Source organism: Vipera ursinii (genome assembly GCF_947247035.1).
Source record: "Vipera ursinii genome assembly, chromosome: 2".
Classification (NCBI taxonomy): domain Eukaryota; kingdom Metazoa; phylum Chordata; class Lepidosauria; order Squamata; family Viperidae; genus Vipera; species Vipera ursinii.
The window spans coordinates 2,546,673-2,618,226 of NC_139513.1; the positions used below are offsets into that span (position 1 = coordinate 2,546,673).

At 42.7% G+C, this 71,554-nt stretch overlaps 3 protein-coding genes across 5 annotated transcripts in view; all 3 read left to right on the top strand.

The window, feature by feature from the left end:
* Positions 1-6,856, top strand: part of LOC310634122 (uncharacterized protein) — a 15,592-nt gene extending 8,736 nt beyond the window's left edge. Inside the window, exon 5 of one of the 2 annotated variants that reach the window (XM_083352192.1) lies at positions 3,808-6,856. In XM_083352192.1, coding sequence (XP_083208318.1) covers positions 3,808-5,594 — 1,787 coding nt within the window. In that variant the 3' untranslated portion in view covers positions 5,595-6,856. The remainder of the gene's footprint in view (positions 1-3,807) is intronic. The other variant, XM_083352193.1, reaches the window with a different exon arrangement.
* Positions 6,857-18,870: 12,014 nt separating this feature from the next.
* LOC310634119 (uncharacterized protein) lies at positions 18,871-34,389 on the top strand. The gene is made up of 5 exons (XM_083352188.1): positions 18,871-19,429; positions 20,346-20,460; positions 20,572-20,639; positions 23,819-23,948; positions 30,318-34,389. Exons 1-5 carry the CDS (start codon positions 18,983-18,985, stop codon positions 32,516-32,518), a joined length of 2,961 nt encoding a protein of 986 aa, XP_083208314.1. The 5' UTR covers positions 18,871-18,982; the 3' UTR covers positions 32,519-34,389.
* A 6,063-nt stretch (positions 34,390-40,452) lies between these two features.
* On the top strand, positions 40,453-56,440 carry LOC310634121 (uncharacterized protein). Of its 2 annotated transcripts, none has more exons than XM_083352190.1 (5): positions 40,453-41,064; positions 42,448-42,562; positions 42,670-42,737; positions 48,841-48,970; positions 54,123-56,440. In XM_083352190.1, exons 1-5 carry the CDS (start codon positions 40,657-40,659, stop codon positions 55,991-55,993), a joined length of 2,592 nt encoding a protein of 863 aa, XP_083208316.1. In that variant the 5' UTR covers positions 40,453-40,656; the 3' UTR covers positions 55,994-56,440. The 2 variants fall into 2 exon arrangements, with proteins under 2 accessions (XP_083208316.1, XP_083208317.1); XM_083352191.1 differs by having other exon boundaries at positions 40,454-41,064; positions 54,126-56,440.
* Positions 56,441-71,554: the final 15,114 nt, after the last annotated feature.

Genomic DNA, 71,554 nt, shown 5'->3' on the forward strand with positions numbered 1-71,554 from the left:
TCACCACCTCATCATCAATTTTATCCATTTTATTCTCAGCTTCACTGATTTTAGCTTCCAATATCAAATTATTTTGATTAACGTCTTCCACACGTTCATCCAGATTCTCAATACAAACTGTCAGTCCCTGAAATGCCAGCAAAATATCCTCTCGTATTTCCTTATTTTTCTCATTAATGAGCTCATATATTTGCTCAGATTGAAGTTTTAAACCATCTTGTAAGTCTTTTAATGTCAATGTGGGTATAGGTGTAGATGCTGCCGGGGGTGGCATCAATGTTTGAAGTCCAGATTGTTGAACTGGTGAAGCCCCCGCACTTTTAGAAGAAGGAAATCTAGGTGGTTTGGAAGCCATTTTAACACCCAATTAACTTTCGTTTCTCACTTTCACTTTTCTGCCCAAATTGCAACTTTGTTGCTTCACTGTTAAATATCCAAGTCTTTTAAATCACTTTTGAGCCAACTTCAAATGTTTTTAACAGTCTTTTACAACTTTAAAAATCCACTTTATATCTTCCTCCTTCTTTAATTATATTTTCCTTATTCTTTGTTCTTCCCACTTTCTCTAAAGATTTATTCCAGCGCCATCTTCCTCCCCTTCTTTTAAGTTAAACCGGAGTTAAAGATCATATACTTGCTGTTTCAATATTCTCCTGCTAAGCTCTGCCTGCATCCAAGTAATCCAAAGTACAATATTGGGAGCAGGGATGGTTGCAGCATCCTGTTCTGTTTCAAAGCCTTGAAACAGAGGAGTCCCCGAGTCCGGAGCTAATTCAGGCTCCGAGGGAGCTCTCACCCTTTGACCCCCAGAGTGATAATTCTGGGGGCCTAGGGGAGCTCTACCTGTACCTGAATGCTCACCCCCCCTTCTCCCGAGGGGGGGGGATTTCCAAACCGTGAAACAGCTGATTGTTGCTGCAACGGGGCTGACAGTCAGAAATGACTGCCTTCGAAGGAGCCTTGCCACCCGGAAGTCAGTGCATAAAAATACTGAATATCTATCAATGGCGCTCTGCTTAGATGGATCCTGTGCCAATTCACAACTTGTGATTTTTTTTTCTCATTTCTATTTAAACATTTTTTTATTTTATTTATCAAATTTGTATAGCCACTTATCTCAGCAAAAGCAACTCTAGATGATGCACAGCAAAAATCTCCAGGCTTAAAAACAACAGATACCAAAAAAAAAAAAGCCAGGAAAAAGAGTGCATAAAAATGGCCACCTCAACAGGGGGGCCTTCTAAGCATAATCATGGCTTTCCTGGGAGCCCCAGACATGATGACCTAACCTGGGCTTTTCTTGAGGGCTTTCTAGATTATCAAAAGGTGACTTATGATCCCAACATTTCTCTTACTAACCAAGAGGGTTGTTAAATGACCTTTGACTCATTTTATGATTTTTCTTCCCACAGTTGTTAAGGGAATCATTTATCAACATCCAGCTCAAAGATCCAAATAAAAATCCAGATTAATTCCGTTTCCAAAAATCTTACAGTTATATTGAATAAGTACGTATAGTCAAGGCTATGGTCTTCCCAGTAGCAATGTATGGCAGTGAAAGTTGGACCATAAGAAAGGCTGAGCGCCAAAGAATTGAGGCCTTTGAACTATGGTGCTGGAGAAGACTCCTGCGAGTCCCTTTGACTGCAAGGCGATCAAACCGGTCAGTTCTAGAGGAGATCAATCCTGACTGCTCTTTAGAAGGCCAGATCCTGAAGCTAAAACTCAAATACTTTGGCCACCTAATGAGAAGGAAGGACTCACTGGAGAAGAACCTAATGCTGGGAAAGATCGAGGGCAATAGAAGAAGGGGACGACAGAGAATGAGGTGGCTGGATGGAGTCACTGAAGCAGGAGGCGTGAGCTTAAATGGACTCCAGAAGATGGTAGAGGACAGGAAGGCCTGGAGGAATGTTGTCCATAGGGTCGCGATGGGTCGGACACGACTTCGCAGCTAACAACAACAACAATGTTGAAGCAAAAGTAACTCTGAGATTCCCAGACACCAGTTCATAGAATTAAACAATAATCTCTCCAGCCAAACCCTCTCCCTTTCTCTCCTTCTCCCTCCCTCTCTCTCCCTCTCTCTCTCTCTCTGCAACCATGTGATTTTGGGATGAGAAAACTGAAGAGTAAATGGGAAATATTTGGGACAGAAAGAAAATGGGCAAGTTTCAAATTGGATTTATTTCTTGTGGGTTTCTGCTGGTTATTGACCACTCTCCCCCCCCCACTTTCCAATAAATGTTAGGTTTTCTCCTAAAACCTCCCTGAATGGTTCCTCTGATGTTTCCTTAACTGCTCTTTATTTGAATGGTTTTTCTATCTGTAATGATGGCATTTGGAAGTCCTAATAGTGTTACAGGGATTTGGCTATTAGAGAATTGGGCCTTCTGATTGCACAGGTTCTCAAGTAATGGGACCTTCCACTCCAGGGGTTCTTCCCACCCGCCCACCCACCCCCAACTTTCTCCAAGGCTTCCCTTTGTAGGTTCTGCCCGGAAAATGCAGAGGCATCTAACGATGAATGAACATACCCCATCTGAGTACTATTTCTTTTAGTGCAGGGCTCCCTCCTTGAGATGAGTTCCCAGGTTCAAATCCACCAGAATGTTCAAATTGAAATTAAACCAATGCGCACATGCAAATGGGGCCACGTGGACAAAAACCACTCACAGCAATGTGATGCTCGCGATGATCTAACCACTCATGCTACACGGTGATGCTAAGGCCCACGTGACGCTCACCGTGATGCTAGCACCTGCATGATGCTCGTGCAACACTAGCGCCCCAGCAATGCTCATGGCAACACTAACATTAGTGGGAGGGAGGGTGCGCGTACACACACACATGCAGACTGGCAAGCCACTCAGGTGGCCCGATGGCCAACAGATATGGCCCGGTAGTGGTCTGTGGCCCAATGGTTGGGGACCCCTGGTCTACATGATTGTAATAACTGAGAATATTTGCACCTCATGGTTGAAATGAAGGATCCTTGGTGCTTTCTGAGCTTGGTTGTTTTCTTACAGATGTTTCATTACTAGCACTGATGATGTTATCTAGTTTGGGTAATGAAACATCTTCAAGAAAACATGGAGGACAAGAGAGACCCCAACATCAGGTCTTATATCAACCCAATTGTAAAGAGCTGCCTCAGATAAGCCACCCAATAAAGCAGAACTCTTGAAACAGGCATTCTCTCAAAAGGAACTTTTATTAGGGGCTAGTGATAGCAGGGAAAACAAGACGAGGTCTGAGGAAAAACCCGTGGAAGCGAAGTAATAAAAGCATTATTCAATACTCCTCCCCCCAGAGTCCAGTGTTCATTTGAATTCCAGCCAACCCACAGGTGGAATAGTGTTTTAACTAGCTTCTTTGACACATTCTTTCAAGGTCTCTTTCACTTTAATTTGCTTCTGGCTCCAAGCGCAACCATCTCTTAGATAAGGGTGATACATTCCATCCCCTGGGGGAAGGGCACCATACCAGGACAGTGCAAAGTATCCCCAAGTCATCCCCCCTCCCAACAGAATGGCAGGCCACAAAGAAAAGTTACAGATTCAAGAATAGGCATAAGGAAACAATAATATTATTTGTGGACCTGACACCGATACCAGGCATCACCCCATGTTTTGAACATATCCTGATAGACACAGGCAGAAGAATCACACAAAGAGCTAAAAGGAAGGAGATTTGAGAGGGTTGGGGCATAATTAATGTTCAAATAAGAGATGCAACAAGGAGGGGGCTTGATCCTGTTTGCATCTCACTTTATGTTAACTTTTCTTCTTTTTTTCCTGCTCCAAGCAGGTGATGAATGGGAGAAGATGGATTCTGGCCAAGAATCGGCAGCAGCATTTCAAAAAGGCAGAATGAAACACGCAGAGGCATTTTTTGGAAAGCAAAGTTCTGAGGAAAAACAATTAAAGGGGGAGCTAGAGAAATGCTCTACTTTACCACATGTAGCTGTCATTGACTTCTCCAGCAAAGATGATCAGCCAGAAAAAGAGGCTTGGCCGGAGTGTGTAAAAATACCTGCAGACGAATCAGGATTATGCGAGTGTTGCAGAAGCCACATGATAGAGAAACCAAATGAACACGAAAAACATTTCCGAAGGACCTTCTCGGTTACTTTGCCACAGAGAATACATGGAGAGAAAGCATTTAAATGCCTGGATTGTGGAAAAACCTTCAGAGACTCAAATTATTTTACTTCCCATAAAAGGATACACACAGGAGAAAACCCGTACAAATGCAGGGTATGCGGAAAGAGCTTCAGTTTTCCACAAAGCCTCACTTCCCATTTTAGGAGTCACACAGGCGAGAAACCATATGAATGTCCCAAGTGTGGAAAGACCTTCAGTCAAAAATATCAGTATACTGTACATAACCGAAACCACACTGGACAGAAACCATATAAATGTAGGGAGTGTGGAAAACACTTGACTAATTCAAGTTCCCTCACTTACCATAACAGAATCCACACCGGAGAAAAACCATATGAATGCAAGGAATGCGGAAAGAGCTTCCGTATTGCAAATAAGCTTACTTCTCATGCAAGGATTCATTTAGGGGAGAAACTATATAAATGCCAGGAGTGTGAAAAATGCTTCATTAGTTCAAGTACCCTTGCTAATCATAAAAGAATCCACACTGGAGAAAAACCATATAAATGCCAGGAGTGTGGAAAATGCTTCACTAGTTTAAGTTCCCTCAGTAATCATAAAAGAATCCACACTGGGGAAAAACCATATAAATGCCAGGAGTGTGGAAAATGCTTCACTCAGTTAAGTTCCCTCACTATCCATAAAAGAATCCACAGAGGGGAAAAACCATATGAATGCAAGGAATGCGGAAAGAGCTTCCATACTGCAAATAAACTTGCCTGTCATGCAAGGATTCATTTAGGGGAGAAAACATATAAATGCCAGGAGTGTGGAAAATGCTTCACTCGTTCAAGTTCCCTCACTATCCATAAAAGAATCCACACTGAGAGAAAACCATATGAATTCAAGGAATGCGGAAAGAGCTTCTTTATTGGAAATGAGCTTACCTCTCATGCAAGGATTCATGTAAAGGAAAAACCATATGAATGCCAGGAGTGTGGAAAATGCTTCACTAGTTCAAGTTCCCTTGTTGTCCATAAAAGAATCCACACTGGGGAAAAACCATATGAATGCCAGGAGTGTGGAAAATGCTTCAATAGTTCAAGTTCCCTTGCTTTCCATAAAAGAATCCACACTGGGGAAAAACCATATAAATGCCAGGAGTGTGGAAAATGCTTCACTCAGTCATGTTCCCTCACTATCCATAAAAGAATCCACACTGGGGAAAAACCATATGAATGCAAGGAATGCGGAAAGAGCTTCCATACTGCAAATAGCCTTACATGTCATGCAAGGATTCATTTAGGGGAGAAACCATATAAATGCCAGGAGTGTGGAAAATGCTTCACTCATTTAAGTTCCCTTGCTGTCCATAAAAGAATCCACACTGGGGAGAAACCATATAAATGCCAGGAGTGTGGAAAATGCTTCACTAATTCAAGTCCCCTCGCTATCCATAAAAAAATCCACACGAGAAAAACCATATAAATGTGTGGAGTGTGAAAAATGCTTCACTGAATCAGGTTCCCTGACTTACCACAAAAGGAACCATCCTGGGGAAAAAACATATAAATGCCCAGAGTGTGGAAACGGCTTCAGAATTTCAAGTTATCTTACTGCTCACAAAATGATCCATACCAGGGAGAAACCCTACAAATGCATGAATTGTGCAAAAATCTTCAGACTAAAACATGATTATATTGTACATAACAGAATCCACACTGGGAAGAAACCGTATAAATGCTCAGAGTGTGGAAAAGGCTTCACAGTTTCAAGTTCTCTTACTGCTCACAAAATGACCCATACCGGGAAGAAACCCTACAAATGCTAGAACTGGGCAAAAAGCTTCCGACAAAAATATCAATATATTGTACATAACAGAATCCACACTGGGGAGAAACCGTATAAATGCTCGGAATGTGGAAGATGTTTTACTACATCAAGTTCCCTCACTTCCCATAAATGGAACCACACTGGGGAAAAATTTATAGTCCCTTTATGAGCACAGAAAAGAACTGTATAAACAAATTGTCAATAATTTTGGATGCTTTTGCTATATATTACTGTGGATGAATGAAAAGTTAGGGAATGAAGGGAAGATAAGGAACGAATCTGAAGAGGGTGGAGAAAAATAACTACAATTGGTTTTGTTGAATAATGTTGAGCATTTGTTCATGTACAGCCCTGAATATAAACTTTTTTGGAAGACCCACTTTGCACCCTTCACTTTTTGTATCTCTAAATTTATTGGCCACTAGAAGCACCTAACATAGTTACATAACAATGACTCTGACCTTTGACTCTGCTCTTTTTGCTCCTTAATTTACATCTCCATCATTGAATATTTATTACAAGGACTGTCAACACTTTCATTTCTGCAATAGTGGCAAATATCTGTAGCTTGGGTGTAGGATCAGGGTGAAGGTTTGTTCTCCGAGTTTGTGGGTTGGTTTCTGAACATTTCGTTACCAGGCTAGGTAACATCTTCAGCAAAGTTTAGGGGATGTCAGGGTTAAGTGTTTATAAGGGCTTCAGGTGTGGGTGTCAAGAGAGGGTCAAAGGAGAGCAACTAAGATGATCAAAGGCCTGGAGACAAACAGGAAGAATGGCTGCAGGACTTGGCTTTGGTTAGTCTAAAAAGAAACAGGAGTGACATGATAGCAGTGTTCCAGTATTTCAGAAGCTGTCACAAAGAAGAAGGGATCAAATTATTCTGCAAAGCACCAGAGGGCAGGGCAAGAAACAACAGTTGGAAACTGGTCAAAGAGAGAAGCAATCTTGAATTAAGGAGAAAGATCCTAATAGTGAGGACAACCAGTGGAACAGTTTCCCTTCAGAAATTGTGGGTGCTCCATCACTGGAGGCTTTTAAGAAGAGACTGGATAGTCACTTGTATGAGATGGTATAGGTTCCCCGGCTTGAGTGGGGGGCCTGGACTAGAAGACCTCTAAGATCCCCTTCAGATTCTATTCTGTTACATTACAGTCTATTCTGTTCTATTCTTGTGATGGGTCAGGTGTAAGTCATCATTGAGAGGCTTCTGATGGGTCTTGTGATGGGGAGCAATTCCATTAACATGCACATTGACCTACAACTAGCCTATGAACTCCCTCAGAATCCAAATCAACCACAAAGCCGACCAGAGAGAGCACCAGCCCTCAATCAACCCATGTAAGCCCCCCGGAAGTTAACCACCCAATAACCCTGACCTGATGTAACCTCCCCATTTCAAAGCCCATTACAAGACCCTCTCTTGATACTCCCACACATGAAGCCCTTATAACAAGGACACTTAACACTGACATCCTCTAAACTCTGCTGAAGATGTTTCCTAGCCTGGTAATGAAATGTTTGGAAACCAACCCACAAGTTCAGAGAACGACCTACACCTTCACCCTCACTTAAGGTTCTCTTTTATTTAGTCTTCTGGCTTCCTCAACTCTTGGGATGATAAAAAAAAACACCATGCCAAGTTTATGCCAAGGATGGGCAATCTCAGCTTTGCTGTCATGGTGCAATTTCTTGAAAATAAAGGTCTCTTTTGGTTTTCATTCTTTTAAGGACTAATCTCCAGAATTGTTTTTATATAAAGTTTCAGTCTCGTAGCTTTGTTCTTCCTTTTTTAAATGCACTTTTTACTCATGCAGCACAGGAAAGGAATCCGGACAATATTCCAGAGTTACAGTGTCCAAGATCAAAGGTTTTCTTCTTTAGATCCCCAGTAATTTTCCCCATCTGATGACCAAACTATGGTAGAATTGGTGGCTTGGGTTGAAATCCAGCCCCATAGATCTTTAGGAATTCCATCCAAAGCAGAGATTCTCTGATTTAGAAGGGAGTTTGAACCCCTTCTGGCTTTTGGCTGATTACTTGACTCAGCTGGCCATGGGTGCCAAGGGAAACCCTATCTTTAAAAAGACATAAGAACTCGAGCTGAATACCCCCTCCTATTTTTCCTACAACAAACGGCCTGTGAGTGGTTTACCAAAAGAGAATGACAGGCGAAAAGTCACCCAGCTGGCTTCCATGCCTAAGGGCAGAGTTTCCCAACCTTTTGGTATTGGCCTGGAGTGGGTATGAGGGGAGAAAGAAGGGATGGTTTTGTGGGAGGCGTTAGCCCGTGTACTCGTGCATGAATACCTGCAATGTTTGCAGAGATGCTTGTGTGTGGAGCCATGTATGCTCACGACACTTGCACTATTGGGGCTGTGAATACTCACGTGAGTGGGGCCACAAATGCCTGTGGCACTCACACAAATGCAGCCACAAACGCCCAGGATGACACTCACATGAGTGGGGCTGCAAATGCCCATGGCAAGGCTCATACAAGTAGGGCCACGAATACCCATGACACAGCAATCGTCACGCAACCGGGGCTGTGCGAGAGCAGGAAGATGCACACACCAACTAGCCCACGGGTCGGCAACCCGCGGTTGCGGAGCCGCATGCAGCTCTTTCAGCTGTCTCCTGCAGCTCCCAGTCCTCCGCCATGTGCAGTCCAAAAAAAAAAGTGGGACTAAAAAAGTTCAACCAATCAATTCAAACTTCTCATGGAAAAGAAAAACTTGTGAAGTTTGAATTGATTGAAGTTCTTTGGCTTGTGGGACTGCCCACAAACCACTTCTTCGGACTGCACATGGCGGCAGCGAAGGAAGAGACGGAAGGAGTGCTGGAAAGGTGAGTTCTGCTGTCTGGAAAGGGCCGTTAACTGTGATAGAATTCGCTTAAACAGACTCGCGCAAGGGTCTTAACAAGGAATCAAATCACTAATATGACAGCTTGGTTCCAGAACAGTCAGAAGACAGTTATTAATTTTTACTGCCTGCAATCTATTGTGTATGCATGTTATCTGCAAGCAAGAATTTAAAAAGACATTTATTAATTCTTACTGGCTGCGTGTGTGTTTTCTGCAAGCAACCTTAAGTCAAATAACAGCAGTTCTTACTGGCTGCATTGTGTGTGTTGTCTGCAAGCAAGAAGTCAAAGACAGCAATTAATTCTTACTGGCTGTAATGTTATCTGTAGTGTTATCTGCAAGCAAGCCCAGTGATTTCAAATGCCTAAAATCTAAATATGTGTGTGTTAACTTCTACAAAGACAGAGTTGTGTTTCTAGGATTTCTGTTACTGTGAACTGTTGTCTTTCTGGCTTCCTGAGGAGACCAGCCAAAAGAATGTTCCTAATTGCAAAGAGAGACTGTCTGCTTTTCACCCAAATTGACTGGGAAGATCAGAGATTTACTCTGTTGCAAACCCAATTTGTGTTCAGAGCTGAATTTTGCTAAAAGGGAGAGAAAAGATTGTCAGTTTGCTAAACTCCCTTTGTTCAACAGACCGCTGAAAGAAGCAATAAAAGGCCATAAAACAATTAGTTGACTTGGTAACCAAGCTCTTGCTTACTGCTCAGTGAAAAAGGCCCCCACCCTTGGAATGCAAGCCAATACAGCAGCCTGCAAGCTTGGATTTATGTTAAAGCAGGCAGCGACCTCTGGTGGCCAAACTAAAATGCTTAAACTGTCTGCAAATTTGAAACACATGTGAAAGCTTGTATATAGAGAGAAAGACTTTGATTCACACTTATGACAAGCCATGCAAGCATTTTTATATGGAAAAGCAAGCGATTTAGTTAACAATCCTAAAATATGTGTTTGAATCTCCAGAGGGGAGATTATTCAGCAAGCCTACAGTTAAGTTACCTGTGATTGAAGGTCTAAAAGGCAAAGCAATCCTAACCAGTTCCGCTAGCTCTAAACAAAGGAACAAGGAGCAAATTAAGCTTCATTAACGGCACAGTTTACAGCCTACAGTTGACACTCTTAATACGGACAAGCAGTTCCTTAAGAGTTCCAGACTGGCTTACAAACATGTGGTCCTAAGAAGAAACAATTTGGCTGACCTTGTATCCAAGTGAAGGCTAGGGCAATAACAGGCTTGTATTTGTTCATGCAGCACAGCACACTCCTCAGTGACCAATCTGCATATAACAGGCTTGCTTCCAAACAGTGCCCTCTAGTGGTCAAGGGGTAAACTTAGTTGAAATACTCACCTACACAAGCAGCACCCCGGTGGCTGCTCAGCAAATAAAAGGCTTGCCCCCAGGCACGTGTAGAGTGCCCCTAGTGGTCAAAGGGTGAACTTCCCTGAAGTCTCTAACCACGCAGAAGACACCCCCTGGTGGTGAAAGAGCAAAGTTCACCGAATTTAGTTATAAATACCTAGGAAGTTTTCTGTATCTGTCCTAGCCATGGCGGAGTGTCTCATTGATTCAGAAGAGCTGGTTCGATCAGACAGGTGCATCAACTGTGCTTCCTACAAACAGCACACAGAACCCAAGCCTGCAAAAGCCTACACCTCTTCAACGCCATAACACAGGTGCACCAACACTTCAAACTGCATCATCTCTTGCCAATGACAACGTAACTTCCAGCAACGAACAACGGTTGAATCGACAACCAGCACAAGCTTTAGAGACTACACCACAACTGAATGCTCCTGGAACATCATTTTATCCTGCTACACCTCACCCTTATTCACCAGAGAACTTTCACACCCAAGGGGTCCCACGAGTTTCTTTGGCATCAAGGAGTGAGGGGTCAGACCGTTCTGACCATGCCAGGTACATGATTCAACAAGAGCTTCTCAACTCTAGCCTCTCAAAGTTTAATGACCGTCCAGAGACCTACAGATCCTGGAAAGCAACCTTCAAAGCTGCTATTGCTGATCTCAACTTCAACATCAGAGTGGAACTTGATCTACTCATAAAGTGACAAACACACTACAGCTATGCATCCTGCTCCACTTCTAGGCAATCCACAGCAACCACCTGTATCCAACCCTGCTTCAAATTATGGTGGGGAGCAACATGGCGGGGAGCAACAAAATCACGCTCCAGTCACAAAGGTCTCATCTTCACCCCTATCTTCAAGTTAGAGACCTTGTTCTGTTTAAGGACCATCAAGCTCAATAATCGAAAGGCATCAAAAACTTTCATCAGACCATTGCAGAACTTGTCTTGCCTTTGCCCTTGAAGATTGAACTCGTTGTCTTTCCTGGTTGAATCCTGACTCCAAGAAGTTATTTGAACTTTATTCTACACTATTTTAAGCCTGTAATGACAGTTTTTATTACTGCAATATGTATGCATGTTTATTTCTTATATATCTCAGGTTTATCTCTTATATTTCTCAGGTGTTTCATGACAACAAGCAAACCACAAACATGTACTTGCATTGTATAACTACTGTTATATGATTTTGTATGGTGGTATTATGAAATACCAGATGGGGAGTGTGCTGCCACCACGTGGCTGTTTTGGGAAATTATAATATGCTAATTGGGTCAGCCAGTACCTTCCCCTTTTGTGATGTATTTCCTGTCCTGCTCATGTTGCTGTACTAGGATCCGCCCCTTCTGGGTTGGACTTCCTCCTTCTCCTTGTTCCTTTGTGTTCCATCTTCCATTGTAACATCTGAACACAAGCCATGTGGACAGTAAATCCCGTTATTGACTTTTGACCTTAAAGTACAGTCCAGACATCACCTGATACACCTTGATACTATGCCTCTTTTTATACAACCCAGAATTTTATCAGCTTTTTTGGCTGCTGCTGCACACTGCTGGCTCATAGTCAAGTGATTGTCCGCTAGGACTCCAAGGTCCCTCTCACACTTTCTGTTTTTCAGCCAGGTCTCGCCTAATCTGTACTTATATCTTTGATATTGCCTGCTTAAATGAAAAAATTTGCTTTTCTCCACATTAAAACTTATTTTGTTCAGCAGGGCCCATTGTTCAAGTTTGTCAAGGTCTTTTTGGATCCTGAGCTGCGGTGTTGGCTATTTCTGCAAGTTTGATGAGTTCTCCTTCTATTCCTCATATAAGTCATTAATGAAGATATTGAAAAGTACTCAACCTAGGATGGAGCCTTCTGGTACCTCACTGCTTACTTCTCTCCGTATTCTCACTGAGTACGGTTTGTCAGCCAGCTACAGATCCATCTGATGGTGTTGTTGTCTATCCCATGTTTTTATAGCTTACTAAGCAGCAGCTTGTGGTATACTTTGTCAAATGCCGTACTGAAGTCTAAGTATACTATGTCCACAGCATTTTGCTGGTCTACTAATTTAGTCACTTTAACAAAGAATGAAATAAATTTGGTTTGGCATGATTTATTTTTGACAATCCCATGCTGGCTACTGTTTATAGTTTTGTTTCCTTTTACTTTTTCTCAGACCTGTTTTTGGATTTCTTTTCCAGGATCTTTCCAGGTGTTGATGTTAGACTGACTGGTCTGTAGTTTCCTGGGTCTGTTTCTTTCCCTTTCTTGAAGATGGGAACCTAATCATCCCTTTTCCAATCCTCAGGTTCTTTCCCGGTGCTCCAGGATTTCTGAAAGATATATTTCAATGGTTGTGAGATCACATCTGCCAGCTCCTTCAGAACTCTGGGATGTAATCTGTCAGGTCCCGGTGATTTATATTTGTCAAGATCAGATAGATGTTGTCTTACCATTTTTGTGCTTATTTTAATTTTTGTTTCTAGTTTGTCTTTTACAGTAGGTTTTGGGGTATGTTGCACTATAATTTATTTTTGTGTGAAGACTGATGCAAAGAATGTTAAGCAGCTCTGCTTTCTCCGTACTGTCTGTTTCTTCCTTGCCATCTTTCATTCTTTTTTCTGCAGTCTCGCCAGTTTGACAAAAGCTGGTGTCTCCTTTTTTGCAGAAAAAGCGAAACCCCATTCTACCATGCTGCACCCCCACTGGGCAATCTTCCTAGGCTTACCAAATCCCAGTTCTGAAAATGAAAGATGAACAGGTAAAAGAAACAATGATAGTATGAACAAAATTTTTTGGATATAATGTAGATTTAGAGAAGTGGCAAAGTTTGTGGGAAATAAACTAAAAATGGACAATGTCAGCTTCTTATAAAGAAAACCTATATAAAATTTTTTATAGATGCACTTGCCAGCAACAAGATTAGCAGAAATGTTTAAAAATATGTCAGAGAAAAGTTGGAAATGTAAGCATAAACCAGGTACTTATTATCATATGTGGTGGACATGTGATAAAGCAAAGAGATATTGGACAAAAATTCATACTTGGCTAGAAAAAATGTTAAAGAAACATATAGATTATAAACTTGATGTTTTAAATAAGGTATAATGCCAGAAAAGCTTGTTAAACAAAGTACTTACTTGATTTTACATGTGATAACAGTAGCGAGAATTATATTTGCACAATATTGGAAGAACGAAGAAATACCACCAGAAGAAGAAATAATTAAAAAGACTGTGCGGAAATGGACAGACTCAGTTTGAGGTTGAAAGAAAAAGAAGAAACAGAACATTTCCAAACTTGGGACCTATTTTATCAATGATTAAACAATTAGGGATTAGAAATTTAACTTGTATTAGTGACTAAGAAACTCAAATAACATGTTCTGTTGAATGATTACTATTAAATTGTATTTTAAAAATTAATTTATTTTATTTATTTTATTTTAATTCCATTTATATCCCGCCCTTCTCTGAAGACTCAGGGCGGCTTACAAACTTAGCAGTAGCCTTCATTCTATGTATATGCCTGCTTATTAGCGCTTTCACACACACACCCCCAAGCAGCATTATTACAAAGTCAGCTTAATTGCCCCCAACAATCTGGGTTCTCATTTTACCTACCTCGGAAGGATGGAAGGCTGAGTCAACCTTGAGCCTGGTGGGATGCGAACCTGCACTAATTGCAGGCAGCTGGTGTTACTTAAGGAGACATTAGCCCACTGCTCCACCAATAAAATAAATAATAAAATAAAATAAATAAAATAATAAAATAAAATAATAAAACTTTATTTAAAAAAAGTTCCCTGAAGATGGGCACAAGTCAGTGATGAGACTCAAATATGTGAACAACCGGTTCTCTGTGTGGATGCCGCTTCCAGATGTCCATTCTGGGCCTGGGGAACAAAAAATTAGCTACCAGGTCCGCCAAACTGGTGTGAACTGACTGAATCCCACCACTGGCAGAAGTCCTAAAGCTCAGAAGACAAAACCTCTGTTTCCGGTGACTAACTCAGTTTGGATCCTGCAACATCATCCTTGCTAATATTGATCTAGCACTGATGTTACCCAGTTTGGATAAAGAAACATCTGCAAGAAAACAATCCTGAGCTATAAATATTCTCCTTTATTGAACCTGATACTTTTCAATCACTTATTCTGTTTAGAAGATCTAAGTTTGATTTTCAAGCAATATGAAGAGCAACACGGTAAGAAGAAAATAGGGAAAAGCACTAGTCCACTCAGATATGAACTAAATCATATCCCTGATGAATACACAGTACAGGTGACAAATAGATTTAAGGAATTAGATCTGATAATTTTTTTTTCTGACAGACATCAATCTTTTTCAAGGATTGATTTTATATTGATTACTAATGATTTTTTTTCTAGGATTAAGAAGATCAAGATATGTCCAAGAACTTTATTGGATCATAGTCCAGTTTGGATGGAATTGGATAAGGGTAACGGTGATAGAAGATCATGGAGATTAAATGAAAATTTATTTAGATATGTAGAAAATGTGGAAGAATGTAAAAAGCAGATGAAAGAATTTTTTATTATGAATATGCACAAAGGCACCTCTATTGAAATGGTATGGGATGCAAGTAAAGCTTACATGAGAGGTGTCTTGATATATTTGAATAATAAATATAGACGAAGAATGGAACTTAAGCGTAAAGAAATAGAGGAGGAAATAAAGAGGAAAGAGAAAGCCTTTACTATGGATCCATCTGATAAGAGGCTAAAAGAATCAATTAATTTGTTAAGAAGTCACTTTGATATGTTAATGGAGGACCAGGTGGCAACTAATTTAAGATATGCTAAACATCATATTTTTAATAATGCAAATAAACCTGGCAGGTGGTTAGCTTATTTATTAAGGAAAAAACAAAGATCTTGTCATATAGATAAGATAGAATATAGGGGTAAAGAAGTATTTCAGCAAAATCTTATTAAAAAGGCCTTTGTTGAATTTTATTCGAAGTTGTATGCAAGGGATAGTCAAGGTGTAGATATAGATAGTTATCTGCAAGGAGTGAAGATCCCGGCGCTCACACAAGAGCAACGGGAAGAGATGAATCAATTGATAACCACTGAAGAAATTATTTTAGCAATTAAACAATTAAAAGTAGGAAAGGCACCTGGGACAGATGGATTGACTGCTACTTATTATAAAAATTTACAATTAGAGATGGTGGAACCTTTAAAAGAACTGTTTAGAATGATTCAATCTGGAGGGGAGGTACCCCCATCATGGAAAACATCATTTATAACATTGATTCCAAAGGAAGATCAAGACCCTAGAGTTGGAAACGACTAGCACACATGTGCGGGGGAACCTTTACCTTTACCTTTATCGTTGTTAAATACTGATTATAAGATATTTGCAAAAACTTTAGCAAATAGATTGATGAAGGTTATGCAACAAATGATTTATACTGATCAAACAGGATTTATAAGTGGTAGGCAAATGAAAAATAACGTGAGACACATTGTAAATGTATTAGAATATTTAGAAAGAAATAACCAAGTCCCTGCAGCGCTGATTTTTTTGGATGCTGAAAAAGCTTTTGATCAATTGAATTGGCAATTTTTATTTAAGGTGTTAGAGAAGATGCAGTTTGGGGATAAGTTTCTACAACCTATTAGGGCTATATATCACAAACAAACAGCTAAAATAATAATTAATGGTAGCTTATCAGAAGCTTGTAAAATTGAAAAGGGTACAAGACAGGGATGTCCATTATCACCATTGTTGTTTGTTTTAAAATTGGAAATATTATTGATTAAAATACGTGATTCAAAGAAAATACAGGGAATTAAAATTAGAGATCAAGATTATAGACTGAGGGCATTTGCAGATGACTTGGTTATTACGTTAAGTCAACCAATTCAATCAGTTTTGGATTTAATGGAAATAATTTTACAATATGGACAAGTTTCTGGATTTAAGGTAAATAGACAAAAAACTAAGATATTGTCTAAAAATATGACTATAGAACAAAAGGTTGCTTTAGAAAAATTAACAGGATTTGAAATAGTTAAAAAGGTTAAATATTTGGGGGGTATATCTTTCAGCTTCAAATACTAAATTATACAAGAATAATTATGAATTTTTATGGTCAAAAATACAAAAAGAGCTTGATAGTTGGAAAAATTACAACTGTCTTTATTGGGAAGAATTGCAGCTGTGAAAATGAATGTTTTACCAAAATTTTTATTTTTATAGTGGAATGGAAAAGATGGATTGATTTTATTCAGAACAAATATGGAACTACAAAGTATCATTTAGCATTTGAATAGTTATTAGTTATTGTAATTAGAGGCTATATTATTTTTCTTTTCTATGGTTAAGGAGAGTTAAATTGCGATAGGGTTCAAAGTGTAATTATAGTAATTAGATTATTTTAGAATAAGATTGTATGATGTTATACCCTGTATTCGGCTCTGGGATGTCGGGGGTGTGTGTGTTGGGATGGGAGGGATGGGGAGAGGGGTGGGGTGGATGGGGGTATGTGTTTTAAAAATGTATTTTAAAACTTTTCAAGGCATCCACCAGGGGGCTCCCTCTGCCCAACGATGGGAACACAGCTGGCTTTCCGGAGCAGGAGCAGAGAAGGAAATGACATCCCAGCTTCTCTAGGACGCTGCACTCTCTCTCCATCATTCTTTGCTGCAGGTAAAAAGAAAAAGAGGGCTGCGGGGATGTCTTGCAGGGGAGACAGCCAGATGTGGCCCTAAGGGAGGAGAAGGGGGGGTCTCTCTTCCCATGCAAAGGGAGGCGGAGGGTCCTCGCCCTGGAGGAGGGAGGGACACATGCCAAGTCCTCATCCAAGTTCAGTCTTCTGAGTCCCAAGAGTGGGAGAGCCCAAATCCCATGCTCCCCAGCAGCCCCTTTCCATGCACCCAACAGGCCATGGGGGGGGGAGGGGGAAGCAGAGGACCAGACCAGCCTTGTTGCCCCCTCCTGGACGAAACTCAGGATTCCCAGGAAAGAGATGGGGACTGGGGAAGTCCTTCCCGCCTGCTTTTTGGGGAACAGCTGGAGGTTGGGGGGGGTGAAGGGGAGGAGAAGAAGGAAGATTTGCCTTGCAAATCTCAAGCAAGAGATAAGAAAAGCTTTGCAAGACAGAAGATGCCCCATATCTGTGCGGATTCGCACCAGATGCTGGATGAGGCTGAAAACAGCCAAATCCTTCACAATGAAACTATGTCTTGGGAGGGGGAGTGAAGCCGGACAGTATCTCCAGACCCTGTTTGGGGGTGAAGTTGGCTCCTCCCTTTGGCTGACCCTTTGGGGCTTCAGGGCATGTTGTGTGAACCTGCCTGCATGTAAGAGTCTGGCTTGGCTCTCCAAAAGTCAGTCTTGAACAAGGGGAATGGAGCATCCTAAGCCAGAGTCATGTTCTTGCATTTCTTTTGAGGTGAACAGAGATGTTCTGGTTGACTAATTTGTTTGGAATTTTCACATGTTGTGTGAACCCACTTGGAGATGAATGTAGGTTTAAGTTTTTAAAAAGCAAGACCTTCCTTGTGAAAAAAAACCAGAAACATAAAATGCTCCAAATACATTAATTCAGCATTCATAGAATAGAATAGAATAGAATAGAATAGAATAGAATAGAATAGAATAGAATAGAATAGAATAGAATAGAATAGAATAGAATAGAATAATAATAAAGTTGGAAGGGATCTTGGAGGTCATCTAGTCCAACCCCCTGCTTAGGCAGGAAACCCTATACCATTTCAGACAAATGATTGTCCAGTCTCTTCTTAAAAACTTCCATTGTTGGAGCATTCACAACTTCTGGAGGCAAGTCGTTTCATTGATTAATTGTTCTAACTGTGAGGAAATTTCTCCTTAGTTCTACATTGTTTCTCTCCTGGATTAGTTTAGGATTAGATTAGAACAGACATGTCAAACACAAGGCCCGGGGGCCGGATCCGGCCCGCAAAGTGGTTTCATGTGGCCTGCAAAGCCATCCTGGAAACAGTGAGGGAACAGCCCCCAATGCCTTGCCCAGAGACCCTCCTTCTGCCAGAGACCCTCAGATCTGTCCCACTCCTGCCCAGGCCCCCATAGGCACCCTTGATGCGAACGTTGTAGAGCAGGGGTGTCAATCTGAATTTCATTGAGGGCCGCATCAGCATTGCTGTTGCCCTAAGGGGGCCGGGTGGGTATGGCCTGGGTGGGCGTGGCCTACTGGGTGGGCGTGGCTAGAGTGCGTATGGCCTACTGGGTGGGCATGGCCAGCTCTACATCGTTCGCATCAAGGGTGCCTATAGGGGCCTGGGCAGGAATGGGACAGATCTGAGGGTCTCTGGCAGAAGGAGGGTCTCTGGGCCAGGGCCAAGGCAGTGGGGGCCGTTCCCTCACTGTTTCCAGGATGGCTTCGCGGGCCGCATGAAACTACTTCGTGGGCCGGATCTGGCCCCCGGGCCTTGTGTTTGACATGTCTGTTGTAGAGCTTGCCATGCCCACCCAGTAGACCATACACACTAGCCACGCCCACCCAGTAGGACACGCCCACCCTGGCCATACCCACCCGGCAACCGCAATGCTGATGCAGCCCTCAATGAAATTGAGTTTGACACCCCTGGATTAGAAGAACTCCAGTGTCCCTTCCAACTCTATTATTCAGTTCTGTTCTGCATTTATTTTCTTTTCCATCTTAGAGACACAAACTGGAAGCCATCTGTACGCATGTATAGATAAAATGATGTCTTGGCTAAAGAGGGCTGAACGTCTAACTCTCACCACAGCTACAGCAAGAGAAACAGTCCTTTGAATGAAAAGTTGCTTGCAGATTCACATAGGAGTCCATGGACACATTTGGTGTTGCGTTACAAAACAGAGAAAGAATAGAGACCCAACCTTTAGCAAGTGAGGGAACTGGAAAAGGCCTTTCAGCTGTTCGGCCTGGGAGCTGTGAGGAGACCTGGGCAAGAAGTGGGCAGAAGATGCTGGAAGAAGACACCATCATCCCTTCAGAAGTTCAGTCCTGGAACTTCAGGAGCGTCCGATATCAGGCTTCTGAGGATCTCCGAGGACTTTGCAGCCGACTCCATGACTTTTGTAATCGATGGTTCAAAGCAGAAAAGCACACCAAAGCCCAGATGCTGGACCTGGTTGTTCTGGAGCAGTTTCTGGCCCTTCTGCCTGTTAAGATGGAGAACTGGGTGCGAGAGTGTGGAGCAGAGACCAGCTCCCAGGCGGTGGCCCTGGTGGAAGGCCTCCTCTTGAGCCAGGCAGGGGAGCAGAAGGAGCAGGTGAGAGACCTTCACCTTGGGAGCCCAGAAGGGGTTGACTGGAATAAAATTCTTCACCCCTCCCTATCAGAGTCCCAAAGGTGCTTTTTTACGAGGCAATTGGACTTCCTTGTTTTTCTTTCAAGATGTTTCTCTTCTTATCCAAGAAGCTTTTTCAGCTCTAATGGAATGGTGGGGAATGGAAGGATTTATACTCCTTGCAGAAAGCTGGACATTTGCATTCTTTTAGAGAGTCATTCAGGCCACTTGGAAGTTTATCTGTGTTCTCAGGGTCACCTGAGTGGGGCATATGGTTGTGGAGCCTTCTTGGATCTGCTGAAAGGACTGTGTTGTAGAGTGGAGATAGATGATGTTGAATAGCCCTCTCTCAATAGAGGGGGAGGGATACGACATCATTTATTTCCCGTCTACAACACAGTCCTTTCAGCAGTTCCAAGAAGGGTCTACACCCATTTGCACTACTCAGCTGTCCCTGAGACACAGATAAACTTCCAAGTGGCCTCAGCGTTTCTAAAACAATGAAAATGACCAGCTGCCTGCAAGGAATATAAATCCTTCCATTGTGCACCATCCACTCACAGCTGAAGACATTTCTTGGATGAGAAGCAAAATGTTTTCAAAGAGAAAAAATAGAAAGTCCAGTTGCCTCTTGAAAAAGCATTTTTGGAACAACCATGACCTGAATGTCTGAGAATCTCCATAGACATCTCCCTACCAGGTTTTTGGAATTCATAATATGTGAAGATGTTTCACTAATTCTTGTAGGATATTGTTTCATTACCTGTTATAAAAAATGATGACAGACATTCCTTTCTTATTTTCCAGCCTCACTGGTGAACATTGGAGACTTTCAAGAATCCACTTTGTGTTGTCTGATGTCCACTAATTCTTCTTTTCTCCTGTCTCCTATTTCAAGTCCTTCACAAACGACATCAGAGATTCTGAGAGAAAAAGGAATCCATCAAATTCTCCTCCGGAGTTGTTTTTGAGGAGCATTTCTCTGGAAGATCCAAGTCTGGACTCCTTCGGAGGTAATCAAAGGTCCCCAATTCTCCAGAAAGTCCCAAACTCTCTCCTCTTCTGTAAAATGTCTCTTCCTATGTTATTAATTATGCTTTTTAAAATTCTGTTTTTCCTCACAGGGAAGACTACAGTGGAGTTGTCTGCTCTCTATGGTGCAGCTGAGACAGTTGCTGAACCTGCAACTCAAGTAAGAGGAGAAAATTCACTAATAGAATAGAATAACAGAGTTGGAAGGGAATTTCTTCGTCTATGTCAGAGGTAGGGAACCTTGGCACTTTTATGACTTCTGGACTTCAATTCCCAGAATTCCTGAGTCTGCTTGGCTGGCTCAGGAATTCTGGGTATTGAAGTCCACAAGTTATAAAAGAACCAAGGTTCCCTACCCTTGGCCTAGGCCAAGCCGGAGACCCTATACAATTTCTGACAGATGGCAGTCCAGTCTCTTCTTGAAAGCCTCCAGTGATGAAGCTCCCGCAACTTCTGAAGGCAAACTGTTCCATTGATTGATTGTTCTCACTGTCAGAAAAATTTCCTTCTTTCTAGGTTGAATCTAGAAACTAGATATGTCTAGTCTAGCAAAGAAAAGGATTGGGGTGACATGACAGTCATATACTTGAGGGCAGTCACAGCGAAGAGGGGAACAAGCCGTTCTCTAAAGCAACTGAGAGCAAGACCAAAAGTAGCAAATGGAAGATTATCAAGGAGAGAAGCAACCTAGAACTAAGGAGGAGTTTCCTGACGGTGAGAACAATTAATCATTGGAACGGCTTGCCTCCAGAAGCTGTGGATGCTCCATCAGTGGAGGTTTTCAAGAAGAGATTAAACAAATATTTCTCCAGAATGGTATAGAGCCTCCTGCTTGGGCAGAGGGTTGGATTAGAGGACCTCCAAGGCTCCTTCCATCTCTGATACTCTATGATTATATAATTCTTTCTTCTTCTGGCTTGGATATTTTTGTAGTCCTGAGCAACATGGTATGGGGAATAGAAAATTCAAGTTGCTCTCAGTCACCCTAGGCCCCTCTGAGTTCTATTGTTTGGGTACATTATGGATTGTAAAATCTACCTTGAGATTTATATTAAGAAAACTTTTTAAGACCAGTACTTAACTCCCCCTTTTTCTGGATACTTTTCCTACTATTAGTTTACACACGCTAACTTCTTAAAGAGTCCTTCAAGAGATGGGAATATCACATGGGCAGCAAGTGCTAAACTGTACCTGTTCGTTTTATAATTTTTTGATTTGGAATTGTGCAAGATTGTTCAAAAATACATAAATACTCAAAAAGCGCAATACCATTTTTAGAAAGCCTTGTCTACAACCAGTGAAAAGATTAAAAGACAGAAGATTACAATCCAGTGAAGATAGCCAGTGAAGATAGGAGGCTAATATGATCATTTCGAACTTCTTATGTTCTCATCAGTTAGTCATACCCTTTTTTTAGTTTTAATCTGAGATTCGAACCTGGGCTGATTATATATTAGGCAGTTGCTTTAACTTCCTGAGCCACAGGTTCTTTCTCTATTAGCTAAGAAGCAAGGGAAATATATGTGTTAAATATTTGTCAAGTCATTTGAATACGCATTGCTAATTAAATCTTTCTTTCCTCTTTGTCCTAACTCAAGGCTATCCACAGGTTATAGTCACAACTTATGACAGCTCATTATTTGTGTAAATTATTCAAATTGCTAATAAAGAATTTTTGGGAGGCTAATATGATCATTTTAAACTTCTTATGTTCTCATCAGTTAGTCATAACCATTTTTTTTATCTGAGATTCGAACCTGGGCTGTTTATATATATTAGGCAGTTGCTTTAACTTCCTGAGCCACAGGTTCTTTCTCTATTAGCTAAGAAGCAAGGGAGATATATGTGTTAAATATTTGTCAAGTCATATTTAACACATATACAGTATCTCCCTTGCTTCTTAGCTAATAGAGAAAGAACTTGTGGCACATAACCTTGTGTGTGGTTATGTGTGGTTATTTAGTGAAGTTGCAAGATTTGCGTCTTGGGTGTTGTGGTCAGAAGTGGTGTTGTCTTTATGTGTAGAAGTGTCAGATGGTGTGTTGGTTATGCAAGTTATCATTGTTGTGTTAGAATTTTGTCTGCTGTTTAGTTCAATTGGAATGGATTGTGTTATAATAATCTCATCTGTTGTGTTGATATGGTGTTTGACAGGTGGGTGGAGTGGTGTGTTTGTGTCTTTGTTGATTGTATTTAAGGGTTTGGAAGTTTTGTGTTGTTGTAAATGCCTTCTCAGAGTTTGGTATGGTGATAATAATTCAATATGTCTATTAATTGAATTATCAGACAACCAAGCCTTTTTCAATAGACGGCCACTTTTAGTGGGGTCTTGAGAGATGACTATAGTTCCTTTGAAATCAAAGGTATGGCCATGTTCTGCTATATGGGCCCAGACTCGGGACCATTGTTCTTGTCTTTTAACTGCTAGAATATGTTCATGTACCCTGGTGTTTAGTCTTAAATACAATCACGAGCGAGCTTGTCACGAACAGGCCACACCCACATTCCACAATTAGAATGTTATAACTGCCATACAAGTGTATGTACTGACTCCCTTATCATTCAGCCCTTGCTCTGATGATGTCAACAGCTTGTTGACGAAAGCTCAGCAATAAAGAAGAATTTACTCTTATATCCCGGAGTTCATCGTTTTTATTTTTACTAACTTCAAATAGATAGATATAAATACCGGTCAGTCCTAGAGGAGATCAATCCTGACTGCTCTTTAGAAGGCCAGATCCTGAAGCTAAAACTCAAATACTTTGGCCACCTAATGAGAAGGAAGGACTCACTGGAGAAGAGCCTAATGCTGGGAAAGATCGAGGGCAATAGAAGAAGGGGACGACAGAGAATGAGGTGGCTGGATGGAGTCACTGAAGCAGTAGGCGTGAGCTTAAATGGACTCCAGAAGATGGTAGAGGACAGGAAGGCCTGGAGGAATGTTGTCCATAGGGTCGCGATGGGTCGGACACGACTTCGCAGCTAACAACAACAATGTAAAGTGAGTGAGTGTGTGTGTGTGTGTATGTGAGAGAGAGAGAGAGAGAGAGAGAGAGAGAGAGAGAGAGAGAGAGAGAGAGATGGTGGATCCATAAGGAAACTACGATTACTTTCACTGAATGGCACTGAATATCTTGCCACATCAATCATTGATTAAGCTTGCCTGAACTATTTCTTCACTCAAAGGCTTTTGATCTGTTTTTATAACCTAAACCTTGGAATCCTACCAAGCACAGCCATTCAACTTAGTGCATATCTTTGGTTTGGGAATTTGTACGTAATGGGATAGACCTTACAAATTGTCCTTGACCTTTTTCGGTTCTTTATTTCCTTGTTCAGGAGGGTCTTGTGTCCTTCAATGAGGTGGCCGTGTATTTCTCCAAGGAGGAGTGGTCTCAGCTGGATTCTGACCAGAAAGCGCTCCATTGGGAAGTCATGCTGGAAAATTATAGGAATGTGGCGTCTCTGGGTAAGCAACTTTGCTACTCGTGTGTCAGAGAGTTTAGTAATTAAATGCCATCTGCTGTTTCTTATTAAAAGGTCTCCAAAGAGATGTCATCTCTTGGGAAGAAGCAGGAAGAGATCTAGCCTTTTTCTATTCCAAGGAAGTTATCTATCTATCTATCTCCATCTATCCATCCATCCATCTATTTATCTTTCATGTTTCTAGGCCATCCGTCTCCCTCAGCATTCTTTAAGCCACCCAGAGTCACCCTATTGGGAAGGTGAGGTGACGCATATAAATTTAATAAATTAATAAACTACTACCTCTTTATGGATTACTGGCTTGTTGCGGCAAAGGGGTTTTGTAACTCAAGCTATGAGCTATGCCATGCAGGACCACCCAAGACAGACAGGTCATAGCAGAGAGTTCTGACAAAATGTGATCCACTAGAGAAGGAAATGGCAACCCACTCCAGTATCTCTGCCATGAAAACCCCATGGACAGTACTAAAAGGCAAAAAGATATGACACTGGAAGATGAGCCCCTCAGGTCAGAAGGTGTCCAATATGCTACTGGGGAAGAGCAGATAGCTAGTGCTAGTAGCGCCAGAAAGAATGAAGCGACTGGGCCAAAGCTAAAAGGACACTCAGCTGTGAATGTATCTGGTGGTGAAAGGAAGGTCCAATGCTGTAAAGATCTGTTCTCCATAGGAACCTGGAATGTAAGATCCATGAATCAAGGCAAGCTGGACGTGCTCAAACAAGAGATGACAAGACTGAACATCAACATCTTAGGAATCAGCAAACTAAAATGGACAGTAATGGGTAAATTTAATTCAGAGGATCATCAGGTATACTATTGCGGATAAGAATTCCTCAGAAGAAATGGAGTAGCCTTCATAGTCAATAAAAGGGTAGAAAAAGCAATACTGGGATACAATCCCCAAAATGACAGAATGATATCAGTGCGAATCCAAGGCAAATCGTTCAATATCTGCAGCCAAAGATAGAGAAGCTCTATACAGTCAGTAAAAACAAGACCAGGAGCTGACTGTGGCTCAGATCATGAGCTTCTTGTTGCAAAATTTAGGCTTAGCTTGAAGAAAGTAGGGAAAAGCACTAGTCTAAACAGATGTGAACTAAATCATATCCCTGATGAATACACAGTAGAGGTGACAAATATATTTAAGGAATTAGAGCTGATAGACAGGGTACCTGAAGAATTATGGATGGAGGTTCACAACATTGTACAAGAGGTAGCAACTAAAACCATCCCAAAGAAAAAGAAATACAAGAAAGTAAAATGGCTGTCTGAGGAAGCTTTGCAAATAGCTGAGGAAAGAAGGGAAGCGAAAGGCAAGGGAGAAAGAGAAAGATACACCGAATTGAATGCAAAATTCCAGAGAATAGCTAGAAGAGATAAGAATGCCTTCTTAAATGAACAGTACAAAGAAATAGAAGAGAACAATAGAATAGGGAGGACGAGAGATCTCTTCAAGAAAATTGGAGATATGAAGGGAACGTTTCATGCAATGATGGGCATGACAAAGGACCAAAATGGCAGGGACCTAACAGAGGCAGAAGAGATTAAGAAGAAGTGGCAAAACTACACAGAAGAACTGATTATATTATAACTATATAAGAATGAGCTTAACGTCCCAGATAACCACAATGGGGTTGTCACTGACATCTTAGAATGTGAAATGAAATGGGCCTTAGGAAATCTGAGCAACAACAAAGCTAGTGGAGGTGACAGTATTCCAGCTGAGCTATTCAAAATCTTAAAAGATAATGCAGTAAAAGTGCTACACTCAATTTGCCAGCAATTTGGAAAATTCAACAGTGGCCACAGGATTGGAAAAGGTCAGTTTACATTCCAATTCCAAAGAAAGGCAATGCCAAAGAATGTTCAAAATATCGCACCATTGCACTCATTTCACATGCTAGTCAACCTATGCTTAAAATACTATAAACTAGACTCCAGCAGTATGTGGATCGAGAACTTCCAGAAATACAGGCAGGATTTCAAAGAGGCAGAGGAACTAGAGATCAAATTGCCAACGTACGCTGGATCATGGAGAAAGCTAGGGAGTTCCAGAAAAACATCTACTTCTGCTTCATTGACTTTTCTAAAGCCTTTGATTGTGTGGATCACAACAAATTGTGGCAAGTTCTTAAAGAGATAGTACCAGACCATTTTATTTGTCTCTTGAGAAACCTATAAGCGGATCAAGAAGCAACAGTGAGAACTGGACACGGAACCACTGATTGGTTTAAAATTGGGAAAGGAGTCCTTCAAGGCCGTATACTGTCACCCTGCCTATTTAACTTATATGCAGAGCACATCATGAGAAAGGCAAGGCTAGATGAATTAAAAGTTTCACCGGGAGAAATAACAACCTGTGCAGATAATACCATTCTAATGGCAGAAAGTGAAGAGGAACTAAAGAGGCTCTTGATGCGGATGAAGAAGAAGAGTGCAAAAGTGAAACAACATTAAGAAAACCAAGATCATGGCATCCATCCCTCACAGTTCCTGGCAAATAGATGGGGAAGAAATGGAGGTAGTGACAGTTTTTATTTTCCTGGGTTCCAAGATCACCGCAAATGGGGACTGCAGCCAAGAAATTAAAAGACGCTTGTTGCTGGGGAGGAAAGCTATGGCAAATCTAGACAGCACACTAAAAACCAGAGACATCACCCTGCCAACAAAAGTTCCTATAGTCAAAGCCATGGTTTTCCCAGTTGCAATGTATGGCTGTGAAAGTTGGCCCATAAGAAAGGCTGAGCGCCAAAGAATCGAGGCCTTTGAAATATGGTGCTGGAGAAGAATCCTGCGAGTCCCTTGGACTGCAAGGTGTTATCAACCCTGACTGCTCTTCAGAAGGCCACATCCTGAAGCTGAAACTCAAATACTTTGGCCACCTAATGAGAAGGAAGGACTCACTGGAGAAGAGCCTAATGCTGGGAAAGGTTGAGGGCAAGAGAAGAAGGGGATGACAGAGAATGAGGTGGCTGGATGGAGTCACTGAAGCAGGAGGCGTGAGCTTAAATGGACTCCAGAAGATGGTAGAGGACAGGAAGGCCTGGAGGAACGTTGTCCATGGGGCTGCAATGCATCGGACACAACTTCGCAACTAACAACAACAACAAATAAACTACGAAGGAAACATTTCAGTGCATAAAAACATTGAATGGCGCTCTGCTTAGATGGGTCCTGTGCCAATTCACATCTTGTGATTTTTTCTCATTTCTATTTAAACATATTTTACTTTATTTATCAAATTTGTATAGCCACTTATTTCACCAAAAGGGACTCTGGGTGATGCACAGCAAAAATCCCCAGGCTTAAAAACAACTGATACCAAAAAAAAAAAAAAGCCAGGACAAAGCGTGCATAAGAATGGCCACCTCAACAGGGGGGGCCTTCTAATGATAATGATAACTTCATTGTCACTTTGAATGTACACCAATTGGCATACATCAAAATGAAATTTCGTTGCATACAGCTCTCAAAGGGTCACCACCTCCGATATATACTCCTTGTTCGTGGCCCGCTCAAATTTCACATTGTCCATTTTAGTCTCTAGGGAGTGAACGATGGCAAACAGGACAGATGGAAATGGGGCTCCATGTGGATTAGCCCTCAAATTCGCTTGTATTCTGACAACCTCGCCTTCTTTCCTTTTTCTGATCCTGACTCTTCCACCTTTTCCTTAAAGAGGCCTTGCTTCTTTTCACCCCTGGAGCACGCTGCTGCCGCCACCAACTCCTCCAAAAGCCACTCTCTCTTCCTCTGGGCCTGCTGACAGCCTCATCCAGTTCCTTCGCTCCATAAGCTCCAGGTCCTCTCCTCCTCTGCCTCCTCTGGAAACAGCCCTGATTTGCAATACAATCCATCACTAGGCCAGCAGTCAGATCTTGCTGCTGGTAGAACAAATTCAAACAGCGCTAACGACTTTTAACGGTCTCACCAACAGTTCCAAAACAACTAGAAACTCGCCATGCCAGCAAAGATTGTCGGTCATATGTCGTATGTTACCTTAGTTCCACCATGTTGCTCAAACACATTAAAATCTTCCTGATCATGTGGCCTATAGCCCTTACTATCCCTCCCAAAACTATTCGCCTTCAAGAGCCAATGCAGCCGCAGCCATTCTAGGCGTCGCCATCTTAGATACAATTACGGCTTTCCTGGGAGCCCCAGACATGATGCCCTAACCTGGGCTTTCCTTGAGGGCTTTCCAGATTATCAAAAGGTGACTTATGATCCCAACATTTCTCTTACTAACCAAGAGGGTTGTTAAATGACCTTTGGCTCATTTTATGATTTTTCTTCCCACAGTTGTTAAGGGAATCATTTGTCAACATCCAGCTCAAGGATCCAAATAAAAATCCAGATTAATTCTGTTTCTGAAAATCTTACGGTTATATTGAATACACGGCATGGTAATGTTGAAGCAAAAGTAACTCTGAGATTCCCAGACACCAGTTCATAGAATTAAACAATAATCTCTCCAGCCAAACCCTCTCCCTTTCTCTCCTTCTCCCTCTCTCTCTCTCTCCCTCCCTCCCTCCCTCCCTCCCTCCCTCCCTCCCTCCCTCTCTCTCTCTCTCTCTCTCTCTCTCTCTCTCACCATGTGATTTTGGGATGAGTAAATGGGAAATATTCAGGACAGAAAGAAAATGGCCAAGTTTCAAATTGGATTTATTTCTTGTAGGTTTCTGCTGGTTATTGACTACTCCCCCCCAATTTTCCAATAAATGTTAGGTTTTCTCCTAAAACCTCCCTGAATGTTTCCTCTGATGTTTCCTTAACTGCTCTTTATTTGAATGGTTTTTCTATCTGTAATGATGGCATTCGGAAGTCCTAATAGTGTTACAGGGATTTGGCTATTAGAGAATTGGGCCCTCTGATGGTACAGGTTCTCAAGTAATGGGACCTTCCACTCCAGGGGTTCTTCCCACCCATCCACCCACCCACCAACTTTCTCCAAGGCTTCCATTTGTAACTTCTGCCCGGAAAATGCAGGGACATCTAAGGATGAATGAACATACCCCGTCTCAGTACTATTTTGTTCAGTGCAGGGCTCCCTCCTTGAGATGAGTTCCCAGGTTCAAATCCACCAGCATGTCCAGATTGAAATTAAACCAATGCGCACATGCAAATGGGGCCACGTGGACAAAAACCACTCACAGCAATGCTAAGCTCCATGTGATGCTCGCGATGATGTTACCACCCATGCTACACAGTGACGCTAAGGCCCACGTGACGCTCAAGGTGATGCTAGCACCTGCATGATGCTCGTTGCAACACTAGCGCCCCAGCAATGCTCATGGCAACTCTAACATGAGTGGGAGGGTGGGTGCGCGTATGCACACACATGCAGACTGGCAAGCCACTCAGGTGGCCCGATGGCCAACAGATATGGCCCAGTAGTGGTCCGTGGCCCAATGGCTGGGGACCCCTGGTCTACATGATTGTAATAAGTGAGCATATTTGCAGCTCATGGTTGAAATGAGGGATCCTTGGTGCTTTCTGAGCTTGGTTGTTTTCTTACAGATGTTTCATTACCCAATCTGGGTAACATCATCAGTGCCAATAAAGGGTGAGAACAAACCCTACTTACTAGCACTGATGATGTTATCTAGTTTGGGTAATGAAACATCTTCAAGAAAACATGGAGGACAAGAGAGACCCCAACATCAGGTCTTATATCAACCCAATTGTAAGGAGCTGCCTCAGCTAAGCCACCCAATAAAGCAGAACTCTTGAAACAGGCATTGTCTCAAAAGGAACTTTTATTAGGGGCTAGTGATAGCAGGGAAAACAAGACGAAGTCTGAGGAAAAACTCATGGAAGCGATATAATAAAAGCATTATTCAATACTCCTCCCCCCAGAGTCCAGTGTTCATTTGAATTCCAGCCAACCCACAGGTGGAATAGTGTTTTAACTGGCTTCTTTGGCACATTCTTTCAAGGTCTCTTTCATTTCCTTCTGGCTCCAAGCGCAACCATCTCTCAGATAAGGGTGATACATTCCATCCCCTGGGGGAAGGGCACCATAGCAGGACAGTGCAAAGTATCCCCAAGTCATCCCCCCTCCCAACAGAATGGCAGGCCACAAAGAAAAGTTACAGATTCAGGAATAGGCATAAGGAAACAATAATATATTTTGGGGACCTGACACCGATAACAGGCATCACCCCATGTTTTGAACATACCCTGATAGACACAGGCAGAAGAATCACACAAAGAGCTAAAAGGAAGAAGGTTTGAGGAGGGTGGGGGCATAATTAATGTTCAAATAAGAGATGCAACAAGGAGGGGGCTTGATCCTCTTTGCATCTCACTTTATGTCAACTTTTCTTCTTTTTTTCCTGCTCCAAGCAGGTGATGAATGGGAGAAGATGGATTCTGGCCAAGAATCGGCAGCAGCATTTCAAAAAGGCAGAATGAAACACGCAGAGACATTTTTTGGAAAGCAAAGTTCTGAGGAAAAACAATTAAAGGGGGAGCTAGAGAAATGCTCTACTTTACCACATGTAGCTGTCATTGACGTCTCCAGCAAAGATGATCAGCCAGAAAAAGAGGCTTGGCCGGAGTGTGGAAAAATACCTGCAGACGAATCAGGATTATGTGAGTGTTGCAGAAGCCACATGATAGAGAAAACAAATGAACATGAAAAAGATTTCCGAAGGACCTTCTCGGTTACTTTGCCACAGAGAATACATGGAGAGAAAGCTTTTAAATGCCTGGATTGTGGAAAAACCTTCAGAGACTCAAATTATTTTACTTCCCATAAAAGGATCCACACAGAAAACCCATACAAAAGCAGGGTATGCGGAAAGAGCTTCAGTTTTCCACAAAGCCTCACTTCCCATTTTAGGAGTCACACAGGCGAGAAACCATATGAATGTCCCAAGTGTGGAAAGACCTTCAGTCAAAAATATCAGTATACCGTACATAACCGAAACCACACTGGACAGAAACCGTATAAATGTAGGGAGTGTGGAAAACACTTCACTAATTCAAGTTCCCTCACTGCCCATAAAAGAATCCACACCGGAGAAAAACCATATAAATGCCCGGAGTGTGGAAAGAGCTTCACTGTTTCAAGTTCCCTCATTTACCATAAAAGAATCCACACTGGGGAAAAACCATATGAATGCCAGGAGTGTGGAAAATGCTTCACTATTTCAAGTTGCCTTGCTGTCCATAAAAGAATCCACACTGGGGAAAAACCATATAAATGCCAGGAGTGTGAAAAATGCTTCACTAGCTTAAGTTCCTTCGGTAATCATAAAAGAATCCACACTGGGGAAAAACCACATAAATGCCAGGAGTGTGGAAAATGCTTCATTAGTTCAAGTTCCCTCACTTTCCATAAAAGAATCCACACTGGAGAAGAACCATATAAATGCCAGGAGTGTGGAAAATGCTTCACTAGTTTAAGTTCCCTCGGTAATCATAAAAGAATCCACAGTGGGGAAAAACCATATAAATGCCAGGAGTGTGGAAAATGCTTCACTCATTCATGTTCCCTCACTATCCATAAAAGAATCCACACAGGGGAAAAACGATATAAATGCATGGAGTGCGGAAAGAGCTTCCATACTGCAAATAACCTTACTTCTCATGCAAGGATTCATTTAGGGGAGAAACCATATAAATGCCAACAGTGTGGAAAATGCTTCACTCAATCAAGTTCCCTCGCTGTCCATAAAAGAATCCACACTGGGGAAAAACCATATAAATGCCAGGAATGTGGAAAATGTTTCATTACTTCAAGTTCCCTCACTATCCATAAAAGAATCCACACTGGGGAAAAACCGTATGAATGCAAGGCATGCGGAAAGAGCTTCCGTATTGGAAATGAGCTTACCTCTCATGCAAGGATTCATGTAAAGGAAAAACCGTATGAATGCCAGGAGTGTGGAAAATGCTTCACTACTTCAAGTTACCTTGCTCTCCATAAAAGAATCCACACTGGGGAAAAACCATATGAATGCCAGGAGTGTGGAAAATGCTTCACTAGTTCAAGTTCCCTTGCTTTCCATAAAAGAATCCACACTGGGGAAAAACCATATAAATGCCAGGAGTGTGGAAAATGCTTCAATCGTTCAAGTTCCCTCACTATCCATAAAAGAATCCACACTGGGGAAAAGCCATATGAATGCAAGGAATGCGGAAAGAGCTTCCGCTCTGGAAATGAGCTTACCTCTCATGCAAGGATTCATGCAATGGAAAAACCATATGAATGCCAGGAATGTAGAAAATGCTTCACTACTTCAAGTTCCCTTGCTCTCCATAAAAGAATCCACACTGGGGGGAAACAATATGAATGCCAGGAATGTGGAAAATGCTTCACTAGTTCAAGTAATCTTGCTCTCCATAAAAGAATCCACACTGGGGAAAAACCATATAAATGCCAGGAGTGTGGAAAATGCTTCAATCGTTCAAGTTCCCTCACTATCCATAAAAGAATCCACACTGGGGAAAAACCATATAAATGCCAGGAGTGTGGAAAATGCTTCACTCGTTCAAGTTCCCTCACTATCCATAAAAGAACCCACATGAGAAAAACCATATAAATATGTGGAGTGTGGAAAATGCTTCACTGAATCAGGTTTCCTGACTTACCACAAAAGGAACCATACTGGGGAAAAACCATATAAATGCCCAGAGTGTGGAAACGGCTTCAGAATTTCAAGTTATCTTACTGCTCACAAAATGATCCATACCAGGGAGAAACCCTACAAATGCAAGAATTGTGCAAAAATCTTCCGACTAAAACATGATTATATTGTACATAACAGAATCCACACTGGGGAGAAACCATATAAATGCTTGGAGTGTGGAAGATGTTTCCCTACATCAAGTTCCCTCACTTCCCATAAATGGAGCCACACTGGGAAAAATTGTGTAGTCCCTTTATGAGCACAGAAAAGAACTGTATAAACAAATTGTCAAAAATTTTGGATGCTTGAGCTATATATTACTGTGGAGAAATGAAATGTTAGGGAATGAAGGGAAGATAAGGAACGAATCTGAAGAGGGTGGAGAAAAATAACTACAATTGGTTTTGTTGAATAATGTTGAGCATTTGTTCATGTACAGCCCTGAATATAATCTTTTTTGGAAGACCCACTTTGCACCCTTCACTTTTTGTATCTCTAAATTTATTGGCCACTATAAGCACCTAACATAGTTACATAACGATGACTCTGACCTTTGACTCTGCTCTTTTTGCTCCTTAATTTACATCTCCATCATTGAACATTTATTACAAGGACTGTCAACACTTTCATTTCTGCAATAGTGGCGAATATCTGTAGCTTGGGTGTAGGATCAGGGTGAAGGTTTGTTCTCCGAGTTTGTGGGTTGGTTTCTGAACATTTCGTTACCAGGCTAGGTAACATCTTCAGCAGAGTTTAGGGGATGTCAGGGTTAAGTGCTTCAGGTGTGGGTGTCAAGAGAGGGTCAAAGGAGAGCAACTAAGTTGATCAAAGGCCTGGAGACAAACATAGGAAGAACAGCTGCAGGACTTGGCTTTGGTTAGTCTAAAAAAAGAAACAGGAGTGACGTGATAGCAGTATTCCAGTATTTCAGAGGCTGTCACAAAGAAGAATGGATCAAATTATTCTGCAAAGCACCAGAGGGCAGGGCAAGAAACAACAGTTGGAAACTGATCAAAGAGAGAAGCAATCTTGAATTAAGGAGAAAGATCCTAACAGTGAGGACAACCAGTGGAACAGTTTCCCTTCAGAAATTGTGGGTGCTCCATCACTGGAGGCTTTTAAGAAGAGACTGGATAGTCACTTGTATGAGATGGTATAGGTTCCCCGGCTTGAGTGGGGGGCCTGGACTAGAAGACCTCCAAGATCCCCTCCAGATTCTATTCTGTTTCATTACATTCTGTTCTGTTCTATTCTTGTGATGGGTCAGGTGTAAGTCATCATTGAGAGGCTTCTGATGGGTCTTGTGATGGGGAGCAATTCGATTAACACGCACATTGACCTACAACTAGCCTATGAACTCCTCAGAATCCAAATCAACCACAAAGCCGACCAGAGAGAGCACTGACCCTCAACCAACCCATGTAAGCCCCCCAGACGTTAACCTCCCAATGACCCTGAACTGATGTAACCTCCCCATTTCAAAGCCCATCACAAGACCCTCTCTTAATACACCTACACATGAAGCCCTTATAAACAAGGACACTTAACACTGACATCCTCTAAACTCTGCTGAAGATGTTACCTAGCCTGGTAATGAAATGTTCGGAAACCAACCCACAAGTTCAGAGAATGACCTACACCTTCATCCTCACTTTCAGTTCTCTTGTATTTAGGGTTCTGGCTTCCTCAACTCTTGGGATGATAAAAAAAACACCATGCCAAGTTTAAGCCAAGGATGGGCAATCTCAGCTTTGCTGTCATCATGCAATTTCTTGAATAAAGGTCTCTTCATTTTCATTTTAAGGACTAATCTCCAGAATTGTTTTTATATAAAGTTTCAGTCTCGTAGCTTCGTTCTTCCTTTTTTAAATGCACTTTTTACTCATGCAGCACAGGACAGGAATCCGGACAATATTCCAGAGTTACAGTGTCCTAGATCAAAGGTTTTCTTCTTTAGATCCCCAGTAACTTTCCCCATCTGATGACCAAACTATGGTTGAATTGGTGGATTGGGTTGAAATCCAGCCCCATTGATCTTTAGGAATTCCATCTGAAGCAGAGATTCTCTGATTTAGAAGGGAGTTTGAACCCCTTCTGGCTTTTGGCTGATTACTTGACTCAGCTGGCCATGGGTGCCAAGGGAAACCCTGTCTTTAAAAAGACATAAGAACTCAAGCTGAATACCCCCTTCTATTTTTCCTACAACAAACGGCCTGTGAGTGGTTTACCAAAAGAGAATGACAGGCGAAAAGTCACCCAGCTGGCTTCCATGCCTAAGGGCAGAGTTTCCCAACCTTTTGGCATTGGCAGCCTGGAGTGGGTATGAGGGGAGAAAGAAGGGATGGTTTTGTGGGAGGCGTTAGCCCGTGTGCTCGTGCATGAATACCTGCAACGTTTGCAGAGATCCTTGTGTGTGGAGCCATGTACGCTCACGATGCTTGCACTATTGGGGCTGTGAATACTCACGTGAGTGGGGCCACAAATGTCTGCGGCACTCACACAAATGCAGCCACAAATGCCCAGGATGACGCTCAGATGAGTGGGGCTGCAAATGCCCATGGCAAGGCTCATACAAGTGGGGCCACGAATACCCATCACACAGCAATCGTCATGCAACCGGGGCTGTGCGAAAGCAGGAAGATGCACACACCAACTAGCCCATGGGTCGGCAACCTGCGGCTGCGGAGCCGCATGCGGCTCTTTCAACTGTCTCCTGCGGCTCCCAGTCCTCCGCCATGTGCAGTCCAAAAAAAAAAGTGGGACTAAAAAAGTTCAATCAATTCAAACTTCTCATGGAAAAGAAAAACTTGTGAAGTTTGAATTGATTGAAGTTCTTTGGCTTGTGGGACTGCCCACGAACCACTTCTTCGGACTGCACATGGCGGCAGCGAAGGAAGAGACGGGAGGAGTGCTAGAAAGGTGAGTGGGGTTCTTTTCCTCTCTCTCTCTCTCTCTCTCTCTCTCTCTCTCTGCTCACAGCCACCTGTGTGCGCGGCTGGCTTTTTAAAAAGCATTTTTCCTTAAGAACCTGGGTAACAGCCTTGGTGGAGCAGTGGGCTAATGCCTCCTTAAGTAACACCAGCTGCCTGCAATTAGTGCAGGTTCGCATCCCACCAGGCTCAAGGTTGACTCAGCCTTCCGAGGTAGGTAAAATGAGGACCCAGATTGTTGGGGGCAATTAAGCTGACTTTGTAATAATGCTTGGGGTGTGTGTGAAAGCCCTAATAAGCACGCATATACATAGAATGAAGGCTACTGCTAAGCTTGTAAGCCGCCCTGAGTCTTCGGAGAAGGGCGGGATAAAAATGGAATTAAAATTAAAAAATTAAGGAGGCACAGGTTGGGCTGCCAGCCCAAGGACTCGGGTAGGCAACCTTGGCTGTTTTATGACTCCTGGCTTAAACTTCCAGAATTCCTGAGCCAGCCATGCAGAGGAGAAATGGAGAGGTTTCCATGCTGCGCTGTGCTGCTCGCTCATGTTCATCTGCCTTATTGAGAGCTGCCCTGCTGCTGCACAGCCATGCCTGAGCTATGTCCTGCTGCTGCCTCCCAGACTCCACCTTTGCCACTGGGTAAAGCAGCGGTGGAGCGCTCTGTCATGGATGGGAAGCAGCAGTGGCAGTGGAGTGCTCCGTTGGGTAGGGGGAAGTAGTGGAGGCTGTGTGTTTGTGTGTGTGTGTGTGTGTGTGTACAGACATATGGACTGGTCTGGCGGATAGGCAGATGGATGGGTGGACAGGCAGACGGATGGACAGATGGACGGATGGGCAGACGGACAGATGAGTGGACAGATGGCAGATGGACTGGCAGGCAGATGCATGGATGGACAGACGAGAGGACGGATGGGCAGATGGACTGGCGAACGGGCAGATGGGCGGGTGGGCAGTTGGGTGGATGGTCAGAATGACAAGCAGACAGCATTTTGGGTTTGCTGCATGGGGAAAAGTTAAGTTTGACTTTTTATTTAATAAATATGAGGAGGACTCAAATGGACATTGAGTATTTTATTTGAAAGTAACCTTCGAAAGTAACCTTATGGAGAGAGGTTCGCAACATTGCACAAGAGGTAGCAACTAAAACCATCCCAAAGGAAAAGTAATACAAGAAAGCAAAATGGCTGTCTGAGGAAGCTTTGAAAATAGCTGAGGAAAGGACAGAAGCGAAAGGCAAGGGAGAAAAAGAAAGATATGCCCAATTGAATGGAGAATTCCAGAGAATAGCTAGAAGAGATAAGAATGCCTTCTTAAATGAACAGTGCAAAGAAATAGAAGAAAACAATAGAATAGGGAGGACCAGAGATCTTTTCAAGAAAATTGGAGAGATGAAGGGAACGTTTCATGCAAAGATGGGCATGATAAAGGACCAAAATGGCAGGGACCTAACAGAGGCAGAAGAGATTAAGAAGAAGTGTCAAAACTACACAGAAGAACTATACAAGAATGAGCTTAACATCCCAGATAACAACGATGGGGTGATCACTGAACCCGAGCCAGACATCCTAGAATGTGAAGTGAAGTGGGCCTTAGAAATGCTGAGCAACAACAAAGCTAGTGGAGGTGACAGTATTCCAGCTGAGCTATTCAAAATCTAAAAAGACTATGCAGTAAAAGCGCTACACTCAATTTGCCTGCAAATTTGGAAAACTCAATAGTGGCCACAGGATTGGAAAAGGTCAGTTTACATTCCAATTCCAAAGAAAGGCAATGCCAAAGAATGTTCAAACTATCGCACCATTGCACTCATTTCACATGCTAGTAAACTTATGCTTAAAATACTATAAGGTAGACTCCAGCAGTATATGGATCGAGAGCTAGCAGAAGTACAGGTAGGATTTCGAAGACGCAAATTGCCAATATACACTGGGTCATGGAGAAAGGTAGGGAGTTCCAGAAAAAAATCTACTTCTGCTTCATTAACTATGCTAAAGCCTTTGATTGTGTGGATCACAACAAATTGTGGCAAGTTCTTAAAGAGATGGGAGTACCAGACCATCTTATCTGTCTATTGAGAAACCTATATGCGGGTCAAGAAGCAACAGTGAGAACTGGACACGGAACCACTGATTGGTTCAAAATTGGGAAAGGAGTCCTTCAAGGCTGTATACTGTTGCCCTGCCTATTTAACTGATATGCAGAGCACATCATGAGAAAGGCAGAGCTAGATGAATTAAAAGTTTCACCAGGAGAAATATCAACAACCTGTGCAGATAATACCACTCTAATAACAGAAAGTGAAGAGGAACTAAAGAGCCTCTTGATGCGGGTGAAGAAGGAGAGTGCAAAAGTGGGCTTGAAACTCAACATTAAGAAAACCAAGATCATGGCATCCAGCCCTCTCAGTTCCTGGCAAATAGATGGGGAAGAAATGGAGGTAGTGACCGATTTTATTTTCCTGGGCTCCAAGATCACCGCAGATGGGGACTGTAGCCAAGAAATTAAAAGACGCGCCTGCAGAGGAAAGCTATGGCAAATCTAGACAGCACACTAAAAAGCAGAGACATCACCCTGCTAACAAAAGTGCTTATAGTCAAGGCCATGCTGTCCCTTTAAATCCAGCTTCCCGCCGAACGCTGTTCCCGCACGGAGCTGTCCAGGTCCGCGCCTCCTTATTAAGCTATCACACGTGTATGCTAGATTCGCACACACTACATAGACTGCACACTAAAAAGCAGAGACATCACCCTGCTAAGAAAAGTGCTTATAGTCAAGGCCATGATTTTCCCAGTTGCAATGTATGGCTGTGAAAGTTGGACCATAAGAAAAGCTGAGCGCCAAAGAATTGAGGCCTTTGAATTATGGTGCTGGAGAAGAATCCTGCGAGTCCCTTGGACTGCAAGGTGATCAAACCGGTCGGTCCTAGAGGAGATCAACCCCGACTGCTCTTTAGAAGGCTACATCCTGAAGCTGAACCTCAAATACTTTGGCCACCTAATGAGAAGGAAGGACTCACTGGAGAAGAGGCTAATGCTGGAAAAGGTTGCGAGCAAGAGAAGAAGGGGACGACAGAGAATGAGGTGGCTGGAGTAACTGAAGCACTAGGCATGAGCTTCAGTGGAGTCCAGAAGATGGTAGAGGACAGGAAGGCCTGGAGAAACATTGTCCATGGGGTCATGATGGGTCGGACACATCTTCACAAATAACAACAACATTTACTGCCTTAAGGAGAAATATTCTGACAAGGGAGAACAAACAACCAATGGAACAGCCTGCCTTCAGAAGTTGTGGGAGCGCCATCACTGGAAGCTTTCAAGAAAAGACTGGGCTGTCAGAAATGGTGTCAGGTCTCCAGTTTGTGTGTGTGTGTTGGGGGGGGGGGGGGTTTGGACCAGATGACCTACAAGGTACCTTCCAACTCTGTTATTCTATGTCTTATTCCATGTTTCGTCCTTTTGTCACAGCCTCTATTTAAAAAAAGAAAAGAAAGGGCAACAAGACGCTTTTGGAGAGGACACGACAGCCTCTCACGGAAAATGCAGCCTTTCTCCTCTCGTTACCTTGAGCACCTGCGTTGCACAAGGCATCCACCAGGGGGCTCCCTCTGCCAAACGATGGGAACACAGCTGGCTTTCCGGAGGAGGAGCAGAGAAGGAAATGACATCCCAGCTTCTCTAGGACGCTGCACTCTGTCCCCATCATCCTTTGCTGCAGGTAAAAAAGGGGGAGGGCTGCGGACATGTCTTGCAGGGGAGACAGCCAGATGTGGCCCTAAGGGAGGAGAAGGGGGGGGTCTCTCTTCCCATGCAAAGGGAGGCGGAGGGTCCTCGCCCTGGAGGAGGGAGGGACACATGCCAAGTCCTCATCCAAGTTCAGTCTTCTGAGTCCCAAGAGTGGGAGAGCCCAATCCCATGCTCCCCAGCAGCCCTTTCCATGCACTCAACAGGCCATGGGGGGGGAGGGGAAGCAGAGGACCAGAACAGCCTTGTTGCTCCCTCCCCGACGAAACTCAGGATTCCCAGGAAAGAGATGGGGACTGGGGAAGTCCTTCCCACCTGCTTTTTTGGGAACAGCTTTAGGTGGGGGGGGGGAAGGGGAGGAGAAGGAAGATTTGCCTTGCAAATCTTAAGCAAGAGATAAGAAAAGCCTTGCAAGACAGAAGATGCTCCATATTGGTGCGGATTCGCAGCAGGTGCTGGATGAGGCTGAAAAGAGCCAAATCCTTCACAATGATACCTGTCTTGGGAGGGGGAGTGAATCAGGACTGTATCTCCAGACCCTGTTTGGGGGTGAAGTTGGCTCCTCCCTTTGGCTGACCCTTTGGGGCTTCAGGGCATGTTGTGTGAACCTGCCTGCATGTAAGAGTCTGGCTTGGCTCTCCAAAAGTCAGTCTTGAACAAGGGTAATGGAGCATCCTAAGCCAGAGTCATGTTCTTGCATTTATTTTGAGGTGAACAGAGATGTTCTGGTTGACTGATTTGTTTGGAGTTTTCACATGTTGTGTGAACCCACTTGGAGATGAATGTAGGTTTAAGTTTTTAAAAAGCAAGACCTTCCTTGTGAAAAAAACCAGAAATAGAAAATGCTCCAAATACATTAATTCAGCATTCATAAAATAGAATAGAATAGAATAGAATAGAATAGAATGGAATGGAATGGAATAGAATAATAATAAAGTTGGAAGGGACCTTGGAGGTCATCTAGTCCAACCCCCTGGTCAGGCAGGAAACCCTATACCATGTCAGACAAATGATTGTCCAGTCTCTTCTTAAAAACTTCCATTGTTGGAGCATTCACAACTTCTGGAGGCAAGTCATTTTCTCCTTAGTTCTACATTGTTTCTCTCTTGGATTAGTTTAGGATTAGATTAGAAGAACTCCAGTGTCCCAATTTAATTATTCGATTTTGTTCTTAATTTATTTTATTTTCTATCTTAGAGAGATTTGTACTCATCATATAATTTTATAGATAAAAGTATCTCTCAGCTAAAGAGGGCTGAACGTCTAACTCTCACCACAGCTGCAGCAAGAGAAACAGTCCTTTGAATGAAAAGTTGCTTGGAGATTCACATAAAAGTCCTTGGACCCATTTGGAGTTGCGTTACAGGACAGAGAAAGAATGGAGACCCAACCTTTAGCAAGTGAGGGAACTGGAAAAGGCCTTTCAGCTGTTCAGCCTGGGAGCTGTGAGGAGACCTGGGCAAGAAGTGGGCAGAAGATGCTGGAAGAAGACACCATCATCCCTTCAGAGGTTCAGTCCTGGAACTTCAGGAGCGTCCAATATCAGGCTTCTGAGGATCCCCGAGGACTTTGCAGCCGACTCCATGACTTTTGTAATCGATGGTTCAAAGCAGAAAAGCACACCAAAGCCCAGATGCTGGACCTGGTTGTTCTGGAGCAGTTTCTGGCCCTTCTGCCCATTAAGATGGAGAACTGGGTGCGTGAGTGTGGAGCAGAGACTAGCTCCCAGGCGGTGGCCCTGGTGGAAGGCCTCCTCTTGAGCCAGGCAGGGGAGCAGAAGGAGCAGGTAAGAGACCTTCACTTTGGGAGCCCAGAAGGGGTTGACTGGAATAAAGAATGTGGTTGAATTCTTCACCCCTCCCTTCCAGAGTCCCAAAGGTGCTTTTTTCACGAGGCAACAGTATTTTCTTGTTTTTCATTGAAGATGTTTCTCCTCTTATCCAAGAAGCTTTTTCAGCTCTAATGGAATGGTGGGGAATGGAAGGATTTTTTTTTTAATTGAAAAGTTTTAACATACATTTTTTCTTTAAAACCCCCCCTCCCCCTCCCTTCACCCTCCCCCCTCCCTCTCCCCCCTCCCCCCCCCCGACTTCCCAGAGCTAAATACAAGGTATATATAAAAAAAACCAATCATAAACAATCATATACTAACAACTATAAACTCTAAAATCCATCACTCTCTAGCTTATATAAGATAAAACAAACCTTAGTAATATTAAATATATATATAAAAAAACTAAAAGAAAAAAAAAGAAGAAAAAAGAAAGAAGACTTATTCAAATGCTACATAAAACTTCTTAACCCTATACTTATTCTGGATAAACTCAATCCATTTTCTCCATTCCATAATATAGCGTTCTTGCGAGTGATCTTTCAAATAGGCCGAAATCTTCGCCATCTCTGCCAGGTCGGAAACCTTTAAAGTCCGGGAATGGAAGGATTTATATTCCTTTTAGAAAGCTGAACATTTGCATTCTTTTAGAGAGTCATTCAGGCCACTTGGAAGTTTATCTGTGTTCTCAGGGTCACCTGAGTGGGGCATATAGTTGTGGAGCCTTCTTGGAACTGCTGAAAGGACTGTGTTGTAGAGTGGAGATAGATGATGTTGAATAGCCCTCTCTCAATAGAGGGAGAGTGAGACAACATCATTTATTTCCCATCTACAACACAGTCCTTTCAGCAGTTCCAAGAAGGGTCTACACCCATTTGCACTACTCAGCTGTCCCTGAGACACAGATAAACTTCCAAGTGGCCTCAGCGTTTCTAAAACAATGAAAATGACCAGCTGCCTGCAAGGAATATAAATCCTTCCATTGTGCACCATCCACTCACAGCTGAAGACATTTCTTGGATGAGAAGCAAAATGTCTTCAAAGAGAAAAAATAGAAAGTCCAGTTGCCTCTTGAAAAAGCATCTTTGGAACAACCATGACCTGAATGACTGAGAATCTCCATAGACATCTCCCTACCAGGTTTCTGGAATTCATAATATGTGAGGATGTTTCACTAATTCTTGTAGGATATTGTTTCATTACCTGTTATAAAAAATGATGACAGACATTCCTTTCTTATTTTCCAGCCTCACTGGTGAACATTGGAGACTTTCAAGAATCCACTTTGTGTTGTCTGATGTCCACTAATTCTTCTTTTCTCCTGTCTCCTATTTCAAGTCCTTCACAAACGACATCAGAGATTCTGAGAGAAAAAGGAATCCATCAAATTCTCCTCAGGAGTTGTTTTTGAGGAGCATTTCTCTGGAAGATCCAAGTCTGGACTCCTTGGGAGGTAATCAGAGGTCCTCAGTTCTCCAGAAGGTCCCAAACTCCTCTTCTGTAAAATGTCTCTTCCTATGTTATTAATTATGCTTTTTAAAATTCTGTTTTTCCTCACAGGGAAGACTACAGTGGAGTTGTCTGCTCTCTATGGTGCAGCTGAGACAGTAGCTGAACCTGCAACTCCAGTAAGAGAAGCAAATTCACTAATAGAATAGAATAACAGAGTTGGAAGGGACCTTCTTCGTCTATGTCAGGGGTAGGGAACCTTGGCACTTTTATGACTTCTGGACTTCAATTCCCAGAATTCCTGAGTTTGCTTGGCTGGCTCAGGAATTCTGGGTATTGAAGTCCACAAGTTATAAAAGAACCAAGGTTCCCTACCCGTGGTCTAGGCCAACCCCCGCCCAAGCAGGAGACCCTATACAATTTCTGACAGATGGCAGTCCAGTCTCTTCTTCAAAGCCTCCAGTGATGAAGCTCCCACAACCTCTGAAGCCAAACTGTTCCATTGATTGATTGTTCCTTCTTTCTAGGTTGAATCTCTCCTTGATCAGTTTCCATCTGTTATTCCTTGTCTGGCTTTCAGGTGTGTTGGAGAATAGGTTGATAACCTCCTCTCTGTGACAGCCCCTCAAATATTGTAACACTGCTGTCATGTCACCCCTGGTCCTTCTCTTCACTAGACTAGCCATGCCCAGTTCCTGTAACCGTTCTTCATACGTTTGCGCCTCCAGTCCCCTAATCATCTTTGTTGCTCTTCTCTGAACTCTCTCCAGAGTCTCAATGTCTTTTTTATACTATGGTGACCAAAACTGGATGCAGTATTCTAGGTGTGGTTTTACTAAAGGCTTACTTATTAGCTTCAAATTCTCCCTTTCCTTCAGGAAGTCACAGTGGTATACAGAGCACTCTTTCCTTCCATTCTCGAAGAAAAATGCAGAGAAGAGCAACAAAGATGATCAGAGGTTTGGAGGCTAAACTGTACAATGGATGGTTGTGGAAACTAGATATGTCTAGTCTAGCAAAGAAAAAGATTGGGGTGACATGACAGCAGTTTCCCAATACTTGAGGGGCAGTCACAGCGAAGAGGGGATCAAGCCGTTCTCTAAAGCAACTGAGAGCAAGACCCAAAGTAGCAAATGGAAGATTATCAAGGAGAGAAGCAACCTAGAACTAAGGAGGAATTTCCTGACGGTGAGAACAATTAATCATTGGAACGGCTTGCCTCCAGAAGCTGTGGATGCTCCATCAGTGGAAGTTTTCAAGAAGAGATTAAACAAATATTTCTCCAGAATGGTATAGGGCCTCCTGCTTGAGCAGAGGGTTGGAATAGAGGACCTCCAAGGCTCCTTCCATCTCTGATACTCTATGATTCTATAATTCTTTCTTCTTCTGGCTTGGATATTTTTGTAGTCCTGAGCAACGTGGTATGGGGAATAGAAGATTCAAGTTGCTCTCAGTCACCTTAGCTCCCTCTGAGGTCTATTGTTTGGATACAATGGATTGTAAAATCTACCTTGAGATTTATATTAAGAAAACTTTTTTTTAAGACCAGTACTTAACTCCCCCTTTTTCTGGATACTTTTCCTACTATTAGTTTACACACGCTAACTTCTTAAAGAGTCCTTCAAGAGATGGGAATATCACATGGGCAGCAAGTGCTAAACTGCACCTGTTCGTTTTGTAATTTTTTGACTTGGAATTGTGCAAGATTGTTCAAAAATACATAAATACTCAAAAAGCGCAGTACCATTTTTAGAAAGCCTTGTCTACAACCAGTGAAAAGATTAAAAGATAAGGCAGAAGATTACAATCCAGTGAAGATAGCCAAATAGAAAAATCTCTTAAGTAAAAATTGTCATGCATGTAATCAAAGAACTTTTGGCTTGCAAAATAATTTCTAATCCTCTGATTTGTGTCGGGATTTGGAGACCAAACTATCCTGCTTTGTAAAATTTCCTTCAATCCCAAGAATTTTTCTCTGCTTTCTCATCCCCACTTCAGCCAATGACTCAGATAGAGATATATGGATGGATGGATGGATGGATGGATGGATAGATAGATAGATAGATGATAGTTATATGATAGATAGATTATAGAGAAATAGATAATATAGATAGAAAGATAGGTTGATAGATAATAGTTATATGATAGATGATAGAGATGATAGTTTAGATAGGTGGATAGGTAGATAATAGTTATAGATGATAGAGAAATGATAGAGCATGATAGATATAGATGGTGTACATATATATATACATACATACTGTACATACATATATATGTATTGTCATCTCTCTCTCTCATATATGAACTGTCCGGTGTGACTACAGCCTGTTCGATGGCCTTTGAGATAAGGCTGAAAACAGGAAATAAAGATTTGCCCCATGTTTGGGACCTAGCAAGGTAATCTAAGAGTTAACATATGACATATATATGTATGTATGTATGTATGTATGTATGTATATCTTTGGTCATTCGGGTTTTTTCCCACGTAGAATTGAAGGTGTAAGAGCAACGTTTCGACGAAATCTCATCCGTCATCCTCAGGCTGGTGGCTTCAGCTTCGTTCTGGGAGAAGTGTGTGGTAGTGGCTGTTTGTTCCTCTTTTTTAAACTGCCAGAGGGGGTGTGTTCTGTGGGTGGAGGTGTGCTCTGATTGGGTGGGGGGTAGCTGTTCTGATTGGGTGGGGGTGTGTTTTGAGTGGGGGCTGTGTTCTGATTGGGTGGGGGTGTGTTTGGAGTGGATGGGCTGGTCTCAGCTGCCAGCCTTAGACCTGAACTGGTGAGTTGTGCTGCTTTTGTTCGGCTCTGTGTTTGTGGTGGTGCCATGTTTTTATAGTGGGTGTCAGTTTGCTTATTGTGTGGTTTGGAGGGGTTTAAAGTGGCTGATGTTGCAGCTGTAGTTAGGTTTCTGTTTTGTGGTTGTGTGGTGGTGATGTCATGTGATGTTATCATGAGTTTGGGTCTGGTATCATTCTTAGTGGTTGGGACTCATCTGTTAATCAAGGCGAGTTTCCAAATGGCTGGTAGGCGAGAGGTATCATCTCGTTTGTTCATGCTGTGGGGGCGTTTTTCTATCTCAATGGCTTCTCTGATTATTCTGCTGTTAAAATGTTCAATTTTGGTGATAGTTTTGGTTTTTTTTAAATCAATTTCATGTCCCGTGGCTTTAAAGTGTTGGAACAGGGATGAAGTTTGTTCTCCCTTTCTGAGTGAGTTCCTGTGTTCTTCAATGCGTGCACTTATTCTTCTGTTGGTCTATCCGATGTATGTGGTGGGGCAGGTGGTGCATGGGATTTCGTATACTCCTTGATTTTCTAACCCAATTATGTCTTTCGGGTTTCTTAGGATGGTGGATATTTTTCTGTCTGTGTAGAATGCTGTTTTGATGTTGTGTTTTTGGAGGATCTTACTGATTCTGTCTGTGGTCCCTTTTAAGTATGGGAGGAGGGCTTTGCCATTTTCTTGTTCTCTGTCTTGGGTTTTTGTGGGTGTCTCTCTTCGGATTAAATTGGTAATCATGTTTCTTTGGAATCCATTGGCTGTTAGTACATTAGTGAGAGTGTGTAGTTCGGTTTTTAGGTGTTGTTCGTCAGCTAGGTGTTTTGTTCTGGAGATGAGTGTCTTGGCTACGGAGTGGATCTGTGCTGGGTGGTGGTGTGAGAGTGCGTTCAGATAGCGGTTTGTGTGTGTTTTTTTATGGTAGATAGTGTGTCCTAGGGAGCCGTTGGATTTCTTGTAGACTAAGACATCAAGGAAGGGAAGTTGATTGTTAGCTTCTGTTTCCATGGTGAATTGTATTTTTGGGTGTAGGCTGTTGAGGTGTGTGAGGAAGTCATCCAGTTTTTCTTTGCCGTGTGGCCAGATTACGAAGGTGTCATCTACGTATCTGAGCCAGAGTTTGGGTTTGTGGTTGGATTTTTCTAGAGCGAGGGTTTCAAAGTGTTCCATGTAGAGGTTTGCAATGACAGGTGAAAGGGGTGATCCCATGGGTGCTCCTTCCATTTGTTTGTATCTTTGTCCATTGTAGACGAAGTATGTGTTTGATAGGCAGTGGTTGGTCAGATCTAGGATGTGTTTTGGGGGGTTGTATTTATTTCGGATAGCTGTCAAGGCTTCTTTGATTGGCACTTGGGTGAAGAGGGATACAACATCAAAGCTCACAAGTAGGTCACAGGGTTGTAAGTTTAGTTTACTTATGATCTCTATGAATTGGAATGAGTTTTGTACGTGTGAGGTGATGGAATTTGTGTAAGGCTGTAGTTGTTTGGCAAGAAATTTGGCTAGATTTTGTAGAGGTGAGCCTATGGAGCTGACTATGGGTCTGAGTGGGGTTCCTTCTTAGAGATAAATAGGTAGAGAGATAGATGGATATATATACATAGATATATGTTTAATAAGTTTAAAAACTGGAATCCCGGGTGCAGACATTTGAAGTTATTAAAAATAAAAACGATGATCTCTGGAATATAGGAGAAAATTCTTCTTTATTGCTGAGCTTTCGTCAACAAGCTGTTGACATCATCAGAGCAACGGCTGAACGGTAAGGTAGTCAGTACATACATTTGTATGGCAGTTATAACGTTCAAATTGTGGAATGTGGGTGTGGCCTGGGTGTGGCCTATTCGTGACAAGCTCGCTCGTGTATAATCACAGTGGTTCTGGCTTTGCTGGAAAAGGCTGGTCTCTGGTTGATTTTTAAAAGTCATGCCTAGCAGCTACTTGGCACATAGCAGCTGTTAGGCGCGTAAGTCTCGTCGCGCCGCCTGTAGTCATGCGCTGGCTGACAGGCTCTTCATTCGAAGTAGAGTCAAGGAAGTCGTCTCGTTCCCTTGCGTGCGGTCATCGCAGGCTTGATTCTGCTGAGGAAGGGAGCAGATGTCCTCGTGGAGTGTGTAAGCAATTCGCTCTCCTTCGTGTTTCTTTGCCTGGTTGCTGTAAAATCGGCTCTGTTGTGTGGTTTGACTTGTCGGATCTTAAGACTCTTTTAGTGTGTGGTTGTTGTGTGTCTTGTTTTGCACGGTTGTTTTGAATGAAAGTAAGTGTTGTGGTTGTCAGTTGTGAGTGATTTTGTGGGATGTTTGATCTGGCTTGTTATTTTTTGTTTTGTGCACGGTGGGACAGATTTCAGTTTTGATCGTGGTCTCAATATTCTGTTGTTGTTTGGGTGTTGTGTGTGTTTGTTTTGTTGTGTGTGGTTATGTGTGGTTATTTAGTGAAGTTGCAAGATTTGCGTCTTGGGTGTTGTGATCAAAAGTGGTGTTGTCTTTATGTGTAGAAGTGTCGGATGGTGTGTTGGTTATGCAAGTTATCATTGTTGTGTTAGAATTTTGTCTGCTGTTTAGTTCAATTGGAATGGATTGTGTTATAATAATCTCATCTGTTGTGTTGATATGGTGTTTGACAGGTGGGTGGAGTGGTGTGTTTGTGTCTTTGTTGATTGTATTTAAGGGTTTGGATGTTTTGTGTTGTTGTAAATGCCTTCTCAGAGTTTGGTATGGTGATAATAATTCAATATGTCTATTAATTGAATTATCAGACAACCAAGCCTTTTTCAATAGACGGCCACTTTTAGTGGGGTCTTGAGAGATGACTATAGTTCCTTTGAAATCAAAGGTATGGCCATGTTCCGCTATATGGGCCCAGACTTGGGAGCGTTGTTCTTGTCTTTTAACTGCTAGAATATGTTCATGTATCCTGGTGTTTAGTCTTAAATACAATCACGAGCGAGCTTATCACGAACAGGCCACACCCACATTCCACAATTTGAATATTATAACTGCCATACAAGTGTATGTACTGACTCCCTTATCATTCAGCCCTTGCTCTGATGATGTCAACAGCTTGTTGACGAAAGCTCAGCAATAAAGAAGAATTTTCTCTTATATCCCGCAGTTCATCATTTTTATTTTTACTAACTTCAAATAGATATAGATATAGATATAGATATAGATATATAAAGTGAGGGAGGGAGTGTGTGTGTGTGTGTGAGAGAGAGAGAGAGAGAGAGAGGGAGAGAGAGAGAGAGATGGTGGGTCCATAAGGAAACTACAATTACTTTCACTGAATGGCACTGAATGTCTTGCCACGTCAATCATTGATTAAGCTTGCCTGAACTATTTCTTCACTCAGAGGCTTTTGATCTGTTTTTATCATCTAAACCTTGGATCCTACCAAGCACAGCCATTCAATTTAGTGCATATCTTTGCTTTGGGAATTTGTACGTAATGGGATAGACCTTACAAATCATCCTTGACCTTTTTCTGTTCTTTGTTTCCCTCTTCAGGAGGGTCTTCTGTCCTTTGAGGAGGTGGCCTTGTATTTCTCCAAGGAGGAGTGGTCTCAGCTGGATTCTGACCAAAAAGCACTCTATTGGGAAGTCATGCTGGAAAATTATAGGAATGTGGCATCTCTGGGTAAGCAACTTTGATACTCGCGTGTCAAAGAGTTTAGTAATTAAATGCCACCTGCTGTTTCTTATTAAAAGGTCTCCAAAGAGATGTCATCTCTTGGGAAGAAGCAGGAAGAGACCTAGCCTTTTTCTATTCCAAGGAAGTTATCAATCTATCTATCTCCATCTATCCATCCATCCATCTATTTACCTTTCATGTTTCTAGGCCATCCGTCTCCCTCAGCATTCTTAAAGCCACCCAGAGTCACCCTATTGGGAAGGTGGGGTAACACATATAAATTTAATAAATTAATAAACTACTACCCCTTTATGGATTACTGGCTTGTTGCAACAAAGGGGCTTTGTAACTCAATGAAGCTATGAGCTATGCCATGCAGGACCACCCAAGAGAGACAGGTTATAGCAGAGAGTTCTGACAAAATGTCATCCACTGGAGAAGGAAATGGCAACCCACTTCAGTATCTCTGCCATGAAAACCCCATGGAGAATACCAAAAGGCAAAAAGATATGACGCTGGAAGATGAGCCCCTCAGGTCAGAAGGTGTCCAATATGCTACTGGGGAAGAGCAGAGAGCTAGTGCTAGTAGCGCCAGAAAGAATGAAGCGACTGGGCCAAAGATAAAAGGACGCTCAGCTATGAATGTATCTGGTGGTGAAAGGAAAGTCCGATGCTGTAAAGATCTATTCTCCATAGGAGCCTGGAATGTAAGATCCATGAATCAAGGCAAGCTGGACGTGATCAAACAAGAGATGACAAGACTGAACATCAACATCTTAGGAATCAGCAAACTAAAATGGACAGGAATGGGTAAATTTAATTCTGAGGATCATCAGGTATACTACTGCGGACAAGAATTCCTCAGAAGAAATGGAGTAGCCTTCATAGACAATAAAAGAGTAGAAAAAGCAATACTGGGATACAATCCCCAAAATGACAGAATGTTCTCAGTGTGAATCCAAGGCAAATCATTCAATATCTGCAGCCAAAGATGGAGAAGCTCTATACAGTCAGTAAAAACAAGACCAAGAGCTGACTGTGGCTCAGATCATGAGCTTCTCATTGTAAAATTTAGGCTTAAATTGAAGAAAGTAAGGAAAAGCACTAGGCCAAACAGATATGAACTAAATCATATCCGTGATGAATACACAGTAGAGGTGACAAATAGATTTAAGGAATTAGATCTGATGTGAAGTGAAATCAGCCTTAGGAAAAGCTGAGCTATTCAAAATCTTGAAAGGTAGTGCAGTAAAAGTGCTACACTCAATTTGACAGGAAATTTGGAAAATTCAACAGTGGCCACAGGATTGGAAAAGGTCAGTTTACATTCCAATTCCAAAGAAAGGCAATGCCAAAGAATGTTCATACTATCGCACCATTGCACTCATTTCACATGCTAGTAAAGTTATGCTTAAAATACTATAAACTAGACTCCAGCAGTATGTGGATCGAGAACTTCCAGAAATACAGGCAGGATTTCAAAGAGGCAGAGGAACTAGAGATCAAATTGCCAACGTACGCTGGATCATGGAGAAAGGTAGGGAGTTCCAGAAAAACATCTACTTCTGCTTCATTGACTATGCTAAAGCCTTTGATTGTGTGGATCACAACAAATTGTGGCAAGTTCTTAAAGAGATAGTACCAGACCATTTTATTTGTCTCTTGAGAAACTTATAAGCGGACCAAGAAGCAACAGTGAGAACTGGACACGGAACCATTGATTGGTTCAAAATTGGGAAAGGAGTCCTTCAAGGCTGTATACTGTCGCCCTGCCTATTTCACTTATATGAAGAGCACATCATGAGAAAGGCAGGGTTAGATGAATTAAAAGTTTCACTGGGAGAAATATCAACAACCTGTGCAGATAATACCATTCCAATGGCAGAAAGTGAAGAGGAACTAAAGAGGCTCTTGATGCGGGTGAAGAAGGAGAGTGCAAAACTGAAACTCAACATTAAGGAAACCAAGATCATGGCATCCAGCCCTCTCAGTTCCTGGCAAATAGATGGGGAAGAAATAGAGGTAGTGACAGTTTTCATTTTTCTGGGCTCCAAGATCACCGCAGATGGGGACTGCAGCCAAGAAATTAAAAGACGCTTGCACCTGAGGAGGAAAGCTATGGCAAATCTAGACAGCACACTAAAAAGCAGAGACATCACCCTGCCAACGAAAGTGCCTATAGTCAAAGCCATGGTTTTCCCAGGTGCAATGTATGGCAGTGAACGTTGGTCCATAAGAAAGGCTGAGCGCCAAAGAATCGAGGCCTTTGAAATATGGTGCTGGAGAAGAATCCTGCGAGTCCCTTAGACTGCAAGGTGTTATCAACCCTGACTGCTCTTCAGAAGGCCACATCCTGAAGCTGAAACTCAAATACTTTGGCCACCTAATGAGAAGGAAGGACTCAGTGGAGAAGAGCCTAATGCTGTGAAACAATGAGAGCAATAGAAGAAGAGGACAACAGAGAATGAAGTGGCTGGATGGAGTCACTGAAACAGTAGGTGTAAGCTTAAATGGACCCCAGAAGATGGTAGAGGACAGGAAGGACTAGAGGAACATTGTCCATGGGGCTGCAATGCTTCAGACACAACTTGCAACTAACAACAACAACAACAACAAATAAACTACTAAGGAAACATTTCAGTGCATAAAAATATTGAATATCTATCAATGGCGCTCTGCTTAGATGGATCCTGTGCCAATTCACATCTTGTGATTTTTTTTCTCATTTGTATTTAAACATTTTTTATTTTATTTATCAAATTTGTATAGCCACTTATTTCACCAAAAGCGACTCTGGGTAATACACAGCAAAAATCCCCAGGCTTAAAAACAACAAATACCAAAAAAAAAAAGCCAGGACAAAGAGTGCATAAGAATGGCCACCTCTACAGGGGGGCCTTCTAAGCATAATCACGGCTTTCCTGGGAGCCCCAGACATGATGCCCTAACCTGGGCTTTCCTTGAGGGCTTTCTAGATTATCAGAAGGATGGAACTACAGGTAGTCCTTGACTTATGATCACAACTGAGCCCAACATTTGTGTTACTAACCAAGAGGGTTGTTAAATGACCTTTGGCTCATTCTATGACATTTTCCCTCACAGTTGCTAAGGGAATCACTTGTCAACATCCAGCTCAAGGATCCAAATAAAAATCCAGATTAATTCCGTTTCCAAAAATCTTACAGTTATATTGAATACACGGCATGGTAATGTTGAAGCAAAAGTAACTCTGAGATTCCCAGACACCAGTTCATAGAATTAAACGATAATGTCTCCAGCCAAACCCTCTCCCTCTCTCTCTCTCTCTCTCTCTCTCTCTCTCTCTCTCTCTCTCTCTCTCTCTCTCACCATGTGATTTTGGGATGAGTAAATGGGAAATATTCAGGACAGAAAGAAAATGGCCAAGTTTCAAATTGGATTTATTTCTTGTGGGTTTCTGCTGGTTATTGACCACTCCCCCCCCCAATTTTCCAATAAATGTTAGGTTTTCTCCTAAAACCTCCCTAAATGTGTCCTCTGATGTTTCCTTAACTGCTCTTTATTTGAATGGTTTTTCTATCTGTAATGATGGCATTTGGAAGTCCTAATAGTGTTACAGGGATTTGGCTATTAGAGAATTGGGCTCTCTGATGGGACAGGTTCTCAAGTAATGGGACCTTCCACTCCAGGGGTTCTTCCCACCCACCCACCCACCCCCAACTTTCTCCAAAGCTTCCTTTTGTAAGTTCTGCCCGGAAAATGCAGAGGCATCTAAGGATGAATGAACATACCCCGTCTGAGTACTATTTTTTTTCAGTGCAGGGCTCCCTCCTTGAGATGAGTTCCCAGGTTCAAATCCACCAGCATGTCCAGATTGAAATTAAACCAATGCACACATGCAAATGGGGCCACGTGGACAGAAACCACTCACAGCAATGCTAAAGTCCATGTGATGCTCACGATGATGTTACCACCCATGCTACATGGTGACACTAAGGCCCACGTGACGCTCACGGTGACTCTAGCGCCTGCATGATGCTCATGGCAACACTAGCACCCCAGCAATGCTCATGGCAACGCTAACATGAGTGGGAGGGTGGGTGTGCATACACACACACATGCACACTGGCAAGCCACTCATGTGGCTCAGTGGCCGACAGACATGGCCCGGTAGTGGTCCGTGGCCCAAAGGCTGGGGACCCCTGGTCTACATGATTGTAATAACTGAGAATATTTGCACCTCATGGTTGAAATGAGGGATCCTTGGTGCTTTCTGAGCTTGATTGTTTTCTTACAGATGTTTCATTACCCAATCTGGGTAACATCATCAGTGCCAATAAAGGATGAGAACAAACCCTATTCCTTACTAGCACAGATGATGTTATCTAGTTTGGGTAAAGAAACATCTGCAAGAAAACAAGTAAGCTCAGAGAGCAGAACCCCTCAGGTTTTTCATTCTGCAGCATGGAGGACAAGAGAGACCCCAACATCAGGTCTTATATCAACCCAATTGTAAGGAGCTGCCTCAGCTAAGCCACCTAATAAAGCAGAACTCTTGAAACAGACATTGTCTCAAAAGGAACTTTTATAAGGGGCTAGTGACAGTAGGGAAAACAAGACGAGGTCTGAGGAAAAACCTGTGGAAGCAATATAATAAAAGCATTATTCAATACTCCTCCCCCCAGAGTCCAGTGTTCATTTGAATTCCAGCCAGTCCACAGGTGGAATAGTGTTTTAACTGGCTTCTTTGACACATTCTTTCAAGGTCTCTTTCACTTTAATTTGCTTCTGGCTCCAAGCGCAACCATCTCTCAGATAAGGGTGATAAATTCCATCCCCTGGGGGAAGGGCACCATAGCAGGACAGTGCAAAGTATCCCCAAGTCATCCCCCCTCCCAACAGAATGGCAGGCCACAAAGAAAAGTTACAGATTCAGGAATAGGCATAAGGAAACAATAATATTCTTTGGGGACCTGAAACTGATAACAGGCATCACCCCATGTTTTGAACATACCCTGATAGACACAGGCAGAAGAATCACACAAAGAGCTAAAAGGAAGAGGTTTTGAGAGGGTGGGGGCATAATTAATGTTCAAATAAGAGATGCAACAAGGAGGGGGCTTGATGCTGTTTGCATCTCACTTTATGTCAACTTTTCTTCTTTTTTTCCTGCTCCAAGCAGGTGATGAATGGGAGAGGATGGATTCTGGCCAAGAATCGGCAGCAGCATTTCAAAAAGGCAGAATGAAACACGCAGAGACATTTTTTGGAAAGCAAAGTTCTGAGGAAAAACAATTAAAGGGGGAGCTAGAGAAATGCTCTACTTTACCACATGTAGCTGTTATTGACTTCTCCAGCAAAGATGATCAGCCAGAAAAAGAGGCTTGGCCGGAGTGTGAAAAAATGCCTGCAGACGAATCAGGATTATGCGAGTGTTGCAGAAGCCACATAATAGAGAAACCAAATGAACATGAAAAAGATTTCCGAAGGACCTTCTCGGTTACTTTGCCACAGGGAATACATGGAGAGAAAGCATTTAAATGCCTGGATTGTGGAAAAACCTTCAGAGACTCAAATTATTTTACTTCCCATAAAAGGATACACACAGGAGAAAACCCGTACAAATGCAGGGTATGCGGAAAGAGCTTCAGTTTTCCGCAAAGCCTCACTTCCCATTTTAGGAGTCACACAGGCGAGAAACCATATGAATGTCCCAAGTGTGGAAAGACCTTCAGTCAAAAATATCAGTATACTGTACATAACCGAAACCACGCTGGACAGAAACCATATAAATGTACGGAGTGTGGAAAACAGTTCACTGTTTCAAGTTCCCTCATTTACCATAAAAGAATCCACACTGGAGAAAAACCATATGAATGCAAGGAATGCGGAAAGAGCTTCTATACTGCAAATAACCTTACTTCTGATGCAATGATTCACTTAGGGGAGAAACCATATAAATGCCAGGAGTGTGGAAAATACTTCACTCGTTCAAGTTCCCTCGCTCTCCATAAAAGAATACACATTGGGGAAAAACCATATAAATGCCAGGAATGTGGAAAAGGCTTCATTACTTCAAGTTCCCTCACTATCCATAAAAGAATCCACACTGGGGAAAAACCATATGAATGCCAGGAGTGTGGAAAATGCTTCCCTAGTTCAAGTAAACTTGCTCTCCATAAAAGAATCCACACGGGGGAAAAACCATATAAATGCCAGGAATGTGGAAAATGCTTCATTACTTCAAGTTCCCTCACTATGCATAAAAGAATCCACACTGGGGAAAAACCATATGAATGCCAGGAGTGTGGAAAATGCTTCGCTTATTCATGTACCCTCACTATCCATAAAAGAATCCACACTGGCGAAAAACCATATGAATGCAAGGAATGCGGAAAAAGCTTCCATACTGCAAATAAACTTACCTGTCATGCAAGGATTCATTTAGGGGAGAAAACATATAAATGCCAGGAGTGTGGAAAATGCTTCACTCGTTCAAGTTCCCTCGCTATCCATAAAAGAATCCACACTGGGGGAAAACCATATGAATGCAAGGAATGCGGAAAGAGCTTCCATATTGGAAATGAGCTTACCTCTCATGCAAGGATTCATGTAAAGGAAAAACCGTATGAATGCCAGGAATGTGGAAAATGCTTCACTAGTTCAAGTTCCCTTGTTGTCCATAAAAGAATCCACACTGGGGAAAAACCATATGAATGCCAAGAGTGTGGAAAATGCTTCACTAGTTCAAGTAACCTTGCTTTCCATAAAAGAATCCACACTGGGGAAAAACCATATAAATGCCAGGAGTGTGGAAAATGCTTCACTCAGTCATTTTCCCTCACTATCCATAAAAGAATCCACACTGGGGAAAAACCATATGAATGCCAGGAGTGTGGAAAATGCTTCACTACTTCAAGTTCCGTTGCTCTCCATAAAAGAATCCACAATGGGGAAAAACCACACAAATGCCAGGAATGTGGAAAATGTTTCACTCGTTCAAGTTCCCTCACTATCCATAAAAGAATCCACACCAGAAAAACCATATAAATGCCCAGAGTATGGAAACGGCTTCAGAATTTCAAGTTATCTTACTGCTCACAAAATGATCCATACCAGGGAGAAACCCTACAAATGCAAGAATTGTGCAAAAATCCTCCGACTAAAACATGATTATATTGTACATAACAGAATCCACACTGGGGAGAAACCGTATAAATGCTTGGAGTGTGGAAGATGTTTCACTACATCAAGTTCCCTCACTTCCCATAAATGGAACCACACTGGGAATAATTGTATAGTCCCTTTATGAGCACAGAAAAGAACTGTATAAACAAATTGTCAAAAATTTTGGATGCTTGAGCTATATATTACTGTGGAGAAATGAAATGTTAGGGAATGAAGGGAAGATAAGGAACGAATCTGAAGAGGGTGGAGAAAAATAACTACAATTGGTTTTCTTGAATAATGTTGAGCATTTGTTCATGTACAGCCCTGAATATAATCTTTTTTGGAAGACCCACTTTGCACCCTTCACTTTTTGTATCTCTAAATTTATTGGCCACTATAAGCACCTAACATAGTTACATAACGATGACTCTGACCTTTGACTCTGCTCTTTTTGCCCCTTAATTTACATCTCCATCATTGAATATTTATTAGAAGGGCTGTCAACAGTCATTTCTACAATAGTGGTGAATATCTGTAGCTTGGGTGTAGGATCAGGGTGAAGGTTTGTTCTCCGAGTTTGTGGGTTGGTTTCTGAACATTTCATTACCAGGCTAGGTAACATCTTCAGCAGAGTTTAGGGGATGTCAGGGTTAAGTGTTTATAAGGGCTTCAGGTGTGGGTGTCAAGAGAGGGTCAAAGGAGAGCAACTAAGAAGATCAAAGGCCTGGAGACAGTTCCTAATCCAGCACCCAAACCACTTATGATCATTTATTGTTTATTTATTCATAAAATATATAGACTGCCCATCTTACCTCAAGGTAACTGTGGGTGGCTTATTATAACATGCTTATTATAACAAGCTTTTCCCTGAGGGACAATCTGAACAAGAAAAAGAAATTAATCACAAAGTTCCATCCAGTCAAATCAGCTGACCAAAAGTTTGTCATTACTTCATCCTAAAGTCAGCTTTGGATTTGGTGGGGGAGCCGGGTAGAGTGGCTTATCCTAGATACTCTGCTTACCTGCTGAAATTTAACTCAAATGCATTTGGAAGAAATCATGTTGTCCTGCCATATAGTCTTGGCACTCAATAAGGGCAAAAAAATCACAAATAGAATGGGCTGGATTCAACAACTAAGATCCAGCAGGAAACACCAAACTAATCAGATGACCTGTATTCCCAGGCTGAGCTTAGGTTTTCTTTGTTAAATTGGAAAAAGAAAATCCTTTCCACCAAGAGAGTATTTCAACTAGCAATAGCAATAGCACTTAGACTTATATACTGCTTTACAGTGCTTTACAGCCCATTCTAAGAAGTTTACAGAATCAGCCTATTGCCCCCAACAACTGAGTCCTTATTTTACCAACCTCAGGAGGATGGAAGGCTGAGTCAACCTTAAGCTGGTCAGGATTGAACTCCTGGCAGTGGGCACAGTTTGCCTACAAAGCTGCATTCTAACCACTGTGCTATCACTTGGGAAAGAAGCCTCTGATTTGTTTGGTCTTCTTAATCATAATAGTAAAGTTGGAAGGTACCTTGGAGGTCCTCTAGTCCAACCCCCTGCTCAGGCAGGAAACCCTATACCATTTCAGACAAATGGCTGGCCAGTCTCTTCTTAAAAACTTCCAGTGTTGGAGCATTCACAGCTTCTGGAGGCAGATTGTTCCACTGGTTAATTGTTCTATTAGGAAGTTTCTCCTTAGTTCTAGGTTGCTTCTCTCCTTGATTAATTTCCAACCATTGCTTCTTGTCCTACCTTCAGATGCTTTGGAGAATAGCTTGACTCCCTCTTCTTTGTGGCAGCCCCTGAGATATTGGAAAACTGCTATGTCATCCCTAGTCCTTCTCTTCATTAAACTAGACATACCCAATTCCAGCAGCCGTTCCTTATCTGTTTTAGCCTCCAGTCCCCTAATCATCTTTGATGCTCTTCTCTGTACTCTCTCTAGTGTCTCAACATCTTTATTGGAACCTTGACACCTATTATTTTCCAAGTAGCTGGGGAAAAAGTCCCACCCCGACAAATAAATATTCTTCCTTCCCAAAAAGAAATAGATCGGGGAGAAGCAGGAAAAGATTAATGAGCCATTGAGAATTGAACTACTGGCAGCTGGCAGTCAGCAGAAATAGCCTGCAGTACTGCATTGTAACAACTACGCCACCATGGCTCTTAATTAATTAATGCTGAAATACTGGGATATTTGGCTACCATAGTTGTTATTTGCTTACAGGCAAGTACTCCAAGCATCTAGAGCAGTATTCTTCAACTTTCGTAACTGTAAGATAAGTGGACTTCAGTTCCCAGAATTCCTCATGGTGGCTGAGGAATTTTGGGACTTGAGGTCCACAAAATCTAGAGTTGCCATGACTGAGAAACATTCCTCTAGATCAGGCATATCAAACTGGTGACATCACATGATGTGCGACATATCACGACTTTTTCCCCATTATTCGCAATGGGGTGGACTTGGTTTCCGTGTGATACATCTGGCCTGTGGGCTGGCAGTATGACATGCCTGCTCTATAGGATTTGGGTGCTTGGCAACTGGTTAATATTTATGACAGTTGCAGTGTTCCAGGGTCACGTGATCCCTTTTTGCGAGTTTTGGACAAGCAATGATGATGAAGAAGCCAGATTCACTTAACAACACTATTTGCTATTGTTGTTGTGTTGTTAGTTATGAAGTTCTGCCCGACCCATAGCGACCCCATGGACAATGTTCCTCCAGGCCTTCCTGTCCTCTACCATCTTCTGGAATCCATTTAAGCTCACACCTACTGCTTCAATGACTCCATCCAGCCACCTCATTTTCTGTCGTCCCTTTCTTCTCTTGCCCTCAATCTTTCCCAGCATTAGGCTCTTCTCCAGTGAGTCCTTCCTTCTCATTAGGTGGCCAAAGTATTTGAGTTTTAGCTTCAGCATCTGGCCTTCTAAAGAGCAGTCAGGGTTGAACTCCTCTAGGACTGACCGGTTTAATTGCCTTGCAGTCCAAGGGACTCGCAGGAGTCTTCTCCAGCACCATAGTTCAAAGGCCTCAATTCTTTGGCGCTCAGCCTTTTTTATGGTCCAAATTTCACTGCCATACATTGAAACTGGGAAGACTATAGCCTTGACTATAGGCACCTTTACTAGCATAACAACTGCAATGGTGGCAAGGAAGGTTGTAAAATGGGCCCAGAGTCACTTAATAACTGTCTTATCTTAGCATTGGAAAATTGGCGCTCAACTGCAGTCAAAAGCCGAGGACCACCTTGAGGCAGGCCATAAAGAAAGATACAAAGAATACATCAAAATGCTGCATGTCATAAATGAGAGGCATGAAGAAAAATGCATGTGTTAGTTAGAAGAGGAACAAGGAAATGGAGAAATGCCAAACCACATGTTCAGCTGTAGGTCACCCCTCGTGGGCCAGCACAGAGTTCAGTTACAGCTAACCACAAAATAAACCAAACTTCTTTTGATTCCGTGGTCTGAGTCTCTTGATTCTGCAACAACCTGAATGGAGCTAAGTGTTTGTGCACTGATGAGGTTACCTAGTTTGGTAATAAAACATCTGCAAAAAACCCACCAAGCTCAGAGAGAACAAAGGACCCCTCATTTCAACCCTGAGCTCCAAAAATGTAATCTGGCTCAGGAAATGGAAGTAATGAAGTAATGATTTTTATTTTCTTTTACGTTATACTTTATTTTATAAATAAAAAATGGGATCAAAAATCACACGAACCTTTACCTGGCATTTTTTTTGCCCATGCCAGTCTCTGTCTGGCCCTCCAGAAGATTTCCCGATTCCAAATGAAGTTGGTAGAATTTCTCTTGGATCTGCCATTCAGGTGCCTAAAATTAGACACAGGCAGCAAATCTAACTCAAGGTCACTCAAGACACTTAGGAGGATTTCTCTGGGAAAAAAAGGAAAGTGAAGAAATGAGAGCATTAAAATAAGATTCCTGCTTTACCCAAACATGCCACAAACTTTTCCAGAGAGACCAGATTTGCCTCAAAGGACGTGGGTCAAATATGTGAGATTTCAGAAACATGACTTCTTCCCTCCTGGACCTTTTTTTTTTTTTGAAGCCACAAGTCGGGTCTCCCGCTCGAGCAGGCGGTTGGACTGGAAGACCCCCAAGGTCCCTTCCAGCTCTATTCCGATTAAGATGAAGATTCATTTTTGTGATTCAAAGCAGCCTCAGCCACAACAAGGTGAGGCAAGACGTTTTCATCCGCTTTCTCTGCAAGATATTGTTTTCCCCCGTTAGGAAAGTGATCATATTCTCAGCTGTGGTGTAAGACGATCAGTCCAAACATCATCCCCTCAAACTCTTAATTCCCCCCCAGGAATTCTAATCCTGCTTCCCAGGATTAGAAGCAGGATGCGCCCGGGGGCGCCCTCTTGCCAGAGCCTCCTGCTTGCCCAGGGCGGCAGGACGGAGCCCTCAGGATCGCGGAGGAGCCGAGCGGATTTGGGCGGGAAGAGTCCGAGGAGGGAGAACCGCTTCGTTCTCTGGCGGAATCCCTTCCGGGGAGGGAGGTGCATCTGCCCGGCTGCAGCTGCGCGGCTGGCCTGGGAAGGCGGAGCGCCGATCCTCGTCCTGCGCGACTCTCTTTTGGGGATCGGAGGCTCGGTCCCCGAAAGGCCGGCGCGAGGGGAGCTCCCCACAGGCGAGGATCCGACCAGCCCCTGCGACTCATCTCTGCCCCTTGACGAGACGCTTCCAAAAGGGCCAGGACTTTGGAAGAAGCACTTTTGGAGGGAAAAAAAACCAAAACCTCTGACATACAAAGGTGGAGAGGTGTTTTGTTTGTGTGTGCTTGTATGTTTGTGCGCGCCGTGGAATACAAGGCGGAGGGGTATTTTGTGTGTTTGTGCGCGCTCTGAATTTACGTGGCGGAGGGGTACTTTTTTGTATGTGTGTGTGTGCGCGCGGGTGCTCTAGCATACGAAGTGGAGGGATATTTCTGTGTGTGTGCTCTGGTGGTGTACTGGATGGAGGTGTGTTCTGTGTGTGTGTCTGACTGTTTTACGTATTTCCACCCTTTTCTGTCTTAAATTTAAAAAGTTGGTGGCACAACTGACTGCCTGTGAAGACTCCTAGATTGGAGTTGAAAGGCAGAAGCAGAAGCAGTAGACTTTGTCCCATATTATTTGGGTACCTCAGGTTGCTCTGACAGACGATGTAAAAGAGATGTTGACAGGCTAGAAAGAGTGCAGAGAAGAGCAACAAAGAGGATCAGGGGACTGGAGGCTAAAACATAGAAGGAACGGTTGCTGGAATTGGGTAAAAAGGTAAAGGTTCCCCCGCACATGCGTGCTAGTCGTTTCCGACTCTAGGGGCCGGTGCTTATCTCCGTTTCAAAGCCGAAGAGCCAGCGCTTGTCCGAGGACGTCTCTGTGGTCATGTGGCCAGCATGACTAGCCGCCAAAGGCGCACGGAATGCTTTTACCTTCCCACCGTAGTGGTCCCTATTTTTCTACTTGCCTTTTTACGTGCTTTCGAACTGCTAGGTTGGCAGAAGCTGGGACGAGTAACAGGCGCTCACTCTGTTACGCGGCACTCGGGATTTGACCCGCCAAACCCTCTGATCGACAAGCTCAGCGTCTTAACCCACTGAGCCAGTTTAATGGAGAGAAGGACGAGGGGTGCCATGACAGCAGTGCTCCAATATCTCAAAGATGAGGAGGTCAAGCTATTCTCCAAAGCACCTGAAGGCAGGACAAAGAACTAATCAAGGAGAATAGAATAGAATAACAGAGTTAGAAGGGACCTTGGAGGTCTTCTATCTAGTCCAACACCCTCCCCCCCCCCCGGGCTCAGGCAAGAAATCCTATAGAGTTTCCTTCCTGAGGGGGGATGGACAAGATGACCTCCAAGGTCCCTTCCAACTCTTATTCTGATCTGTTATTAATTGTTGTTGTTGTTAGCTGTGAAGTTGTGTCTGACCCATCACAACCCTATGGACAACCTTCCTCCAGGCCTTCCTCCAGGCCTGTCCTCTACCATCTTCTGGAGTCCATTTAAGCTCACTCCTCCTGCTTCAGTGACTCCATCCAGCCACCTCATTCTCTGTCGTCCCCTTCTTCTATTGCCCTCAACCTTTCCCAGCATTAGCCTCTTCTCCAGTGAGTCCTTCCTTCTCATTACGTGGCCAAAGTATTTGAGTTTCAACTTCAGGATCTGGCCTTCTAAAGAGCAGTCAGGGTCGATCTCCTCTAGGACTGACCGGTTTGATCGCCTTGCAGTCCAAGGGACTCGCAGGAGTCTTCTCCAGCACCACAGTTCAAAGGCCTCAATTCTTTGGCGCTCAGCCTTTCTTATTGTCCAACTTTCACTGCCATACATTGCAACTGGGAAGATCATAGCCTTGACTATACACACTTTTGTTGACAGGATGGTATCTCTCTGTTATTAATAGTAAATATGAAAAATGGTCAAAAATCACTTTTTTCAATGTTGTTCTAACTTCAGTCACTAAATGAACTATTGTAAGTCAAGCACTACCTGTAAAGCATTAATCTAGAGGTTTTGCACTCTGTTTATTCCTTTGGAGACATTCACCATAGAAAATGTTTATTTGTCCTGCTTGGAAATTTTTGCTGGTGGTTTTGTTCATTATGAACAAAATTTGCATATAATTTAATAGGAATGTTCATGGAATGCTTTCTTTCTATTTTAGGAATTGGTACTGATATAGCTGTGTTTTTCTCCATGGAGGAAAGGGCCCTGCACCGAGAAGCCATGCTGGAAAACGCAATGAAAATGGCCTCCTTAGCTAAGGGATTGTGTTAAGATGTTTATATTTAGTAGCTGGAACACTGGAATTGTAGAATGAGTCAGAAGTTACAGTTCTAGCTGATTGGTTGGAGAGAGCTGTCTACTGCCTGAGGCAATTTTGCTGGGATTGGTTACTGTGAGTGTAAAGGGGGCGTTTCCTTGTTTCCCACCTTTTTTCCTGTGTCTGCTCTGCAATTTTACCTCAGGATGATCCTGTGGTTTACCTCATGATGCTCCTGTTAGACTGACTATCTTCTTTACTGTAAATATTGAGGTGAAATATATTCATTTCAACTACAAGTTCCCGTCAGTGTCTCTGACTTCATTTGGACACCTACTGCACAATTCCTTGACAGATTATCTTTCCTCTGGACTGAAAGTGTGGTGGATGTGAGCAGCTGATCTGTTTCTCAGATGAACTGCTAGTTTCTTAACTGTATAGGTTAGATAAGAGTGTCCTTACATATGTTTCTACTCCTACTTAGTCTGAGAAAATGGCCTAAAATCTCCACACTGTCTCCATGAGGTTTCCCATCCTGTTGTTTTTAGCTGCTAAGTCGTGTTCGACCCATCGCGACCCTATGGACAACGTTCCTCCAGGCCTTCCTGTCCTCTACCATCTTCTGGAGTCCATTTAAGCTCATGCCTACTGCTTCAGTGACTCCATCCAGCTACCTCATTCTCTGTCGTCCCCTTCTTCTATTGCCCTCAATCTTTCCCAGCATTAGGCTCTTCTCCAGTGAGTCCTTCCTTCTCATTAGGTGGCCAAAGTATTTGAGTTTTAGCTTCAGGATCTGACCTTCTAAAGAGCAGTCAGGGTTGATCTCCTCTAGGACTGACCGGTTTGATCGCCTTGCAGTCCAAGGGACTCGCAGGAGTCTTCTCCAGCACCATAGTTCAAAGGCCTCAATTCTTTGCGCTCAGCCTTTCTTATGGTCCAAGTTTCACTGCCATACATTGCAACTGGGAAGACCATAGCCGTGACTATACGCACTTTTGTTCACAGGGTGATGTCTCTGCTTTTTAGTGTGCTGTCTAGATTTGCCATGGCTTTCCTCCCCAGGAGCAAGCGTCTTTTAATTTCTTGGCTACTGTCGCCATCTGCAGTGATCTTGGAGCCCAGGAAAATAAAATCTGTCACTACCTCCATTTCTTCCCCATCTATTTGCCAGGAACTGAGAGGGCCGGATGCCATGATCTTGGTTTTCTTAATGTTAAGTTTCAACCCAAGTTTTGCACTCTCCTTCACTCGCAACAAGAGGCTCTTTAGTTCTTCTTCACTTTCTGCCATTAGAGTGGTATCATCTGCATATCTTAGGTTGTTGATATTTCTTCCGGCAATCTTAATTCCAGCTTTTGATTCATCTAGCCCTGCCTTTCTCATGATGTGCTCTGCATATAAGTTAATTAGGCAGGGTGACAGTATACAGCCTTGCCGGACTCCTTTCCCAATTTTGAACCAATCAGTGGTTCCATGTCCAGTTCTCACTGTTGCTTCTTGGCCCACATATAGGTTTCTCAAGAGACAAATAAGATGGTCTGGTATGCCCATCTCTTTAAGAACTTGCCACAGTTTCTTATGATCCACACAATCAAAGGCTTTAGCATAGTCAATGAAGCAGAAGTAGTTCTCGATCCACATACTGCTGGAGTCTAGCTTGTAGGATTTTAAGCATAACTTTATAAAGGTAAAGGTTCCCCCGCACATGCGTGCTAGTCGTTTCCGACTCTAGGGGCCGGTGCTCATCTCCGTTTCATAGCCGAAGAGCCAGCGTTTGTCCGAGGACGTCTCCGTGGTCATGTGGCCGGCATGACTAGACGCCAAAGGCGCACGGAACGCTGTTACCTTCCCACCGTAGTGGTCCCTATTTTTCTACTTGCATTTTTACGTGCTTTCGAACTGCTAGGTGGGCAGAAGTTGGGACGAGTAACAGGCGCTCACTCTGTTACGCGGCACTCGGGATTCGACCCGCCAAACTGCCGACCTTCTGATCGACAAGCTCAGCGTCCTAACCCACTGAGCCACCGCGTCCCTATAAGCATAACTTTACTAGCATGTGAAATGAGTGCAATGGTGCGATAGTTTGAACATTCTTTGGCAGTTCCTTTCTTTGGAATTGGAATGTAAACTGATCTTTTCCAATCCTGTGGCCACTGTTGAGTTTTCCAAATTTGCTGGCAAATTGAGTGTAGCACTTTTACTGCATCGTCTTTTAAGATTTTGAATAGCTCAGCTGGAATACTGTCACCTCCACTAGCTTTGTTGCTCAGCTTTTCTAAGGCCCACTTCACTTCACATTCTAGGATGTCTAGCTTGAGGTCAGTGATAACCTCATTGTTATTACCAGGAACGTTAAGCTCATTCTTGTATAGATCTTCTGTGTAATTTTGCCACCCCTTCTTAATCTCTTCTGCCTCTGTTAGGTCCCTGCCATTTTGGTCCTTTATCATGCCCATTTTTACATTAAACGTTCCCTTCATCTCTCCAATTTTCTTGAAAAGATCTCTGGTCCTCCCTATTCTATTGTTTTCTTCTATTTCTTTGCACTGTTCATTTAAGAAGGCATTCTTATCTCTTCTAGCTATTCTCTGGAATTCTGCATTCAATTGGGCATATTTTTCTTTTTCTCCCTTGCCTTTCGCTTCTGACCTTTCCTCAGCTATTTGCAAAGCTTCCTCAGACAGCCATTTTGCTTTCTTGCATTTCTTTTTCTTTGGAATGGTTTTGGTTGCTACCTTTTGTACAATGTTGTGAACCTCTGTCCATAGTTCTTCAGGCACTCTGTCTATCAGATCTAACTCCTTAAATCACATTGTGCTGAAGGTGTGTTTCCCCATTTATACAGAGAATCGGCACACACCCCATGAGTCTTTCTAATTCTATTGTATGTCACCCATATGTGTCGGGGTAGATTAAATCCTGGAGGTATGCTATTAGGATTAATATGCTCAGAAATATCTTGGGAGGTATAGCTACTCCGTGCTTCCATCCACTTTTGTATAGTGCTCTGATGTTCGGCCAGCAGCTTAAGCACTGTGAGGAGTGATGGATTTCTTGACTTTAATCGACATCTTAAGAGATCAGAGGTATAGGCATGAATGGGTAGAGAGGATTTTAGCAGGATCTTACTATACTTCCGAATGAGAGCTTCTTGTCGTAAGTGCGGGGGAGCTATGTGGCTAAGAACTGGTATCCAGTGAATAGGTGTAGATTTTATGCACCCAGTAATTAATCTCATCGCATCAACAAGTCTTGTATGTGAGCTGTTTATCCATACAGGTGCGCAGTATTCCGCTACAGAGTAGCAAAGCCCAAGGGCTGTGCATCGAAGAGTTGGAGCTGAAGCTCCCCAAGTTGTTCCGCGTAGTTTTTGCAGGATGTTGTTTTGGTACTGTCCATAGGGTTTTCATGGCAAAGATACTGGAGTGGGTTGCCATTTCCTTCTCCAGTGGATCAAATTTTGTCAGAACTCTGCTATGACCTTTCCGTCTTGGGTGGCCCTGCACAGCATAGCTCATAGCTTCATTGAATTACGCAAGCCCCTTCGCCACGACAAGGCAGTAATCCATCCTAGCCAGTTTCTAATCCTGCCTGTCCCACTTTGTAGAGAGCTCTTTAGAAGCTGCTTTAATTTTGTTGTTTTTTTCATCTATAGTGAGGGCACTTAAGAGCTGCACAGAACCCACTGGGTTTATCACAAGGATGTAACTTCTAGCTAAGTTATTTGTCTGATTGGCCAGGTCCTTTGCAGATGGGATCTTCCAATCCTAATCCATCCCATTTTCTCCCTTTTTTTAGTCCTACCTGCAAATGCAGGAACAACTAGAGATACTGTAAATCTGTATGGAGATTCTCAAGTCATGCAGGTCATAATTGTCCCAAAGGTGCTTTTTCAAAAGGCAACTGGACTTTATTGGTTTTTAAGGGACTTTCTTTCCTCTGGACTGAAAGGGTGGTGGAAGTGAGCACCTGATCTGTTTCTAAGATAAAATGCTGTTCATTGTGTATGGTTAACTGCATTTTTACTTTTACATGGTTTGTTAACATGAGCTAAACCCTCCACGCTCTCTCCAGGCGGAGGAGACAGGTGTTCTCCCATGCAGTTTCTCATCCTGTCTGTTTCACTTTGTAGTCTTAGGAATGGCTTTCATTTTGCTGGTGTCAGACCTGCCCCAGTCCAATCTCTTAGGAAAGAAAGCACTTCGACTCCATTTAATTGAAATGATAGATTCTTTTACTAAAAAAATGTTGGCTACACTAGAGTCAGACTAGAACTAAATTTATGGAATGGAATGGAATAAGAATTAAGAGTAGAAAATAGAATAATAGAACAAATAAGAATTAAGAGTAGAACAGAACTGAAATGAACAGAATACAACAGAATAACACAACACATTTGGAAGGGACCTTGGAGGTCATCCAGTCAGGAAACCCTATACCATTTCAGACAAATGGTTGTCCAATCTCTTCTCAAAAGCTTTCAGTGTTAGAGCAGTTGCAATTTCTGGAGGCAAGTTGTTCCACTGATTGATTGATTCTAACTGTCAGGAATATATTTCTTAGTTCTAGGTTGCTTCTCTCCTTGTTTAGGAGCGGTGACATGATAGCAGTGTTCCAGTATCTCAGGGGCTGCAACAAAGAAGAGGGACTCAAGCTATTCTCCAAAGCACCTGAAAGCAGGAGAAGAAGCAACGGATGGAAACTAGTCAAGGAGAGAAGCAACCTAGAACTAACGAGAAACTTCCTGACAGTTAGAATAACTAACCAGTGGAACAACCTGCCTCCAGAAGTGGTGAATGCCCCAACACTGGAAGTTTTTAAGAATTTAATTTTAATTTAATTTAATAATTTAATTTGTATACCGCCCTTCTCCCGAAGGACTCAGGGCAGTGAACAGGGCAATACACAATAAAAATAGAATACAAAAATTAAAAAGCCATTAAACCTTATGCCCATAAAATTAATACATATTAAAATTAAAACTATTTATAAAAACCCAGCCCCATCCCATCAGACCAGGCCAGCTTGTTCGAAAAAGAAAGTTTTGAGATCGTGCCGGAAGGAGCGAAGGTCGGGGGCCATCCGGAGCTCAACCGGTAAGCGGTTCCAAAGGTCTGGCGCGCCCACAGAGAACGCTCTCCCCCTGGGGGTCACCAATCGGCATTCTTTGATCGGTGGCACCCTGAGGAGGCCCTCTCTGTGGGAGCGCACTGGACGGAGGGAAGTTGACGCCGGCCGTAGGTGTTGCCGTAGGTAATGTGCCGTAGGCTGGCCAGCCATTTGTCTGAAATGGTATAGGGTTTCCTTCCTGAGCAGGGGGTTGGACTAGATGACCTCCAAGGTCCCTTCCAACTACTACTACTTCTACTAATTCTTCTTATTATTATTATTATTGTTGTTTTGTTATTATTATTATTATTATTATTATTATTATTATTGTTATTATTATTATTCAAATGGTTTTTCCTCCTCCCAGCCCTCCTCCCATGACCAGTCCATCTTCAACCAATAAGGATCCACCTAGGTGTTTTGAGAACACTGAGATGTTTGGGGCAATCCTCATTCTTTCTCAGGGTCTATGGCTTTGAGTACTGGTACAAACTGCTTTGGAGTTTCTTTGTACTTCCATTTCCCCTCCCTGTTTCCCATCATGTGCACACACAGGTTAATTGCTGATTTGTCCCCCATGTCCTCCCTTCTCCTAGCCTTTGATGGCAGGATGCCAGCAAGCTGCCCACTCACCCCCACACCCCCAATTTTCCTTTGGGACAGCTAAAGGAGAATGAACATCTCCAGACTGAAAACCCGTATTTTTAGGGAAAATTTCCTCAAGCAGAGGAGGCAAAAACCTCAGTCAGGACAATCAATCAGAATAGAGCTGAATTCTATTCCAACCCCCTGCTCAAGCAGGAGACATCAGTGGATGCTTCCCCTTTCTCAGGTGTAAATTTGGCAAACCTGTTCTCTGTCATCATCTAATTTTTGGACAAAATCAGCTTTCAAGAGTCCCTCCTTGTATCCTTTGAACTGAATCTGAAGGAGAAGCAGAGTTGATGGGGCCACATCCTGAGACTCAAAATGATTTCCCCCAAAGCATTAGGGATTTATATTCTGCAGCACAGAGGGCAAGAGGGAAGCCTATGGCAGATTTTATATTGACTACTGTCGATATGAAGCATAGTACCATGTTTCGAACACGGCCTGCTAAAAGCAGGAAGAAGAATCACAAAAAGAGCAAAGAGAAAAATAGAGATGGTGGTGGGAGTTTCAGGAATGTTCAAATAAGGGATGCAACAAATGATGCTTACTTAATTCCTTTCACACCACAGTTTGTGTCAAGTATCCCTTTTTTTCTCCCCCCACCCCCCCAAACTAGGTGGTGATGTGAAGATATTCTAGCCAAGCAGTGGCAACACCTTTTCTAACTGCCAAAAAGGAAGATGCGGAAAAGATGAGTGAAAAGGAAAGGCCTGAGGAAAAGGAGGAGCTGAAGAAATACTCTAGTTTCCAATGTGCAGACATAGGCTCTTTCTTGCACCGTGATGATCCCCAAGAAAAAGGAGCATGTCCAGGGTGAGGAAAAATACCCAGAGATGAATTAGGATTATGTGATTGTGTAGAGAAACAAAGTGAAAGCGGGGAATGGTCCAGAAGGACCCTTCCTTTTCATCAGAAAATACAAGAGGGAGAGAAACTGTACAAATGCACAGAGCATGCGGAAAATTTCGGTACAAGCCGCTCCTTCGCATCGCATAAAAACATTGTCAAAACAGAGGATCCATATAAATGCCTGAAATTTGGAGAAAACATCAGTCAGAAAAGTCAACTGAATTCCTGTCAGAGGGTCCACAAAGGGAGGATGCAGCATCAATGCATCACCTGTGGAAAGAGCTTCAGAAGCAGCACCTCTCTAGCTTCCCATGAAATCATCCATAGTGAGGAGAAGTATCAATTTTGGGAGTGTGGAACAAAGCTTATTCAGAGCCAGGAACCAAATTCCTGGAAAAAAAGCCCCACTGGGAATGATTCATGTAAATGCCTGGAATGTGGGAAGAGCTTCCGTTTTGCAAGTCACCTCACTTATCATAATAGGATCCATTCAGGGGAAAAGCCGTATCGTTGCACAGTGTGTGGAAAGAGCTTCACCCGAAATAGCAATTTCATTACACATAAGAGGATCCACACCGGAGAGAAGCCATATAAATGCATAGAGTGTGGAAAACGTTTCAAGACCCCTGGTGCCTGTAATATCCATAAGAGGATTCACACAGGGGAGAAACCCTATGAATGCTTGGAGTGTGGAAAAAGCTTCAATAGACGTGATACACTAATTAAACATAATAGGACGCATAAAGGGGAGAAACCTTATAAATGCCTGCACTGTGGAAAGAGCTTTAGTCAAAAAGTTCATCTTCAGTCACACGAGAGGATCCACACCCGGGAAAAACCATTTCAATGCATGGAGTGTGGAAAGAGCTTTCGTTTCTCAGAACACCTTACTGCCCATCGCAGAATCCACACAGGGGAGAAGCCCTTTCAATGCCTTCAATGTGGAAAGTGCTTTCCTTATTCTGGTAGCCTTCATTCCCACAAACGGATCCACACAGGAGAGAAACCATACAAATGCCTGGAGTGTGGAAAGAGCTTCCGCAAATCCGGCCACCTAGCTACCCATAAAAATATCCACACTGGAGAGAAACCATATCAATGCACTGAATGTGGGAAGTGCTTCAATCAAACAAGTAACCTTAACACCCATAAAAGAATCCATACAGGAGAAAAGCCCTATAAGTGCACTGAATGTGACAAATGCTTCACTGACTCAGGGGCCCTTGTTTCCCACAAAAGGACCCACACCGGAGAGAAACCATACGAATGCAAGGAATGTGGAAAAAGCTTCGGTCAAAAAAGAACTTTTATAATACATTACAGAATCCACACTGGGGAGAAACCATACAAATGCACGGTGTGTGGAAAGAGCTTCAGTGATCCTCAAGAAGTTGTTTCCCATGAAAGAATCCACACTGGGGAAAAACCCTATAAGTGTGTAGTGTGTGGAAGGGGATTTAGGACTTCCCATGACCGTGCTTCCCACAAGCGGACCCACACAGGTGAAAAGCCATACCAATGTGGGGAGTGTGGAAAGTGCTTTAGTCAAAATAGTTCCCTTCATAGCCACAGAAGAATTCATTCAGGAGAGAAACCATATAAGTGTATGGAGTGTGGAAAATGCTACAGTCGTAGTGGTGATTTTAATTACCATAGGAGGACACATACTGGTGAGAAACCAGAAAAAAGAGTTGAACGTAGAAAAGTAATTAGTTAGAATCAGTCATGTAACATTCATAGAAAGATTCATTCACCAAAGAATCCATTAAATGTATCAAGTGTGGAAAGAGGGTTTTTTAAAAAAAAAATCTTATTTTTTTTGTAAAAGAATTTGCTCATTGGAGAAACTACTATAAATATCTCAAGGTTATGAAGTGCTTCAGCGCCTCTTGTTTGCTTATTCCATAAATTGAATTAGGTGGAAGAAACCATAGATATATACTGAATGTGGAAAGTGTTTCTGAAGCACCAGAAACCTTATTTTCCACATATCTACTGAGATTCTCAGTCAGCCAGGGCATGGTTGCCCCAAAGGTGCTTTCTCAGGAGGCAATTGGACTT

What these genes read in the sequence shown, in the direction of transcription:
- LOC310634121 (XM_083352190.1), top strand. Translation starts at nt 40,657, where the DNA reads ATGGAGACCCAACCTTTAGCAAGTGAGGGAACTGGAAAAGGCCTTTCA. An exon ending in CAGGGGAGCAGAAGGAGCAG is followed by an intron (nt 41,065 to 42,447) that starts GTAAGAGACCTT and finishes TCCTATTTCAAG; the next exon opens with TCCTTCACAAACGACATCAG. An exon ending in AAGTCTGGACTCCTTGGGAG is followed by an intron (nt 42,563 to 42,669) that starts GTAATCAGAGGT and finishes TTTTCCTCACAG; the next exon opens with GGAAGACTACAGTGGAGTTG.
- LOC310634119 (XM_083352188.1), top strand. Translation starts at nt 18,983, where the DNA reads ATGGACACATTTGGTGTTGCGTTACAAAACAGAGAAAGAATAGAGACC. An exon ending in AAGTCTGGACTCCTTCGGAG is followed by an intron (nt 20,461 to 20,571) that starts GTAATCAAAGGT and finishes TTTTCCTCACAG; the next exon opens with GGAAGACTACAGTGGAGTTG. An exon ending in TTGCTGAACCTGCAACTCAA is followed by an intron (nt 20,640 to 23,818) that starts GTAAGAGGAGAA and finishes TTCCTTGTTCAG; the next exon opens with GAGGGTCTTGTGTCCTTCAA.